Here is a 65,032-nt window from a genome sequence, read left to right as displayed (position 1 = left end):
ATTTCAGGGCAATCTCTAGTTGGCTTATTCCACATCTCGATAGGCATTTGGTTGCTCTTCCACTTTTTGGTGGCAATGAATTGTTTGGCTGGGAATTCTGAGAAGACTTCTCTTCGGTATTTCGAGTACGATATGCAATCAAATAAAATGTGTCACGAGCACACTTGGAATACGGAATAGAGTGGATGGATGGGGAGGGGGGAATGTGGAGAGGAGGGAGCACATTTATAAATATTATTTGCTGGCAGACGTAACAAGTGTAAAGAGCACATTTCTGGTCTAATTTTGCATATAAATTACAAGCAACAAATAATCAAATGCAAATATGTTCTTAAGATTCAATTTTTGTGCAATCAACGCACTTAAACGCATCATCAGCAAATGCCATCAGTGAGAGAGAGAGAGAGGAAAAGAGAAGGAGAGAGAGAGAGGGGGACTAAAAGTGCGGGAGAGATAGATTGCAGACATTGCCAAGACATTGAAATGGCGTTGAGCGAAGCTGTTGACAGACACAGGACATCATAGTGTGAGAACACGCCTGCCACAGCCTCACTGTTTGTCTGTCCCCCTCTCCGTCCGTCTGTCTGTCTGTCCGTCTGTCTGTGTGTGTTTTCCTGGCTGCTCTTCAACTTTACGCGTTGTTTGGCACTGCCTGAACATGGCGACGACGACGACGTCGTTGTCCTTCACACGCCTGCTCGACTACGTTCCACTTTCTGCCACTGCGCGTAATCACATTTAAAATGCTGCGCCATATTAAAGACCGAGTTCTGAGTTGCAACACATGACTCCTGGGCTTAAATCGGAATAAAAAATAGATGCGGCAACTTGATGTTCAGACATCTATTTCCCTCACTGAAATTAGCACTCGCAATGGTCGCAAGTGAATTGAATCTAACTGATTTATGATCGCACTTAATGTGCAAATATGTAACCAGGACACTAAGTCGACTATTTGCTTGTCTGGCGTGTCTATTCGAGCAGCCAGTTTGTTTGTTTGTCCATGCAACGCACATCGCTGGAGAGCACAGATGGGGAGGGATAATGCGGAGGAGAAGTTCTGGAAGCATGGAAACTGGTTTCACCAACATTTGCTTAAGCAGGCGTGTGAAAATTGACCATTAGCAATGCAATATATTCTCAATCTCAGTATGATATAACTTGTTGGTTGCCCCTGTGCATGTGTGTGTGTGTGCATGTGTGTGTGTGTTAGTATGTGTGCTAGTATTGATAATTGGTGTAAATGCCGCAAAGCATTGGCAGGGGACAAGCAGGCACAATCTAGGCAACTGCCTCCCTGACATCCTACCTCAATTTCCCTCTCTTACTTCTCTCTCTCTCTCTCTCTCTCTCTCTCTCTCTCGCTCTTAAACACTCACATGCGTTTAATATGCAGCTGCATAACTTATGGCAATGGCAGCCATTAATTTGAGTGTGCCGACTTCCCAGCCAGGCTGACAGGAGGCAGTCGAATGTTCGGACAGACGGACGGACAGACGGATGGGCGAGAAATGTTGCATAGCCACAGGCGCACGTGCGTGACCAGAGCATGCGACATTCGACAGTCGAAGGGAGGCAGGAGGCAGGAGGGAGGAGGAATAACCAATGGCAAACCGTCAGTTGCAAGGCCTATAACCGAGCAGCAAATATTTTATTTTAATTTGTTTAACAAAAGCCAGCGCACAAAAGCGAAAGTGAAAGTTGTCGATGTGTCGCAATGGCATCTTCATCATCATTACGATCGCTTCATTTGCCTTATTCAATCTGGCACACGTTCCGCAATAGTTGAGTTCAACCCAGTTCGGTTGAGTTGGAGAAGGAAATCACAATGGAAGCACAAAACAATATGCAAACAATTTTTACCGTTACATGACTGAAATACACAAAAAGCCCAAAAACGACAACAAAGACAAACAGACGCATTTATGGTCACGTGCCACACACACACACTCATACACACACACACACACACACACACACACACTCAGCACTGACCAGACAGCAAAAACTGTTTTGGCGTATGAAAATTGCTTGGCAAATGACAAAGAACCAGAAGAAGAACTACGAATTGGTTTCCAACTCCTTCAACCCATTCACCAATTTATATGTATTTATAGATAGATATAAGTAATTCATTCCTTTTTTGCCAAATTCGCCTAGTCCGTTGCCCATTTCACATATATCTATTATATTTCTCGCCTTTTTTTCCGGGGCTGTGCAAAAAATTGTTATTTAATAAAATTGTTATGGCGCCAAAGGCGTTTTGTGGTCAAGAGTTTGGCCAACGGAAGGAAAAACCAAAATAAATAGATATTTTTGATAGTCCGCAGCTCTCACAGCAGCTCGTTGCTGCTTTGCATGTTAATTAGCTGGTCATTTGAAAGCTTCTACGCTTTGCCTCAAATAACCCTTTTTATTTATTGGCTGGCCAACGTCTTAGCTTGATCGACATTTTAACGCACACAAAAACTTGTCTGTCATGGCGACAATAGGTGGGCGTCCCTCTCTCTCTTTCTCTCTCTCTCTCTCTTTCTGTCTCTGTGTGTGGGTGTGTATGGAATCGTGCGTGTGCCTGTGCGTGTGTGTAAGTGGCCTTGGTGATTGATGATGTCCTTCCTCGTCGCACGCCAAACAGTTGCCAATATGTATTGGCCAATCTACAGTTGACAAGCCAATTATATTATAATTTGGACATTTTCTAGATACAACTTTAAAGTACCAAGCTATATTTTTCTCTTATAGGACTTATTCGGCCTGTTTAGTAGAAGACTGCGTATAACAATTAACAGAGAGCGTGCTCGTCAAATAGCGGGGTGTAGAACCAAGCTGTTAAAAAGCGTCGTTGGGTTCGAGGGCTGTTAATGTTCGTTATGTTTAGAACGTTGCCAAGAACAGTCGTTGAGAATATAACAGCCGAGACATGGACCACATTTAAAAATTTCCCCGCACTGTTATTAACATTTTAACAATGGGGTAATTTTTCAGGCTGTGCATGAACCGAATAAAAAGTCCTTTATTGAAGCAGCGAGGACAAATCAGGTGTGAAAAAACTGCCCTTAGTAGAGGCAACAACCACCAATAAATGAAACGGGTTTTAGAAGCATTGCATTCAAAGTCGATTAACTTAATCGATATATAAATCGCGCGCTAATTTCAAATGCACTGAGCGAGAAATATTGTTTTGTATAATATTACAAATGAAACATTTTACATAATGATTTATACATGACACCAGAATTTATTCTTCGTTAAATACACAGTTAATACATAAATATCAGATATAAATCCATGTTCATATTCAACTGCTGCTCTTCGACACAATCCATTGAGTCTAACATGATATTTAGCCACACAATCCAAGTTCTTACCATTACTATTATCAGATATAGCAATCTTTATGATTCAATCCCTTTAGCATGTTGAATCCAATCAAGTTGCTTTGACTCGTCTGCATGCTCGACAGTTGCTTCATGAGATCCTTGAGCATATGCTGAGCGATATTCGCCTTGCGTATAAGCGTTTCTAGGGCAATTTTATCCATGTCCTCCAAGTCGACAAGTTGTGGGCGTGGCAGTAAGCCAGAGCAGCCATTGCAGCCCTTTGGCGGCTGTCTCTCTGCCCCAGACTTACGAGTAGTTGCCGTGTTATCAGCATGCGACATTTTTGCACTAGTTTACACTTTTTACACACGGCACTGATAAGAGTTCAACTTACGTTGCCGTTGGGCCCGATGATGCTTCTACAGAGAAGCTGCTCCACTGAATACACAAATCAAACTGATATCGCTGGCGTCGCAGCTCCACAGCTTAAATAGCCGGCGGGGTAAACGTTTTAAAAGCGTCGTCAACTGCACCCCCCCTCGACCGTCCCTATCATCTATCGCTGTACCGTTTAATGTTTGCTCAGTAAACGTTTGCAACGTTTAGTTGCTGCTGGCGTTGACTTTGTTTGCTTAGATTTGAGTCACAAGAAAGAGAATAAACTCGATATAATTTTTTAGTAATTATTTTTATACTTTTTAATGCTGTTTTTTTTTACATTAATAGTTTTGTTGTTTTTACTTTTGTAGTTGTTGTGCTAATTATATAATTAAACATAAAAATGTTCTTGTTTTTGGTTTTTACTCATCTTATATTGTTTTGTTGTATTGCATTTTGATTGTATTATTTTGGTTTTTAAGTTAATTGCCATCTTTTTTTTTTTTTTTTTTTTTGATTTGTGATTTTGCATTTCCGTTTTTTCGTTTAATAAATTCGTAAAATTCGATGTTAAATTTAATAAACCATTTATTACATATTATATAAATAAATGCGTATAAAAACGAATAAAAATACTGCAGCGCCCTCGCTTGAGTATAATTATTAAAAATGATTAAAAAAAACGTGCTGCATTTAAATTCTATTAATTATTTTTAGTTGTTAGTTTTCTCCATAGTTTGTTAATTGTTTCTAACGCTGCAGCAAATGAAACTCTTAAATACAGACTTCTTGGCTGCCAAAGGCATCTATAAAACTGCCCTCGACTGTGATCTGTAAATTGTCTTGTAGTTGCTATATAGTTTTTTCTCTTCTTTTTTTGTTTTTGTATATCTATATTTGTTTTGTTGTTATTTCTGGCGCTTAAGACTATAACTCTTTGCTGTTAAGTTATTGTATATTTTGTTAATACGATTTCTTGTTCTTGTTCTTGATTTGAGTTTGATCTTAAACAAATTTTGGCACATGGTTTCCGAAAGGGTTCTCAAAGTTCTATTGATCTCTTTTTGCTAATGCTTGTCTTGGTTTTCCATTTGTTAAAATACAGCTAATTATGATGTGGATTACTCAATACGAACTAATTGTAATTTCTCTTTTGTTAATATTAATTTGTAGTTTGCTGCTCTTAACTTGGCCATTTCATACGTCTGTATGTGTGTGTGTGTTTGTGTTTTTATGTGTGTCTCAATATTTGATTACGACTTGCTATTTGATTTCTAGAATTCTCATTTTTTGTTTTTCGTTTTGGGTTTTTAAAAACATTTATCTACACGTTGACGAACGACAGTTTATTGTAATGGAAACACTAAATTCTGTGTATGTGTGTGTGTGTGTGTGTGTGTGTGTGTGAAGATACTATTAGATATCGTGTCATATCTTATATGAATACTGATTCGATTCAGCTGGCGATTCATTCGTGTATTCGCTGAATATGCGTTGAATATATCAAATACATTTAGTTAACATTTTTCTCCTCTCATCGCAATGCAATTGTTTATCATTTTATTGGTATTTTCATCAATGTTGTCAGTCATTTGGTTTTGTTTCATAATGGATATCTTACTGGGATCTATGTACAGAATAACAGCTAAAGGTTTATCATGTTCTGAGTGTATATTTGGATATATCATTATTTGTGTATAGTGTTTGAATATGTACATGAGAGCCAATCTACCTTTTATATTTTTAGACATACATAAATATATATATAAATTTGTACACAGCATATGTCTTGAGTTAAATTCCTCGTTTTACAAAATTGGAAAATGCAGAAATCGACTCAAATATCAGTATATCAGATATTGAGATATAAACCAAAGGAGATATATATATATATAATATATAGTATAGTTTAGTAGTACTTACAACCTCTGTCTACATACAGTTCGGGGATTAAATATGTACGTCGATTAATACACGATTAGTATTCAAATAGTTGTCGAGAGTTAGTTCGAGTTACATTAGTCATAAGTACTTACTTAGCTAGATTAGTACACACGAGTGGATATTAGTATTGTAAGTATATGTTATATGCATATGCATACGTATAATGTATATACAACATCTTGGAAGTTCGATAACTGACCTGGGTTCTGGATTGCATGCCGTATAACATGCACAAATCGTATTTACTATATATATATGTACCTATATTTAATATATTTTTAGTATATGTGGTATAAAGGTATGTATATACGGTTATATGAGCTTTAGATTAGTATTTGGATTTTATGTTATTTCATTATATACTTTGACTTTGACTGGGAATGGAGAGTTGTTAAATGGAAAGTGTTGCATTTTCAAGTTTTGTTTTTTTTTTTTGATTTTTGGATGGTTGTGCAAATAATTTTGATATTGATTGTCCGAAAGTTGTTCTTAGTGTGTTGATGGGGAGTTTTGTCAAGCTGTGGTGAAGGCGGATAACGGTGTGGATAACGGATAACGGGCAACGGATAACGGGCAACGGGCAACGGATAACGGTTAACGGTAATATAATAGTTCAAGTGTTGGCATTACATAAATCAAGGTACTGCAATAACTACTATAGAACGGCTCAGCTTTATCTGTTCTTGCTTGGTTGGGATTCACTTCACACTTCACTTTTCCTGCCCAACTCTAAATTTGATGTTTGTTGACCTGACCTCATCCCAAGTGCTGATCTTGACTCGATCAGATCTTACCAATGTCTCACACTGATATCGAATAATCCGATTTCTCGCTAAGCAATTTCTGGCCTGGAGCTGGGGAATGTTGTTGTGGGCGTTGTTGTTGCAATGGCTGCTGCTGTTGCGGTTGCGGTGACTTTGAATGTGCTCGCTTATGCGGTGGTTGCTGCTGTTGACGTTGCTGCTGTTGCTGCTGCTGCTGTTGTTGCTGCTGCTGCTGCTGTTGATGCTCCTGCTGCAACTGAGATGTGGTCGAGTTGGGACGCGACCAGAGCGACGAACGCTGTCCCAGCTTCAGCTTTTTGATTGTGTCCACATCGCACTCAACCTCGGCCAGCTCTATGTGCTCGGCATCGCGTTCGCCGTGGTGGAAGGCGGCACCAGCGGAGCACTCGGCCTGCAGCTGCAGCGGATGCAGCGTGCGCAGGATGCCAGCTCTGCATGCGTTTATTTGGGAGAGGAAGAGTATCCAGAGTTGGAGTTGTTTTTCAGTTTTACTTTGGTTTGTCTAGCTAGCAACCACACTCAAGCATTTGAGAGTAACAGAGACTTAGTGGTGTTTGTTGTGTTCTTGTTTAATATTTGTTGTAGTTGTAGTTGTTGTTGTTGTGGTGATGAGGTGGTGGAGTGGCGGGGTGGTTCAATGGGCACCCTCTGGACCACACACCTCACCGTAGGCCAAGTCTCATGTCTGATCTATGGGATCCATATAGGTGCACGATATCTCGCCGCTATTATAGCCAAAGCTGATGTCAGCAGCAATTGCCTCGCCCTCAATACCGTATTCACTTCCCCCCCCATTGGCCGTATCCTATTTGGGCAGCGGCAAAGTTGGTGCCGTAAAGAACTTGGAGGAGAGCAGAGCCGTCGAGGGGTTCAAGAGAGCGGTGCCAGAGACACCGACACCCGAATGCTGATGATTGTGGTTGTGATTGTGAAGATTGGCTGTGGTGTCATGCTTGTGTGGAATGGGTCGAAACTGTGATGAGGGTGGCATGCAAGTGACGGGCACAACAGATGCTAGGGTACTAACGCCTCCATCCAAGCCCATCAGCTCCTGGCCATTGGTCGCCATCGCCATCGGCTCGAGCTGATGCAGCTTTGGCTGGATCAACAGTGGCTGCTGTTGCTTCAAACTACTGCTGTTGCTATGGGTCTGGTTGGGGTTCTGGTTAAGGTTCTGGCTCTGGCCAGATTTATTACTACTGTTCAACTGTTGCTGTTGTTTGTGAAACTGTTTCTGTTGTTGTGTGCTGATCGATGGCGATTTAACCAATGTGGGTATGTGGCATTGTATGGAGTCTTGTGATTTGAATGTGCTCGAGATCGATTTCAGATTGCCAGTGCCAACGCCAACGCCGTTGCCATTGCGTGGCGATAGAATTTTGCTCGAGTTAGCTGTACTCGATGTGGTATTTGTATTTGTGTTTGTTGTAATGTTGTTGTTGCTTTTGTTGCTATTGTGATGACGCGGTGTTGTATTGGTGGAAAACTGATATTGCTGATGATGATACCTGGAGCGACCGCGTCGTGGCAATGATTTTTGTTCGGACATTGGTGACAGATCGGAGGATGTGCTTGATTGTGCTCCATGGTAGATGATGCCTGCATATCGTCGCATATACAAAATATTTCATTTTGGGTTTGTTTTTTTTTTTTAGTTGTTGTTGTTGGAGAGAAAGAAAGAAAGAAAATACGGGCAAATAGAGAATTGACAATGTGGAATGGGGATCAAAAAACACACACACACACAAACTTATATGACTAACTTAGGCTTTAACTACTTAACATTGATATAACAAATTCAATATATATTTTGATTTCTCTTAGTCAGTTCGGTTTACGCTCTTTTGATGCTGGTCGAATCTTTGGTACTTTGGTTACTTTTATTTAAGTTCATTAATTTTAGTGCATTTTACTACAAATTGTGCTTAAGTAAGGCGTTGATCTACTACAGATATGTTATTGATATGTTGTGATTTGGAAAATGCTGTATTAGCCTAGAGTCGGAGTCTGCAATATACAAAAATGGCGCAAAAAGAGAGAGAAAGAGCGACCAGATTACTCCATTTGATAGCCCGAGAGCACTACGAACGATTGCGGGGAAACATCTACAAAACTCTTTTTTTTGAAGGATCGCAGTAAGAAGGTCAATCACTAGACGCGATATCAATGCCCTCCATTCCAGTTAAATTCATTCTTTCATAATTACTATTAATCAACATTAAAGCCAATCATTTAAAGTATACAAATGAATCATCAGCCAATTGTGAGTCAAACAATCATCAGCCTGCCTTATATTATACCCTACAACCTAAAAGTCTTGACGATTCCTGATTGCGATCAGACAAAAGAAACAATTTTATATAGGAATTACGAGCTGCTGATGTTGGGTTTTTGTTGCTTTTGCTTCTGGCATATTTTGTTCTCAGTGGTATATTAAAAATTTAGGAGAATAGCAGTGTACAAAAAATATAGTATATTTTTGTATTTTTGGTATATGAATTTGGTATATCTTTATAAGATACCGCATCGTTTTACTTTAATTGAAAATAGGAAGGGGTATCTCATAGTCAAACACTCTCGACTGAAGCTTTCTTACTTGTTTAAAAGCAACTTTTATTTATCAATTAATCAATTGGCACTCGTGAATATTTGCATTTATCAAGAGAGATAAGAAATCATTTGTCAACTAATTCTCATTCAAGTGCGGATCTTACAATTATTTTACTGGACACTTTATTATAGTGGATCTATCTATTTCATTTCTGTATAGTTGACATTAGCATTCAATCATTGTTGTGCTCTTTTGTCTTTTTCATGATTGACCTCCTTAAGCGCCGAATACTCTCATCACATTAAGGGGAAAGCTTTCTACGGGTTGTGACTTACTGTGCTTGATTTTGCCCTCGTGCTGATTGGAAGACTCGGTCCGGCTGGAAGTCAGTTGATCCTGATCCGACTCGGACTCCTCGCTCTCCGGCTCGGTTTTGCGTGAGTGGCGACGTCGATTCTTGGACTAGGCGAAGAACAGATCAGAGAACATTAGTTGGCATTGGATGTAGTCGAAACAAATAATGCGACTAGCGACTACAAAAGCGCTTTGGGATGGCAAACGCTTTCAAATGAAACGGAGGAACAAAACTCATAAGTTTGACGTGTGACACGAGGCAGAGCGCTTCGCTCAATGCTCACGATATACTCATATAATGGCATTGCACATAAGTGAAATTAGTTGGGGTTGAGGAGGAAGGGGGAGCGGTAGAGAGGTGGAAAGTAAGAGACGAGCAGAGAAACAACATAAAAAGCACGTAGTACAAGAGTCTCTAAATACGTAAGTATTTTATGTAGTACACACTAATTGTAGGACATATACGAGTATAGTACGTCCCCCCTTCCCTTGAGCAAGAGCAAGAGAAAGAGAGGGTCGAGGTTGTAGTAGAAAGAGAGAGAGAGAGCTAAATCAAAGAAATGAATAAACAAACGCACGATATTATGAAACGGTGAGGTCTGATAATAATTATGAATTGTCTTTTGTGGACGTTGGTTATGGTGGTGGTAATGATGGGTGGTGGTGGTGGTTGTTGTTGTTGTTGTTGGTTGTTTTAATACCGCAGCTGGTGGTGGCGACGAGCAGCCCTCGGCCAGAGCCCTCTCATGGTACATGAACGAGTGCAGCAGCGTGTTGGCCGGACCGCCGTGATGAGGTTGCGACAAGTTGCCCGCCTCCGACAATTGGAAGGTGGCATATGGCGAAATGTCCTCAGAGGTTTCTAAGGAGGACAAAACAGAGTCGGAAGCGTTAACTTGAGCTGAGCTGATCGAGTGCTCGCATTTTTCGACAGCTTACCCGGAATTTTGTCATTGTTCTGCATGGAAACCTTGTGGATGGTGGCATAGTAGCGTTCACGCTGCGCTGCCTCTGAGTTGGCCCGGTTCTCAAGTGATTCCTTTTGTATGTGATTGCTTTGTTCTGTTCGAAAGTAAGCAAACAAGCAATTAGTCAGCAATTAGTCTGCAATCTGATGTCGAGTTTCGATGACTTACTGTGACGATAGCAAATTATGACCAAGGCTATGGTGCATATCATCCCAGAGACAGCTGCTATAGTCGGTATCAGCAGATTGATGTTGCCATAGAACACGCTTGGACCGCGCTGACCACGCTGCACAATCTCCGGTGGTGGCGGATCTCCATCCTTGGTCAGCGTCACAAAGCTAAACTCTGCTGGCGACACTCCCGCCACATTATGTGCCTCCATACGTAGCTGATAAAGCGTTGAAGATTGCAGATTCGAAATTACAACGCGTCTTTGAGGTTTCAAGGCATTAGAAACTGCAATGGGGAGTTGCAAATAGTTCGTAATAAATACATTTGTTACGATCAATAAAATAACATTCATAAATGAATGTTTTGTATATAAGAACTTAACTCATTAGGTATTTGAATTTTGAGTAGATAGGCTTAAAATAAAAATTTCAGTCTAATAATAAGTTAAGATTAAGATGCTGATCTTATTAGCATTCAACGAACACAGACGAAACACAAACCTTTAGACGAAACTGTCTGTGATTCATATGTTTTGCTCTTCTTTCAATATATTATAATTAAACCAGCTTCTAAAATCTCAAAGCAAAACAGAAAAAATTTCAACATAGGTATGAATGCAACGTTCAAGCTTTGACTGTAATGGACGCTTCTATTTTGAATAGTCTAACTATTATAATCTTGTCTGCTCGAATTTATTTCCAACCAATGAACTTTAATAATATGATATATAAGAACATTATATTATATTATTGTCTTTCATTTACTTAATTTACAGATTTGAAAATGTCCTGTGCCTGTTACGCACTCTTCAATTCAAGTTAACTTAATACACCCTTTTCTTCTTTATCGAGCTTGAAGAGCCTAAATGCTATATTTTTCGCTGTTTTCTTTTTAAATGTTTCATCATCTTAATTCTGAATTGTTCTTTTTGAATTCATAAGCATTTATTTTTTACTATTCACCAATTTAAACTCCTACTCACCCAGTATCCACTCCTTGTCGGGATCGTCGGTCACTGCGCGATACTGCAGCACAAAGTACATGAGAGGACAGCCATTGTCCGGCCAGGTGTGAAGTCGAATCAGCACCGAAGTGGAATTCGGAGCCAGTAAGCTACTCGTTGCAGGCAATCCTGGAGCCTGACCCTGAGTGCGCACATGCAGCATAATGCTGGCAGGTGAGCTGCCCACCTTATTGTGGGCATTCAAATGGATCTGGTAAGTGCTGCCACAGACCAAACCTTTCAGTTCGTGACTAGAAGCATGTCGGGACAACTGCATCTCATCCGTGTTGCCCGTGGCACGACGATAGAAGAGCGTGTAACCCGTGATGGGTGCATTGCCAGTGAAGCCGCACTTCCAGTGCATCAGAATGCTGCTCGAGGTGGCGCTGGTCACATACAAAACGGGAGCCGAAGGCGGCACCTGGACGAGCAGCATGTGAGTGAGGCGATCGGTGCCAATGCCGTTGTCCACCTGGCAACTGTAATTCCCACTGTCTGCTAGTTGCAAGCTGGAGATGATCAAGTCGCCAGTATCCAGCAGCTGAGAGTTGTGCAATCCGCCTTGGCGCAGAGCCACATCCGCCTTGAACCACTCGCGTTTGGGTTTGCCCACCGCTGTGCAGGGCAGCGTGACAGTTGAGCGCCAAGGACGCACCACAGCACCGCCGAATGAAATGATTCTGGCAGGCACGCGATTCGTGGTTATCTGCGAAGCAACCCTCGAACTCTTGCCCTCGCCCACACGGGTCGAGGCCGTCACCCAGAACTGATACTCCATGTGGGGATGCAGATTCTTGGCCTCGTAATACGCCTGCTGCGAGGGCAGACTGCGTTTCTCATTGTTCAGCTCCTCCCGGCCATTCACCACTCTCGTGTATAGACTGTACTTGGTGATGACGCCATTCGGCTCTGTGGGTGGCAGCCAGGAGACATAGAGCGATTGGGGAGAGCTAACCACCACTTTGATGTCCGACGGTGCCTCGGGCACATCCTCCTCGGTGTGGCAGTAAAGAGGCTTAGACAGCACGCCATCTCCCATGCGAGTGTGAGCGAGTACTTGGATGCTGTAGTTGGTGTACTTGCGCAGTCCTGTGAGCACTGTGGTCAAAGCTGTGGTCTTGCGGGACTCAACCTCGTCTTTGTTGGGCACAATGTCATCGATGATGGGCTCAAAGATCAACTTGTAGCCCTGCAGCAAACCATTGGTGTGGTAAATTGGAGGTGGCTGCCACGAAACCTGCAGCGACTGCGAAGTCAACGCAGCACAACGCACATCCTCCGGCGAGCGACTTGGAACTGCAAGGAAAGAAGAGTTCAAGGATTGTATAAGGAGAAAAGACTGTCTACTAACCATCCTCCATGGTTTGTGCTGCTGTTGGCTCTGAGAGCGGTCCGGGACCCACTTGGTTGAAGGCCTGCACCACGATACTGTAGCGTGCGAATTTCGACAGTCCGCTCAGCAACAACTCGCCATTGCCGCCCTCTCCATCACCCGAAACGGAGGTGTAGTTGTACGCCGTGTTGCCAGAGCTTGCCAGTCTGTAGCCCACATTGTAGCCTTGGATGTCGCCATGGCGCAGCTCGGGTAAAGGCGCCACCCAACTGATGAGCAACTCAGTCGAGGAAAGCGGACGTGCTGAGAGACTTAGCGGTGGTCCAGCTGGACGCTGTGGCTCGGTGCGCACTATCAGCTCCTGGCTAGGCGCACTGCGTCCAGCATTACCCTCGGCAATCACTCGAAAGGCATAGCGAGTAGCAGGCTTGAGGTTCTCAATGAGCGCATTATAACTAGGCGGATCCTTGACCTCAATGTGCTGCCACTGATCGATGAAGAGCGTGGCTAAAAAGAGAGTTAACAATTTGTAATGAATTTCGTAATTTAAGTGCTTAAAATGTGCTCACCTTCTGCCTCGCGATACTCCACAATGTATTTGGAGACATCGCCTGAGCTCAGCGCTTTGGGTTGCCACTTGAGATTCACAGAGCGACTGCTGATCATGGCTGCCTCGAGCACACTTGGAGGTTGTGGCGGCTCCTGTACTTGCAACTGCACCAGCTGCTGATCGTTGCCATAGAGATTGGTGGCACGACAGAAGTACGGACCACTGTCGGTGGCATCCACGGTGCGTATTTGCAGCTCGGCTGAAACGCCGTCGGGAGTTGCGTCCTGCTTCACAGATATTCTAGAGGGAACATACCAATAATTGTCACTGCTCTTTGACGGAACGATTCGCTGCACTCACTTGTAATTGGTTGATGGATTCAATGTGTTTTTGCCCGAACGCATCCACACAATGTTAATCGGCTTGTCGCCGCTGACGGCGCACTGCAGCAGCGCTGTGTCGCCCTTCTTGACTGTGACCGAGCGTGAAGTGGATGAGAAGTATGGCGAGGCTGCAAACAACATTTTGCGCATTACAATAATTTCTTGCATTTTAATTATCGCCCTCCCATGAGGCGTCGACATCATCAGCCATCAGCGTCAGGCATTGCAATTAAGCAAATTGCCACGTTTCAATCCATTTGACAGCATCGCAACAGGAATACTCACAGTTCACTTTCAGCTGTATGACCTTTCCGATGCCCGTGCCAATGCCATTGTTGGCCTGACACAGATAGAAGCCCTCGCGATCCTCCTTCACGTGTTGCAGCAGCATCGAGCCATTGCCCAGCAGCTTGGTGAAAGGACGCTCTCGCACCTCCTCGTATTCGCCAGATTTGCTGCCTGTTGAGCGCACCAAATAAATGCTGTGCAAACAATTATCCTCGACTCGCAAATCTTACCCGTTGCCTTCTTCCACACTATGCTGGGCGTGGGCACGCCCTGAGCCTGGCAGTGCAGCATTATGTGACGATTGCGCTCCACATTCGCATCGACGGGCTCCACAATCCAACGTGGTGGCACTATTGAACGTATACGTAATATTTCAAAGTAAGTCAATGTAAACACAGACTCGGTTAGAGCGACAGTAAACTATTGGACAAAAATGATGTAAATGATAAACCTCTAAGACATACAGAAAACTCATGATGTTGAGTAGAGAGAGAGAGAGATACAGAGTAGAGCGAGAGAGAGAGTTGAAAAGTGAAAAATTCTGGCAAAGTAAAAACGGCAAAATATATATTTTGGTGTCTAGTCAAATGATTTCGAGAATAAAGGTAGTAGAAAGGTTAATAGCATATAGAGAAACTTTCAACTAATTTACAATTATGTATTTCATATTTTGCTTAAAAATTCATTGGTATTTGGTTTTTTTTTTCCGTTTTGCTTAAAGAAATATTAACAAAAACTTCTTATGCAACTTAGTCAAAATCAAACAAAAATTGTAATTTGATGCTTTTATAATGGATTTTTAGGCTTTTTTGTGGTTTGAGGAAATCCATTAGATTAATTCATTAGTTGTGATTTTTGTTGTTGTGCAAGGATTTTTATAGTCATATTTAAATTAGTTATTATTATTGATATTTGCCCCACGCTCTGCGCCTCGCTGTTTTGCTGTTTTGTTGTACAACAAATTTACAAAAAAGATTGCTTCTCGCTTGGCGCATAAATTAATATAACAAAAGCATGCCGAAAGCGTTATTGGAAAATATTTGCATTTAAAATGAAAAACAAAACAGAAACAGAACAAAAAAAATGCGCAACATAAAATATACATAAATATTTTATATGCACGATTATATGAGTTTAATGGTTAAGCACGCAGTTGGAAATTAACAAACACATGAAAATGTTAAAAGAACAAAGCCCCCCAAAGAGGCATTTAATAATTAGTTTTGCAATCCGAATCGCCCCACTGCACAGCAGAAGGCGTTTTGCTATCATAATTTATGAGGCCAATAATTGTTTATTTAGGCATTGCGTTTAATTTCCAGCCTTTTGTTTGTCAGGCAATAATTAATTTGAACAATTAAAAAGCGAACACAAAAAAATGTCGAACTGATGATATGCATATAAGAATTGAAATGAACAGCTGCATCTATGAATACAGCAGCATTAATTAAAAAGCATTTGCGGTTTAATGATTTTTTTTTTTAAATATATGGATTGGTTCTCGTATATGTTGCATATAAAGCGGGTTTCTGGGTATACGACAGCGCGTTGTTGGTTAATAGCGACTAGTTGGAAAAAAATCTTTGCACACAACAGCAGCCTGGGTAATTGGGCATTAACAAAAATGTGACAAACCAAATTGCGTATACGCCATGTTCCCGAATCTGTTCTCACTTTGCGTTTCGCCGAAAGATATACCAAAAATGAAAAATGTATTCTCTTCGTATTATACTTAGTTTAATTTGGCGAAATTGCAGTGAAAACAATTTCGTAAAACAAATGCGCTTCGAAAGCAAAAGCAAAAGAAAGCAAGAGCAAAGCAAATCATAAGTAAACGAAATTATAAAATATATTTAACAAGCATTAACGCGCATGCAGATGACAGCAAAAAAGGAGGAGGAAGCAATTTATGTACAGTTGCAAATGCAGCATGCGAAAAAACGATGCAAAAGCCAAAGCAAATGGGAACTAGAAAATGGTGTAGCAAGCATACTTTGCTGCTTTGCTGCCACAACATGCCACAACGTGCTCAAGTATGTGCTACAATCATTCTCAACTACGAGTACATTAGCAAATACTGCGAAGCTTTATATTTATTGTTGTTGTTAGTAATTTCGGTATTTCATTTCTCGTTTTGGCTCTGCAAAAAATATGTTTATGCACATTCTCAGCTCCACAAAAATGCCACTCACACAAGTGTAGAAAAATAGCAACACACACACTCGCACTCACACACACACACACACATTGGCAGAGTGTAAGCAATTAGAACCCAAAACCAAATTGAAGCATATGCAGCGCATCTTCTGTGTGGATTATTATGTCTGCATTTTCTTATTTATTTATGTCATTTTATGTTATTATTATTGTTATTATTATCATTTGTGTTAATTAAGCACAGCACATTTATAGCTAGGGTTTAGCCATTCAGTTAGTTTTCTTTTAGCTGAGGGGGAGGCGGGCAAACAGCAGCCGTTGTGCGCTAAACTTTGAAGCTGCAAGTCAAAAATTGGCAAAAACAAAAAGGAAAAACAATATGTATATAGATATATGTATTTGCATTATATTCTATGAACAGCAATTGAGATAGCAAATAAAATGGGAGTAAGCGAGTAAGCAAATTAATCTTAAGCCAGCTTATGTTTCCTTATTTATGTTTCAGCAATTGTATAAATTAAAATTACAGCTAATTGGTTATTCTGTGCGCAGTCCAAATTGAAAGCAAGCATTTAGTTTTAGTTTTCGCTCTTCACTTGAGCGTGAATGTTCTTAATCAATTTATTTAATAAGCAAAAAGTGACTGCAAAATTCACGACTGAATAAACAGTGTGAATTGAAGACACTTGAAATTAATTTCACTTGGGAAAACGCACAGCAACACAGTTTCGTATCGTTCTATTTAAAAAGCAGCTTAAATTATATAGGCAACTTATCAGTAAATAACTTATCACTAATACTTAGGTAATATGTGTGTATAATTTAGCGATATATATTTGAAGCGTTTAAAAAGCAGTGCGGTTATTAAGGTTACCTGGTGGTGAAACTGTTGTCAAAAAAACCCACAGCGTGCCAAAGCGACTTAAGGGTATAGATAAATAATTTCATTTCAGGTGTTTAAAGCAGGGCAATTTTCGTTTTTCGTTTTTCGTATTTCCTAATTTCATTTGTTTTTTTTTTGTTTATTTATGGTTTTGTTTTTAGTTTGGTTTATATTTGTTTGGTTTGGTTTGTGAGAAAGCGTCAAAATCAAAGCACCATTTTTGCTAAGCAAAGAGTTGCGCAACGTTCAGTTACGACCCAAGAGAGGGGGGCAGGGGACTTGTAAAACAGATTACAAGCATCAAAAGAGAGTTGAGTTTATTAAGAGATACATAAAGTAAAAACTTGAAAAACTGAAAACCATTAAGAAGCGCTTTTTTATCTTCAATACAAGTACAATCAGCGAGAAAGCAAAAAATTAGTTGTATTTGATTTGTTGTTTTGAGGTGGCAATCGTGAAAGAGTTAAGTTAATCAGTTACGTGTTCTATGTATGTGATTAAGTGTAAAAGTGAATTGATGTCATTATTGATTTCGATTGCTGTGTATTTGTAACCTGGTACGCTACCTTTGACCTGCAACAGAGCGGTATACTTGATCTCGGCTGCCGGGTTCTTGGCCACGCACGTGTATTCGCCAGAATGCGTGGCCGATAGCGAGGGAATGCTCAGCAGCGAGCTATACTGATCGAGCATGGTGACATTGGCACCCAGCAGCTCGGGCAGAGGTTCGCCATCCTTGAGCCAGATGAGCTTCAGTGGCGCATCACCGCGCGAGACACCGCAAACGGTGCGCGTTCGCATACCCTCGGCCAGGCCATCCTGGAAGGCGAACGGTTCTATGATCGGCGGTACTGCAAATAGGAAGAAAGCATCCAAAGTTTTTGGTTAGGCACTGCAATTGAATTGACCAGAATTTTCCTTTGATCTCCTCGTTGAACCATTTTCCCACGCTGAGCTGCTGTTTGCTGTTTGCTGTTTCCTTTGTTTTCAAATTTGAATTATGATATTGTATGTACAACTAAACCTTCGCAGTTTTGTTAAAGGATTTTTGTTAAACTCTACGAAAAATAGTACAAATAGTTTACTTAATAGTACAAACATTCCAAAAGTTAAATGGTGAGTGAGTCAGAAAGGTAACTAAATGCCGTTTTGATAACATAATGTACATAAGGTATACAAGGATTATTATTATTGCATTGTTTTGGTATAATACAACAAGACAGATCAAATTCCATTTCTCGTTCATGTCGCGTGTTTTCTTTGTTGTGTTTTTTTTTTGGTTTTTGATTACATTGAACAAAGTGCATACGAAACAAAACGCAACTACTGGTAACTAAATACGATTACTGTAATATATTGAGTATGCTATGTTGTGTATGTCAAATGTGTCTAGTTAGGTATCGCGACTTGTTTCTTTACCATTGACCAAAAGCGCCTGCGAATTCTCCACCTCCGCCGCCGAGTTTCGCACCACACACGAATAGTTGCCGGTGTGATCGCTGCCCAGATTGTCAATGACCAGAATGCTATTATACTGATCCACCTGCTTCACCGACATGTGTTGTGTGGGATCGATGGGTCGGCTGTCTTTGCGCCAGTTAATGGTCAGCGGGAGGTCGCCTTTGACCACCGAACAGGTGAGGGAGGCGCGATCGCCCATGTTCAGTTGTAGTATCGATGTTTGAAAGGGACTCAGACGCGGCGGCACTGCAAAGTGGGTGTTGTCAACGAATACATGAGTAACAAAAACGCTTACGAGCAAAAAAAAGCCCTTCGTGAACACAATAAAAAAAAATCGTAGCATACTTTTTGGCGCAACGATTGCGGTATCCGCAGAAAAATCTCGGCAAAAAAAGGGTAACAAATTATGAAAATTTAATCAACGTCGCGCTTCATTAACACGCGAATTCATTAAGTAAAATGAGTGAAATACATATATATAAGTATAAGAAGGCAAAAAAAAAAGATGTAATATAAAAGGGTCGCGCTTTCGGTTTTTTCGCTGAGTCGAGCCCGAGAAATTCCTGCAAACACTTGCGCTCGCATTTTTTTTTAATTTACAAAACTTTTAAGCTTAGATTATTGCGCATATTTAATTACAGGAAAAGCAAATGCCGAGCACTCAGACACACACACACACATACACCCCGAAATTAAAAGCACCAACGAAAGCAAAAACCGAAAGCAAAAGGACGGCAAAGGCAAATGAAAAACTTGAAGCGCCATACGATACAAGGAGTACGAAAGTATGTACTTAGTTTGCTGTTAATAATTAAAATGCAATTTTCACTTGGCTTCATTTTGTTGTCGCTGCACTTGTTGTTGTTGTTTTTGTTGTCGTCGTCTCCTTGACGCCGTCAAATGCTGTGAAGCAAACTGGCCAAATGGCCGAGAGTTGGGACTGCGAACAAAAAATATATACTAACCTATGACCGTCACCTCGCCACTGCGCCGAGCACTGTGACCCTGTTTGTTACGGGCCCAGCACGTGTAGACACCGGAATCCGTATGCTTCTGCACCGGACTGATGGTCAACGAGCCGTCCGGCTGCACACGCTGACGTATATCATCGGGCAGCTCGCGTCCGCCACGCTCCCAGTGTATCTCCTCGATGGGATAGCCGGCCACGGGGCATTTCAGATTCAATGTCTCACCCGAGACCGCGGTCACCTTTGGTATCAGCCGTATGTAGGGCAGACCTGGTAAAGACATCAGAGAAGAAGAGAAGTAGAGTTTGGCCAATGTAAATGTGAGATGCTTAACTGATTCTCCAGCTCACGTTGCTCATTTAATAATGCAGCTAAAATGTAAGGCAAACAAAGCAAGTAAAACAACAAAATAAAATGGTTGGCAAGCCCAACAGCGTCAGCCACAGCTCACAATATAATATGCATATATGCTGGCAGTCAGCTGGTTGCCACTCAACCTCTGCCGCTAAAACACTTTTGCGTTTGCCTTGCTCCCCTGGCGAAATGCGGAAGGAAATAATGCAGCAAATGTCGGTTGACAACAACAGCAATATATAACAACTCCTCTCATAGTCTTTACTACTCGTGTTCTTCTCGTTGTCGTTGTCGTTGCCTGCCTGCTGCTCTTGGTTGCGGATTCCTGCAGAATATGCATAATTTTTGAGCATGTCATACGTGTGCTGTGTTGTATGCTTTGCTGTGCTCTGCTGTCTGCTGTGCTCTTTGGTGTCGCTGCCCGTCCCCGACTTCATCGTCGTGTCTGTCGCATTGTCTGTCGGCTTGTGTGTCTGGGGAGGGCACCATTTTTGTAATCATCGTCATTACCAAGTCGCGTAATCAGCGACAATGCAAATGATTTAAGCAAAAACAAAAACGCGGCCTGCCTGATTTAAGCTTAAGCAGCGCTTTTAAGTTACTTCTTTTTTCCTGGATACAAATAAAAACTTCGCTTATCTGTAGAGTTACATAAATAAGCAAACTATGAGAAAGAGTATTAGAAAAATCTCTCAATCAATTCCGGAAAAAATTAAAATTTTCATAAATAAAATAAAACAATGCGCTTGATAGCTTAAAGAGCATAGATTTCGTAAGTTAACTCTTGTATTCTGCTTACACAATAAGCAAAGAAAGCTAACGAGAAGAATTAGTGTCTATCTAGAGGCCACTTTCCCAAGTCCTAACAAAATCTTAAATTTCTTCAAAACGTAAATAATGTGCCTGATTTCGTATGAGAACTAAAGTCAAGCCTTTTTAAGAAAAAATGAAGTCAACATTTCCTAAACTAAAATAATGTAAAATAATGCGCCTGATCAAGAGTAACTGAGTTTCTTAAAAGTAAAATAAAATCATTCGCTTGATCAATATCGTTTTTCAGAAACTAGATTTTCAACATCAACTATTTTAATCTTTTTATAATATTATATACCAACTTTTTCGAGTAGAGTATATCAGTTCTGCTTTGCTGGTTATTTGTTAACTTTCAGTGCAAACTTTGAGTACAAACACGGCGCGTTTTCTTTTTTAATTTTTGCTGCCTTGCAATGGTGGGTTGCGCTGCGCCTGGCAACGCCATTTTGTTTGCCCGGCGACACAAAAATATTTGATTTCTTGCAAAAACAAGGTAGAAGAGGCGCTCAGCACACACCCGCCTCCGGGGAGCGGAGCTCGTTCTGTGTGAGCCTTGAACAACACTTTTGAGAGCTGCAAAGCAAACTGCAGGCAAAGGAAAAGGGAACGATAGCCGAGGACAGACGCAAAGGGTGGTGGAGAAGGTACGAGTGGCAAACATGGCAAACGCGATGTAAAACAAAATCGAGCAAAAGTAGGCAAAAAATCGCATAGTCAAAAAAAAACAAAAACCAAAACAAAAAACCAAAAAGAAAGATATAAAAACTGAGAAGAGAGAGAGCTCTGAAAAACGTTTAAGTGCATGTGTAAAGTAGCTACAGACACTCGCATAGAAATGTCTCTCTCTATGCGTGTGTATGTGTGTGTGTGTGTTTGTTGGTGAATGTGGCACATACCATAAATATTCAAGCGGGCCGCATGCTCCACTCGACCCGCACGATTCTCGGCTATGCAGGAATACTCTCCACCATCCTCGACCATGACATGGCTTATGTTAACATGACTAATTACATCTCCATGCACCGTGATGTATTGTCCGATCATAAATCTGTGGCAAAGATGTAAAGAGTGAGCACACAAAAAAGAAAATATCATGAATTAATATACAAAACATACGCATCGTATGCGCAATGCGATATACGATATGCATTTTAGAATTGTTTTTTACATACATATTTAAACGCTTCGGCCAGGGGCATTAACGAGCAACTACGAATGTGTCTGTGTGAGTTTGTCTGTGTGTAGTGATGTGTGCAAACACTCAACAAGGCGCATCTCATATGCAGGCTGACCCAAATCCTTTGGCTGTGGGCTTCATTTGTTTTCGACACAACAAGGCAACAACACCAAGGCGTATACGTAACATTGCATTATTCAGCCGTAATGAAGGCTGTCAGTTGAGGCCCTGCTTTATGTCTTTATGTCGAGCTGTCAGGCTTAGCATAGTTTTTACGCAGCTTTCAATGTCATGTGCCACGCCCACAAAGTGAAAGCTCAGCCCCACATCAGATACAACGCGCGCACTTAATGCGCGCGGTCGTAACGCTTTTCTATGGCAAATAATGGCGAAAAACAAAAGGATTTTACGAGCGCTCAAGTTGGCATTAAGTCTGTTCCGTTTGTTTTGTTTCGTTCCGTTTCGTTTTGCTTTGCTTCGCTTCTTATTGGCATCGACATTAATTACAGCAAAACAATGTTACGCATACGCCGCGTAATGTGGCTGAGCGGCTTTGTGGCATCTTATTGTTAAGCACAGCTTCTCTGTAAGCGAATCATTAGTTTGCGACCGGGGAGGCATGCTCAACTTTTCAATTGGCATTAGAGCAACGGCAACAGCAGGCAAAGTAATTACAATTTTAATTAAGTTTTGCAACAGCCGCAAATCGCAGTTGTGCTGTGGCTTATGAATGCATTACTTGCTGCACTTTCCCGTACACTGATTTCCCCAGAAAGTGCGAAAAACTTGGCGACTATCCGACTCCTGATGCCCGTCCCAGATTTCCTTTCATTGCTGTTGCACTTTATGAAGTGGCCCCAAAAAAGCCGCGCGACGCTTGTTAAAACAACAAGTGTAGTTAAATGAAAATGAAGCTGCTCAAAACGGAGTCGCAGACTCAACAGCAACAGCAACAGCTACAAGCAGACACTCAGCCATGGACATGGCTGCTAACTGCCACACTTGAGCGCATTGAAACAATGCCAGGACAAAATTGTAACAAAGTTGCACACATCCGAGACTCTTGCTCCCGACCATAAACGACAATGAGAAACTTTAAGCACAAGTGTGAATGTGTGTGTGGGTGTGTTCTTATGTGTGTGTGTGGAAATCTATGAGCTGGATCAAGGGGCAGGACTGTGGCATAAAACGCTTTGCTTGCAACAATATAAACCTAATAGTTTGGCGCGGCTTTTGTGTGCAGTTTTAGCTGATTGTTGTGCCAGCCCCCATCTGGGAGTGGGTGTGGCTTGTGGTTGGCTTAATTTCAACAAAAAATTAGACAAAAAAGAAAATAAAAACAAACTTAAGCTACAACTTAAATAAGAGTGTGAACAGCAAAAGTTGCGCCAACAAACTTGCCAAATTATGAATTTCAATTTGTTTGAATTGAAGTTGCTTAGAACTCACACAAATTACAATGGCAAACTAATTCGATTTCGTGGTCATTGAGATATTTTTAAGCAATGAAAATATAACTAATCGCTTAAAGGACTTAGCTTGGGATTCAGCTATTTCTGAAAGACTTGCGTTAATTATTCTCGCAGGTGAAAGGTAAATCCAAAAGCTTATTAAAATTTCTGCAACAACTTTACACTTTCCACTTTCCACTTTTCGCTCGCAACTTTCCATTTTGCATTTGCCAGTTTTGCACTCGCACTTAACGCTGAACTTACAACGTTTTATTATTTAAACCAAAATTACACACACTTTGCTGCATATGAGTGTGCGAGTATGTGTATATGGGTGTGTGTGGGTGTGAGTTTGAAATGCTGCAGTTGCAGACATGCCGAAAGAAGGAGAAGGCGGCAGCACTCTCTGAGTGGCAAGTGGCTGCCACAAGCGGAGCCTTGTTGCCACATGCCGCAGACAAACTTTCGCAAATGGCGTAAAATGAGCGTTTGAGTGTTGCGTTACCTCGTGCGCGCAATCATTTAATTTCCGCCCCAAGGCGTCTGCTCCAGCTCCTTTTTGGCTGAGCCTCAGTTTGCCTGACAACCAGACTGTCTGTCTGTCTGTCTCTCAGTCTGTCTCTGTGACTGCTTTGCTGTTTGCCTGCTTGTCTGGCTGTCTGGTTGTCTGGTTGTCTGGGCGTGTGGGTGGCAGCAGAGCTGGCTGCGTGTGTATTAAATAAATACACTTACCAAGTTGATATACCTTTAAACCGAATAATGTAAACCACTTAAAACTCGGCAATAACAACACAGCCGACGTTAGCAACGAAATTTATGCAGCACTGCGGAGGCTCGTCACTGGCTGCTGTTGCTGTCAGGCAAATTAGGTTGCACGACACCACTTGCCACTTTGCTGGTTGCCAGTTGCCTGTTGCCAGTTGTTGCCACTGCAGGATAATGCCCAACGGCATTATGTGTCAAAATTGTGTTGCTCAAATAACTTTTAAATTAAAGCCACAGGCGTTCGTTCACATCTGCAAGCAAAAAACATTTCTGCACTGGCCACATCAAAATACTTGTAATCAATTTGTGCTTGCGGTCAGCCAAAACTCTGCACACCAAACTGCTGGACAATATTGCAACGGATGTGAAGAGCATGACAAAAAATTCATGAGCAGCTCGTGAAGAGCTTTAAGTTGACAGTCTCAAGAACCATTTTAGCATGCGACAGTTTTTTGGCTGCAGTTTCTGCATAACAAAGCTGAATTGTAACAGATGTTTGTGTTATTTATTAAATATTTCTCTGAAATCTGCAGAGTATTTGAATGGGTATATAAGACGGGATTAGAGTGGAACTTAAGTGGGAAAATATTTGCAATATATTTCTAAACTTTTTCCAAGTAATATTAAATAGAGTTTTAAGTGCTTTAGTACAGCACTTTAAATATTTATTTATTTGAAATGGGTATGTTGAAGCGTACTACAAGCGCTTAGTTTGTTATGCAGTGGACAACATATTGCACAAGTTTTAATTAAAATGCAGTGCCAGCTGAATCTGAAGACTTTTGGCTAAAACGTTGCTGCTGTGATTTTTTTATTGGACTGCAAACAGAGCAAAACTAATGGAGAGCCAAAGTCAATGTTAATAAAAATAAAAGAAGAAAAGTGAAGAGAAAGAGAAAAAAGAAAAAGAAGAGTTGCAGCTATTTTTTAATCAACAACAGAAGTCAACAGTCGCAAAGGGGCAACTTTGACTTGCAAATCATTACAGACGTAACTCAAACAATTAGTGGCAGCTGCCAACAAACTGCAAATGAAGTGCAGACTGTGACAGAGAGAGAAAGAGTGGAATAAGAAGGAGCGAGAGATAGAGCGAAAATCAGAGAGTGAAAAGCAGTAAAAATCAAATGAAATGCCAAACGACGACAATGTCAGAGCAGGCATCATCAAAGCCAAAGCGACGCCAGCAATTGAAAACAGCAGCAGCAGGATCAACAGGGATTGTGGTGGCAAAGAGGTATGGGATGAATGAAAGATAGCCAATCAATCGCTGTGCTGTTGCATTTTATTTGTTTGCAGCAAACAAAAGGCAACAACTATTCACACAGCACACAGATTGACTGTCAAATGCAAATGTCAATGTCATTAAAGGGCTGGCCACTAAGAATTTAATAAGCTCCCCCCAACAACTATTGCCAATTGGCAAAGTTTGCTTGCAGCCAGTTGCCTGTTGGCAGTTGGCAGTTGGCCAAGCTAAAAACGTAATTAAATGCGTGAAACAAATAGAACTCACACACACAGACACATACACATACACATTGGTACACTTTGCACCAGCCTTAATTAACAAATAGAAAGGCAAAGTCAAAACCTTGGCTCAGACACATCCCTGGATATAGAGAGAGAGTCTGCAGCGAGTGAATGAACGCTGAAGCAGGCCGAGCCACGACCCGACCGCAATGACTCCGACCTGCCCCGCCCACTCGATAGGCCCACCGACAACCGACAGCCGTCGGCAGCCACTTTCTATACGTGCAATGTTTTGAAAACCAAATGCTGAAATAAAAAAAAATAACACATACAACGAGCGCAATAAATGCAGCCTCAGTCGCATTCTTTTTCCTCTCTCTTTCTGTGTTTTTCTTTTTTTGTTTTGCTGCAGAACCGCCTGCAGCGTTGCCATTGCCAAAGCCCCCCCGCTGCCCCTCGCCGAGTCGAGCCGCTTTTCAACAAGTTCAATTACCTTCCGTTTGATGGCAGCGGAAATCCGTCCAATGTCCATGAAATTTGCGGCGTTGGATTGCCGGCTGCGGAGCATTTGAGGCTCACAGCTGGTCCCGGCTGCAGCGTTTGCTCAATGAAGCTATAGAGCAGCACAGGCGGCGCATCTGCGAGTGTGTGAGTGTGTGGGAGAGATGCGATTGCGGATATATATATATATATATAGTATGTTGTATAGTGAGTATAAATATTTTAGCTGCAATTACTTTGGCGACTCTCTCGCTCTTTTTTCTGTTTCGGTTTCTGCTACTGCAGCAGCTTTGCGGCATTGCTACTTACCGCCCAGTTGCAGCTCGGCGGTGGCCTGAAATGTATCGCCCTCGGGCCGTCGCACCACACACTGATACATGCCACGATTCTCACGGCTGACACGCGGCACCACCAGCGTATCCTCGATGCGACCGGATGAGGGCAACTGCCTGCCGTCCTTGTACCACAGGATATTCTGCATGCCCACCGGGCTCCCATTGCTGGTCACCACACATCGGAACTCGGCCGTGCCCCCCATGTGCACGCTCAGCACATTCGGTGAGATCTCCACTTGGATGGGCGTGGCCACCGTTAGGCGCAACTCGGCGCTCGCCTCGCCACCCACATTGCTTGCCGTGCACTTGTAGACACCCGAATCCTCGCCGGTCACGGCCTCGATGGCCAATATGGGTCCGAGCAGACGCACACGTGGTCCACTTAAAACGGGCAATGGCCCAGCGCCATTCTGAGTGTACCAGCTATTAAATTGCAATAGAAAGATATAAAGAAAGTCAATTTCAATTTAAAAATAAATAAAATTGTATATAAATGTTCAGATGTTGACACATAGTCTTTCTATATTATACGTTGAAACAAGAGTTGGATAGATAGATAGATATAATGCCTAGATATTGTAGCCTCACATTATCTATACTTAATGTTAAATTAAGAGAAAGACTTATTCTCATTAATTATTCATTCTACTTAAATAATTTCAATGTGCATAAATAAAATTAAAAAGAAAAAAACAATATAGTTGAATACTACTTGTACACAACTTAAACCATAAAACATAATTGTGTCTCTTTTTTATTACTTATATTTGTTAATTAATTACTTTTTCAAGTTTCAGACATATATAAGGCTAAGCACTTCATAAGTTAATCTTCGAAAATTTTAAGAACAATCTATTAGTTCAAGTTATCTTAAATCAATAAAAATGATTCAAACAATGTGTCTATTTAAGACTATGCATAATAAATGAACAAACTTTATAAGTTGATATAAAATTCTTCATTATCATATAACAAAATTCCTTTATTTATTTTTCTACTTCTATAGATATTAATAAACATTTAATTACTTCAAGTATTTAACATACTTAAGTTAATAATTAGTCAATCAATTCATTAAGAATTAATAATCCAAAAGACAAGAAAATTTTTTATCATTTGTAAATTTTTTAATGTAAACATAATTACGCCTTGACATAACTCAACTTTCTAATTAATCGCTTTGCTCAACTTTTTATAAAACAAAGTTTCTTCTGGCTTGTTTTGCTAACTTCAAACTTTTTCGAATTAATGAAGTCTCAATTCCAATATTCTTTATTTCAATTTCACAATTCAAACAATGTGTCTATGAATATGCATAATAAATGAACAAAATCATTATAATATAACAAAGTTCCTTTTTTTATTTTTCTACTTCTATAGATATTAATAGAGATTAAATTACTTCAAGTATTTAACATACTTAAGTTAATATTTAGATGCCAATCAATTCAATAAGAATGAATTATACAAAACTCAAAATTATTTTTTATAATTTTTAGATTTTTTAATGTAAACATAATTACGCCTTGACATAAATCAACTTTCTAAATAATCGCTTTGCTCAACTTTTTATAAAACAAAGTTTCTTCTGGCTTGTTTTGACAACCTCAAACTTTTGTGATTTAATTAAGTCTCAATTCCAATATTCTTTATTTTAATTTCACAATTGTTTCTCCTCTGTATATGTATTTCTCATCTAGTCATTTCTCATACATTAAAATCACGTTTCTGCTATTCTGCGCATTTCTTTTTAATTTATATACTCGGTAAGTTCAAGGTTCTTGCCAGCGTATTTTAACGAGCCTTCAACTACCTTCTCCACATCGCCGTATTGCCTGTTTGTGTCTGTTCAGTATCTGCGCTGCTTTTGTTTAATGTTGCATTAATCCCTATGGCGGGCTCATTTGCCAATGTCTCTCTGCCTGCCTGCTGCTGTCTCCTATCTCCTGTTGCTCAGTCTCTCGCTTGGCTTTATTAATTATGAAATGGCTACAGTATTTTTTTTTGTTCTACTATTCTACGTGCTTTCACTCTCTCCCTCTCTCTGTCGTTCTTCCTCTTTCGGTGGCTGCTGTTTCGCTGCTGAGCAATCTATCCATCTATCCATGTATCCGTCGGCTGTCTGGTTGCGCTCATAGATTCTTTTGTTTCGCGTTTACAGTCTGGCATTGTAGCCCGGATATACACGAGCACACTCGTAAATCCCTCTACTCTGGCTATCTCTTTCAGCGGCAGAAAGTTTTTTTTATTACTTGTCTGCTTATCAAAGCGTAATTATGTGTGCACATATGTAGCCACACCTCCGGAGAGATGGCAGCTTAACGACTACACACATCATTACCTATGCTTTTGTCTTTAATTCCTCTGCTCAATGTCCCGCACACTACTCGACAACAATGCTCAGTACACGTACGTTGCTCATACGCAACGTTGGTCGAACGACAAAGTTCTGAGCTGGAAACTTTAAGGTTGACAACGCATGCTGAGTTCATATTTCAATTAGCGTTCCATAGTTGGCAACTCTCTCACTCTCCTTCTCTAGTTCTCGACATATTTTACACAATTAATGGCCAAGTCACAGCGGTCGCCAGTTTATTTATACGAGTATGCCTTGGCAACTCTAAACGTTCGCTCATATCACACACAAAGCACTCTATGCTATGTGCGTTGTTGTAGGTGTTGCTGTGAATGTGAATGTGTGTGCGTTCCAATTAACTCACACAACAGCAAATGCTGTCAACGTCAAAAGTTTCGCCTGTAATGTGTCTATGTGGCTTGGCAGCCCCATCGATTTTATGCACTACACCGTGAGACAGCAGCTCACATCCCTATCTTCTCTCTCTCTCTCTCGGTATGTGTACTCACCTGTATTCGGGCGAAGGACAACCCTGTGCCACGCACAGAAGCACCGCGCCCTCGTCCTGCGACACCTGCACATGAGACGTGTGCTCGACAACGCTTGGCGAAATGATGCCGCGATGCGCTGTGTGTGAGTTGAGATTGAAGATTGACATTGGTTAGTTTCCTCGAGAATGGAATGCACACATAACTCTGAGTGTGAGTGTGAGTGTATGTGTAGCTGCTATGATTGAGTTACTCACAATTAATACGCAATCGTGTGGGCGAGCTGACAACAACCTGACGGGTCAAACGATGCATGCTGCGACAGCGAAAGGATTGCGATTCGTCGCTTTCCTGCAGATTATGGATTAGCAGCTCTCCGGTTGGCAGCAAATGGAATTTGCCATCTGTGAATGAAGCAAAAATCATTACTTGTCATTTATCAAACTTTCATAAAAGCTAAAACGAATTCAACACGAGCAAAGCTGTCTGCAACACTTGATTTTTCACACAAATTTTAGTAATCAAATTTTTAATCAAAACTGTTCAAAAGGAAGCCTCAAGAATTTAGAAAACTTTAAGAAAAGATTTTGTTATTTATGTTGTTGAAGAGACAATTCAGACTGCACATGTTTAATAAGTAAAGCTGCTATCTGACTTCGTGTGTGTGCAGGAGGAGGTTTTAATAATTCTTTAAGGCATTGTTCAGTTTTATGTAAGCGCATGCCGAAGGCTTTTCCTACTTATCAGAGCTCAGAGTTGCACCTCAGTTGGGCGCAGGGTTAAGGCAAGTTAAAAGTGCTTCTCAAATTGCCAAAGGACAATGTTAATTATGCATCAAAGCACACACACACATGCTCTACTCTACGATATGCGAGTACGATGTTGCGTCGCTGTACGAGTATTCATGTTGTTGTTGGGGTTGGGCAAGCGATGGCAGTTAAGCAGGCAAACATGTGAGGCAAATACTGCAAACAAACAATGCACTTTGTTGGCTTGGTAAGCCGCTACAGGGACAAGGATGTACCAGACAGAAGGGGCCGTAGCTGTAGCTGTAGCTCCTGCTGGTGCCACGTCAGCAGCAGCAACAGCAACAGTAGCAGCAGCAGACAGATAGACAAGTTGCAAGTGTGCACACCCCAAAAGAGACAGCGAGGAACGTTACTTACCGCCTTGCAGCGAGGGATAGATGTAGATAGCGGGTTCATGAACCCACGAGACCACTCGTACCAATTCCTTGACAAACGTGGGCACCACACAACGCAAAATGGCGGTGCAGCCGCGCGACGCAGATAATACCTCCACATCCACTTTGTAGGCCTGCGCCACAACTGCCACACACAAAAAAAGAAAAAAACGAGAATAAAGAAATGCATATGCCAAAATTATATTTATGCATCATCATCGCACAACTTACCCGCTCGCACTTGCACATCCCGCGACACAATGCGACCCACCGAGTTGCTGGCAATGCAACGATAGATCGTATTGTGTATATCCTGATGATAGGCAGCCGCCGCGAATGGCATCAGCACCAACGTCCCGTTCCGCAGCACCCGCCTCACGCCGTGTATCTCTGTGACCGCCGTGCCATCCGCATGCACCCAATCGATCGTTGGCTGTGGACTCCCTGAGGCGGAGCAGTCCAGCCAGCCTCCCGATGAGTTCGAGAACTCCACGCGGCCCGGCGGCTCCATGACGAAGCCGGGGCCGCGCAAATGTGTTTCGAAGGGTTCGCTAATTGTTGCATCTGTAAAGGAATTTAATGGTTAACATTACTGCATTTTAAAGTGATTTAATTTATCAACTATAATGATGGAAAACATGAATTCTTCATTTAATGTTGTCATATTTACTTTGCAATGACAAACTCAAGTTTTACACATTCTGAAACAACTTGTATAATTCGGTTTTTTACTGTAAGAACTAAATACAGTCAGGTATTTATAAAATTCGTTATAACTTAATATTTTTCTTTTAATAAAATATAATAAGTAATTTAGGTTACAAAAATGTATTATATTTATAGAACCTCATAAGGAAGAAGTAACTTTTAAAAATCTTTTCAGCTGCATAATTTGAACATTTAAAATTATTCAACTTGAACTCGTTTAAAGTACATAATTCATTGTTAATAACTATTTAAGTAAAGTAACTCCAGTGACCATTTATTAAATAAATAACAATAATAATATAAATAAATACCTTCAAAGAATAAACATTTAAAACTAAATCTTATAAATAATATTCCTTTAATATTCGAATATAAAAGAATTTAATATTCTCTAATAAAACAATTGGTAATACGAGTACTCAAGTATCTCATTCCATATCTATTTCTTGGTAATATTTCTAGAAGTCACATTCTAAAAATCGTAAAATAGAGTATTTAAATAATTCAAATCATTTTATTCGGGTTGCCAATGAATTGCAAATAATATTTGTTTCGCACCCCTTTCAATAATTAATGTGTTTGCAAAGTGTATGAATAATATTTGAAGAATGACCGTAAACCCGAAATAATATCGAAAGAACAAAAAGCATAAAATGAAGACCATCAACAATTTATGCATGCAAATATCTTAAAGGGTCATCAAATGGTTTCCATGTGCAAATAAGTGAAATGTCTTTCAAATATGCACATATATTTATGTGCATATGTATTTGTCTGTTAAGAGCGCCATTAGAATGATATGCTGAATTCGGATTCGGATTTAGGGGTTCCGTGGATGTATTAAAACGTTCGCCCCCCTTTAAGAAGCACTTAAAATTTTATATTTTATCCGCATTCGTCATTCGTCAGTGGAAACCATTTTCGCAGTGTGTTTTTTCTACTTTCGTCTCGCTTGGCAAACAGATTTTTGTCTTATCTTAAATTAGAATAACATAGCTTGGGTTTCATTTTTTTCCTCGCTCACTCTCTAAAAATATACCTACACTCATTTATATAGATGTATGTATATAGATATGTGTGTATATATCTTTTTATGTATGTATGTATTTCTCAAATTGACATTTCGCTTCAAATTCCACATGAATGCGCCTCGGATGTCTGTGCCACCCAAGCGGCGGTCCTGCGGCGCTGTGCAAATCCTTGCAACTCGTTCAGGCCTGCCACTAGGAGCCTCTTACTTCGTCCTCCTTTCCGCCTATTCGCCCGTCCGTCTGTCCGTCCGTCCGCCCGTCTGTTCCTCCGTTCGTCCGCCCGCCCGCTCTGTTCGCCTGTCCTGCTCCGTCAAGTCATTGTGTCTGCAATTAGAGTTGTTTTTGTTCTTTTTTTTGCCTTTGCTTTTGCTTTTGTATGTTTTTTGTTGTTGCTGTTGTCGTCGTTGTGCTGTTGTTGTTTCTCTTGTTGTTGTTGCTGTTGTTGTTGTGCCTGGCCAGGCGCTTTTTGTTTTATGCTTGGCATCATGGATTTTTATGTTACTTCTTTCTGGTTTCGTTTTTCTCGACGTCTCCTCTGTTCTCTTGTTCGTTTCATTTTACTTTTCCCCGCTGATTTTATGGCTCCCGCTGTCAGGGTGAAGACATAGGCGAGGGCGGAAGAGGGAGGGAGGGTGGAGGCCTCTGCCAGGCCATAAAATTATTGCAAGTATGTCTTGAGTACGCTTGGCACTCGGTTCATTTTTTTTTTCGGGCAGAAAGGGTATGTTTTACGAGCATGTGCCTCAAAGCGCGCCCTCACAACATATGTATGTGTGTATGGCTGTGTGTGTGTGTGTACATCCACTTGTAGGTTTTTTATTCTTTCCTGTGAAAACAAAAAGTCTACGCTGCAAGCGCTACTGTGCGTGTGTGTTCCGTTGTTCCTGTTGTTCTCTCTGTGTATGCTTTTTTTTTTTTGTCCCGGTCCCAGATCTTATTCTTCTTCTATCCCATCATCATCATCATGAACATCATCATCATCATCTTGTTCACTGAGCACCTCGTCTTGGGCTTATTCCTGCGGCTCAAAGATTCACGCGAATATTCACAAATTTAGCTGCGCTACATTTTCCAGCCATTCGGATTTTATGCCTAAGCCATCAAGTATTTTCGGGGGATTTTAGCCGAATTTTATTCCGCATTAAGTCTCCGGCAATTTTGAACTAGTTTACCGAAATCAAATCCATCTCAAAGAGGCTTTAAAACTAGCAGCATTTAACAAGTTGTCAAACTGGCTGCCAGTTCGTTGCACTCCTCCACACGGCGAGTGCAGTCAGCTTTTGCGGTCTCCTCCCCTCCCCTTGTGCCACCCACGCAATTTCCGCTCTCGCTTTGGTCTGGCATTCATATGCGAATGTGTGTGTATGAATGTATGTGTGTGGTGGCAGTGGGACTTGAGGGGTTGCTTAGCAAGGATTCTCAGACGTTGCTGCTTTCCTTCTTCATTTTTTTTTTGGATTATGCCCTTTTGGCACTTTTTAAAATTATTTCTTTGCCTTTGGGCAAAGCGAGTGATGTCGTAGGTGTTGTGTGAGTGTGTCTGAGTGTGTGTGCTTTGTAGTGTTGTTGTCTGACTTTGCACGTGTATAGTTTTGTATTTATGATCCTGCAGACATAATATCTATAATGGCCTCGCTATAAAAGCACTGCACTAAATTCGTGGCCAGTTTTCTGTGTGCGCCCATAAAACCTGACAGCTGAAAAACTAAAGTACACACACTGACATATTAGTATTGCATTCGTTTGCCGTCACCTTTAAGCTTAAGTCAAGAGCGAACTTTAAGAAGGACGCCGGAAATACTCGACTAAAGTGCCTTGGCACTTCGTAACGCCCCATCGGAAATGGTGGGCCATGGCTTATGCGCAATCAGCCCAAAATACAGGAAATTCAATTTTTATGCGCAAAAACAAGCACAAGGAAACGCCAAGACAAACACACACACACACTAGCCAAAGCACCCACTCTCTGGAAAATCGTATGCCAAGTCAATATTGTCTGAGCTCAGACTGAAAAGAACTTAAAGCGTTTACAGACCAACGCGCATTGAGCAACAACGACAGCAACAGCAACAGTTATAATAATTGTAAATAACTTGATTTTTTCTTTTATTTCTGGTTTGCCCAAAAGATGCTTTCCAGCTGGCCCTAAGCCCATTTAAGGCCGAAGTGCACACACAGAGCCCGCCAGGGAAGACCGTCGAAAGCGAATCCCGAAAAGGCAGAGCCCAAGAAAAGGCAACGGGATGTGAAAATGTTTTTTGTGCAAATTGTTTTTCGTTAGATAAAAAAAATACAAAATATATATATCTACGATATATACACACGTATATATAAAGAAGAAAAGTAAGTCACAATAAAATTGGAAATAATGTCAGAGAAAAGTCAATACAATTTTAATATACTCTAACCTAATATATTTTCTCAAATAAAAAGGCTTTCGAAGATGTTATCCAAATACTATTATTGGTGCCGTAAGAAAGACTTAGAGAGATTTTCGATTTTTAAAACTATTTAATCAAAATAATTTAAATGGTAATATATTGAAGTTAACATAGAAATTGTATTCGATTTTTATACAAAATTTAATTTTCATTAACAATGAGCAGTTGCAATATTTAGAAAATAGATCCCAAAATTGCTCATTAAATGGAAGTGCACAACGTCATAATTTTGTGGTGAGAGTACTCGAAAGTTTCATAAGGAAAATTTGGCATTTCTTGAAAGCATTTCCATTATTTTATTTTCAATTTCAGAGCCAGCTGCTTTCGCTCTGACCCTTGGCACGGAACCACATTTGTGCGAGCACTTCATTAATCCTACAACAAATTAATGTGTTTGTCACAAAGGATTTAAAACACAATCAATCAGAGAGCGCAACAGCCCTTTTTGAACCCCAAAAAATATATTTCATAATTTAGTTGTCCCAACTTGCAGCGAGAAAAGGAAAAGGGAATGTAGTAGACAAGAAGAGGTTCTGGATTTGCTTGGGTTAATCTCATTTCTGTTGTTTGTTTTCTTTTTGCTCTGGTGCTGATTTCATGGATCACATTATATTTTATGCGAATTTTTATCCGCATGAAAATGAAATAACAACGAACGACGAACACAAAAAAAAATTGGTGAACGCGCTCTACCGACATTGAGTAACAATTTCATTTGCATATTTTTCATTTGCTTCAACCTCAGCCAGGGGTGCGAAAAGATATAGACACCAGTAGACATATATATGTCATATATACGTTTATATTTATAGCAGCGTAAATATGTACATATACGTATGCATGGAATATAAAATATCTATATGGCATTTCAGTAATTTTTTCCCTCCAAATATATGTGAGCGTCAGTTGTTATTGGCATTGCCATCATAAAATGCAAACAGCTACAAAAGCAATGAAAATTGGAAAATATCAAATTTCCAAAAAAACGCAAAAAAGCGAGAGAAAAAAACTCAAATAGAAGCTCTTTGCTATTTCAGTGTGTGAAGTGGTCGATGGGTCTGACAGTTCGATCGACTATTCCTGACTCTGTTCCTGACACATTTCATTAGTCTTTCATACGCAGACAAGCACACGCACACTCACACATATGCGAGCACACACACACACACAATTTTGTGGCATAAATTGACGCCTGGGTTTTTATCATAAAGCAATTTCATATTATGTATACGCATTTTGTGCGATGCCGGTTTAGTTTTTGTTGCCACGAGCATCATTTTTATGGCCTCGACTATATCATAAAGCGACCAAATCATTTGCACTTAGCTCGCTGCTCGCTGCTCGCTCCTCGTAGAGCGAGTGCTCAACCATAAATTATGTTAACACCTCTCTACCTCGGAATAACGTTTTGTATTCATATATGCTCATTGTAGCATGAAATCGCATTTTTGCCACAGCAGATTATTATTTTTATTTAAATTAGAATATTATTTATTTATGCAGAGCTGCAACATATATAATTGTGTGTGACATTTATACTACAAGTGATAGACGGCACTCAGATTACCAGTTTAATTTGTGGCCAGGGAAAAACACTGTTGATAAGCTCTTTGCTGTTTTGCCCCATCAAATCCCAAAAAATCCTTCTGAGCCTTAGCGCCTTTTGGTATAATAAGTTTTTGTGTTTTTTTGAAGAGCACGAAAAGGGAAGATGCCGACAGCTGTTGATGGGCATACCACAACACACACACACTTGGATACTCTCAAGGCACACAGACACGCAAGCCAACAAAAAATTTGAAGCATACTTTGCGGCGCGTGCCAAGCGATTCGACTAAATAAAGCCGGCAGTCAGGCTTAAGAGTCGCAAGAGAAATAAAAGGCGGTAAAGGCAAGCAGAGAAACAGAAACAGAAACAGAAAGAGAAAGAGAGTGAGTTATAAGTTGCACCTACCAAACCTGAGCAGCAAACAAATCACAAAAAGGCGGCTACTAATCCACATGCTTTCCGGTTTTCTGTTTTGATTTTGATTTACTTTACGTCGTTCGTTGGCTTGTTTGCTCTCCGTTCCGACTCGTTTTATTTGTTTTGTTTGCCTATCGGTTTATGCAATGATTTATTGAGCAATTTTGATTCAATTTCAAAGGCGGCTTTACATCTCAATTTCGATTTCGATTTCAATTCTCTTTTCTCTTTTGATTTGGCACAATTTCTGATGAAAATAAATTTTGCGATTTGTTGTGTTGACTAATTGCGAACGAAGCGAACTTTGTTGTGTTTTAGCATGTTTTGTTGAGACTTTTGAAGCCGGCACACTCCGAGCACACACACTCACGCACACACACACGCGCACACGGCAAACACTCCCGCACGGCACGCAACACTTCCGTTCCGTTCGAGGCAACTGCACGCTTGCAAGGATTCAACTTGACTGCGATGCTCGTTGTTTCTGTGATGCTGTCAAGCTCTTTGCACTCTGTACTCGCTCTCTTCTTTTTGGATAGCGTGCACTCTCTCTCTCTCTCTTTCTCTTAAGCCGGCGCCTATTCACCACAGCTCGACACTCTGAAACTCAACTCACAGCACTCTCACATTGATAGTACACTGAGTACCTCACTGTTCACTACTCGGTTGCCGCATTTCTCTGAACCGACTGAGCCGTGCGTATCCTACGAGCCTCGAAAAGCAACTGAACTGAGTGTCGAACACTTTCTGTTGTCGACTGTGGTGTTTCCGCTTTGGCGGTGCACTTGACGCTGCACACTCGACGCATGCGCCTAACATTTTGTTGTCTGTGGTTAGGCACGAGCAGGAAGCTCTATGAAGTAGAGGGAGCTGCGACAAGCAGACCAAACAGCTGTGCTCCGTGTGTTTACACTGGACTTTCGTCTCTCTATGTGTGTGTGTATGTGTGTGTGTGTTTTGTGGAGCAGGCCTTTCTTGCGCCATGGCTGAGCGCCTCGTTTAATGTTTCAATTATTTTGGCTAGATGACATTTATTTTCAGCATAATCGAATGAGTGCGTGACAAATGGTTCTTCTATTGCTGCAGAGAATCTTCTGATATTTTCATTCTTCATTCTTGTCAATTGAAATGTAGATCAAGTAATAGAAATTCAGTTTGGAGCAAGTCAGAAAGCTCTATACGAGTATGCTCGACTATGAGATACCAAAGACCATACTATATTTGGTATAACGATGTAGTACTATATTCGAAATGTACTACAGAGATCGAAACATACAAGATTGTCAGACCGAACAACTAAACCCTATTGAAATATACGTTATTTGCCACACAAAAGTATTTATTAAATAACTTCCACCATTTATTAATTCGTTCGCAACCAATTTATCTGGAATATCAAATAATATAGTTATTAGTATCTGTGTACATTTTTAATAATAAAATGTAAATAAATGTATTTCTGTTCATACATGAATTTCTCGTCTTTTTATACTATCTACACCCATAAATTTGAAATTCAGTCATAATATTAGAACTCCACTGCGTAAATAGTTTAATCAAATCATGCCCAACAATGTATGCACAACAAAAATGTACGTGGGCTGCTGCTGTGATGAGATGCGAGATGGAGAGTTGAGAGTTAAGAGAGCGAGAGCTGTGCGGACACATCTATGAACTCATAATATATTTGCATAATTTACTTGGCATTACCCAAACAATTTCACACTTAGGGCCATGTTGGATGGAGCATGGCACGGAGTGCGGCTAATGAGCGACTGGGGAAATTATGTGTACTGAGTGAGCAGGAAGAGCCTCACTAAATGGTTGTGCCAAGTGTTGCTGCTGCCAAAAAATGATAATTACTTAGCCTAAAAGCATGCAACATATAATTTGTTTTTGTTTTCTTGTTTTCCTAACATGCTGTTGGCCAATTTGAGGCGCGTGAATGCGTAAAAAGGAAACTGAATCAGAGTCTACTCATTCTCCGTACTCCACTCAACTGCTGCTGAATCTGAATGAGCAAAAAAGGACGTCAACCAAAATAGGAAAACAAAAAAGGAAGCCGCAACAACAACAACAACAACAGCAAGAGAACAGAAACAGCAGCAGCAGCAGCTGCGCTGGTTGCCGTTGACATACATTAGGTACGCCAAGGACAACAACGAAACATCAGCCGCAATAGGCAACAACAAGAACAGCAACAACAACACCGACGACAACAACAATAAAACATAAGCCAAAACGTGTTTGTTTGCCAAATTTATTGCTGGACCCGCTCAAATGTCCCCACAGTGGCCAAAGGCACAACAGTCGCCAACAAACGGACATATGTATGTGGTTGCATTCTATGTGTGTGTGTAAGTGTATGTGAGCTAGCATACGTGTATGTGTGAGTGCGTGTCGATGTTGTTGCTAATGACAACGACACCGCGTCGCGCATCAACGGGCGACACCAAAAAGTCATTGACTCATTGAGTTTTCCCTCAGTGTGTGTGTGTGTTGGGGTGTGTGTGTGTGTGTGTGGGTGGGTGCGATAACAAAACGCCGCCCCTCTCTAAAAAGCGCCACGCCTCCTCCTAAAGAGGCGAGAGGAGGATGCAGCCCACTTACCACACGGCAACACTCGTTGGCTCAAGCAGCGTTAGCTTGTTTGTTTGCTGGCTCGTTTGGTTGGTTCGCTGGTTGGTTGTCTGCTTGGTTCACTGCCTGCGTGTCTGAACGTAGACAACAATAACTACAACAACAATAGGCACTGCTGTTGCTGCCTTGACGTTATGGCTGTGATTATGTAGTTGCCGCTGCACTTACTCCATCATCATTAGACATTGTCAGGTGGCACTGCATTGGCTTTGCCACTCTCGTGCTTCACATTGCAACCATGCAACTAGGCAACTGTGCAACGTTCAACGTTCAACGTGCAACGTGCCAAAAACCAAGAGCTACCCATCATCATCGAGCCAACAATCTAAAACAAAAACAAGCCCGCATCAAAAAGGCGGCCATGGACATGGCAACACGGTCTATGACCAAATGACCAACAATGCCGAGAACTCATGACAGCCATTTGCACAGTGGGACAAATTGCAATAAAACCAGCTTTGAAATCGATTTCTGTTTTCACTTTTACGCCACAAATAGTTCAAGATTTAACTAAACACACGAATTGAGCACTGCAAGCAGCTAATTTAGTTTAGCTGTTATTATTGTGTTTGCATGTTCATCAGATTTAAATTTACCACAGAACAGCTATTAAATCGTAATGAGACAGTCGATAATCAGTCTGGCTTGCCTCCCAAATTTTATGGTTTGGTAGAAAATTTCAACTAAAACTTCAAATTCACTTTAATTTTATGTTTTATATCAAGATATTCATAGTTTAATTCGTACAAGTTGTGATCACAATTTTATGGTGTCACTCTTGAATTTACTAAACAGATTTTAAGTGTCGAGTGCAACTTTACTCTCAAGCCCAGAACGCGCTCCGTAAGTACCTATTAGAGGTGGAAGCACGCTCTCGATAGCTGCGCGCAATCGCGATAGTGGTCAATCGCTATCGTCGATAGATTTTTCAAATTTCTTTGTATACCCGCATCCTTCGTAGAGTCGGAGAGGGTCTTCAGCAAAGCAGGACAAATCATTTCAAATAGGTGTACAAAATTATTGGTTAAAATAAATATATAAATAGCAGTTAAGATAAACATAAAAAATTAAAAATCCATATTATTTGAATTATTTATTATTTTTAGATAAAGATTTGAAAGCCAATATACTCTCATACTTGAAACAAATATGGATTATTTTAAAAACAAATTAAATTATTTTCTTTTACTGCATTTTGGAAACTATGAATCACTATCGATGGCGCAGACTATCGATAGTTCTCCACCTCTAGTAACTACGTACAATAACAACTTAGTTGTCCTTTTTTCGATGAGCATCTTCAATGATGCTTAAAAAAATACTATTACTTTTGTTTATTAAAAATAACAAAATTATTGTTGTCTATTAGTTCATAATGTATCAGTTGTCGAATTTACTGAAAATGTACCCAATTAATCAATACCACACTCCAAAACTGTTGATTTTGTACAATTTAAAATAAATTATGCTGCTCAATTAATTGTTAAGCATAGCGAAGCCATCCGCAACATATCAAAATCAACTCATGTAAAATAGCCAACAACAACTGTTTGTTAATCGTTGTTACAATGCGTTGGTTGACAGTCTGCCTGCTTTACACTCTACCAATCTTTGAAGTTGACTGTAATGAAACGGTAGTAGAATTTTAATGATGCACTTTCTTATCGCTTAACCTTTCATATCTTCTAGATCGTCAATGTGCGTGGCAAAGTGAAAACAATTATAGAATCAGTTGAGACCGATTGTGATCATGATTATGTGGAATACTTTGATATAGTGCCCAACAAGATCTTACTCTTCACTTTTCGTGTCGCCAAGGTGGCGCCATCTTTCAACCTCACCATCACCACGCGATCCGCAAAGACCAAGAGGGTTATGTACAAGATCACCGTGGATGGCTGTCCGTTTCTTAGCAATCCCATCATAAACAAAGTCTTGGGTTCTACCTATCGTAAGATACTGGTTAATACCACCTTCAAGTGTCCCATTCCACCAAAGGTTTACTTTATGAAAAATGTAGCTGCACTTTTTGCAATGCCCGTGTTTCATCCCGCTGGACAATTTCAGATGAATGCTCGCATCAGAATGCCACAGACCAATGCACCTTTCGTGATGGATATTAACTGGAAATATAGTATAGAACATTTGAAATAAATACTGACTAATGATGTGTAACAAAACTTAATTTGCTGTTTATAAATTGCTCTTTAATTTACGTGCAACGTAGATAAAATGTTTAAGCAATTGTTGTTGACTTTTCATTGGGAATAGACTGCAAGAAGTTCGCAATGTGGGCACCTCATGTTTGCCTGCTGAGCACTCTACTGGTCATTGCAATGGAGCTGGTGAGATCTTTTGAGATTATGTTTTAATATAACTTATTTATAACCTTTGCTGCAGGTAATTGTGCATGGCAAAATTAAAGTTATATTGGAGTCGGTGGAAACGGAGAGTGATCACGATTTTGTGGAATACTTTCGACCAGTTCCGCAGACAACTTTACATACATTTCGAGTTGTTAAGCTGGCTCCATCATTTTCTTTAAGCATTGTAATGCGGGCCATGAAATCCCAAAGAATAATGTACAAGATCGCCGATTTGGATGGCTGTCAGTTCGTGAACAATCCATTGTTAAACAAGGCATTGGCACCCACTTACCACACCTTGGTCGTGAACAACAGCTTCTTCAAGTGCCCCATTCAACCGAAGGTATACTTTTTGAAGAATGTATCCAAAGCCTTCATAGTGCCCACAATTCATCCACTTGGACACTATCAGCTAACTGTGCAAGTCAGAATGTCACTGAGTCCTGCGCCCTTTGTCATGCAGGTTCAGTGGAAGTACAGAGTCTTAAAATGAGCGTTAAACATTTTCGGTTGAAAAAATTAAGAATGAGAATAACATATTTACTAGTTCGATCATAGCATCAATTTGTTTTAAATAAAATCATTTGATTTAGAAATGATCGAACTGACAATTCTAAATTATATAGTCTATCAACTTTCAGATTTAAGTTAATGATACATTATTATAAATGAATTGCTCGACAATGAAGCTCGTGCGAGGTAAATATGGATTGGCAATTCACAGTTCATAATGTACTCACTTGTAGTTTACATGTTTTATTCGCTACTCATTGTGAACACTGAAGCAAATGACACAGTAAGATAAAAAAATTAATAACTACAATAATTCTAATTAAAATTTATTACTCAATAGTATTATGTGCGTGGCAAGCTCAGAACGAGCATCGAGTCTGTGGAGACAAATTGTGATCAGGATTTTGTGGAATACTTTCGACAAGTGCCTGGCTCTCAGCTCTACACTTTCCGTGTAGTAAAAGAGGCTCCAACCTTCACGATTAGCATCACTATCAAGGCAACAAAGTCGCAACGCGTATTGTATCACTTGAAGAAATTGGAAGGCTGCCAGTTTCTCAACAATCCATTTGTTAGCAAGGCTTTTGGACATACCTATCGTATGATTGTGGCCAACAAGACTTTCTTCAGATGTCCCATTCGTCCGAAAGTGTATTTTCTACAGAACTTAAGAACGGCCAAGGTTCTGCAGTACATGCATCCGCCTGGACACTATCAACAAAGCATGAAAGTTCACATGTCGATCAGCCCATCGCCTTTTGTCATGGAGGTTTTATGGAAATATAAAGTGGCTAATATCAAATAAAGTATGACAAAAATAACTTAATTACAATCAAATTAAAGTCGCAAATATATAATTAGCATAATAACTCGCAGCTAATGATGCATTACCATAAAAAGCATTCTATTTTAAGTCTGATTCACAGTTCATGATGATTTCCCTTTTCGTTTGCTTGTTGTATTCGCTGCTCTTCGCCAGTTTGGAATCAAACGATACAGTAAGATGACATGTGATCAATACTATTATAATTAAATTATAAATTTTGTTGGTATTTAGTTCTATGTGCGCGGCAAAGTCAAAACGACTTTAGAATCTGTTGAAACTGAAAGTGATCATGATTTTGTGGAATACTTTCGCCAAGTGCCTGGCTCAGAGTTGTACGCTTTCCGAGTGGTCAAACTAGCAAAAAGCTTTACGATGGACATCACCATTCGAGCATTAAAATCGCAGCGTATCATGTATCAGATAAACAAATTGGAAGGCTGCCAGTTTCTCAACAATCCACTTATGAGCAAAGCTTTCGGATATATTTACCAAATGATTCTCGCCAATAAGACACTCTTCAAGTGTCCCATTCTACCAAAAGTATATGTTCTGCAGAACTTGCGAAAGGCTAAAGTTCTGCCGAGTTTTCATCCTCCTGGACGCTATCAACTGCACATGAAACTTAAAATGTCGTCCAGCCCAGCTCCTTTTGTGATGGAGGTTCTCTGGAAATATAATGTTGTCATTATACGCTAATGAAGTCAATAAAGTTTAATAAAAACAAGTCAATTACAGACTCAATTATATTCAAAATGATAAGCCGTAACTAATGATTCAATATCGAAACAACTACAGCTCAATTATCAACTCGTGAGGTCTACATTATTGTTCACGTAGTTCACAGTTCACATACTCGCTGTTCTCGTTGCTTTTAAGTTCCGAGTTAAATGAGAAAGTAGAGTATTATAACTTTGTGTTTGCATCATCTCCGACCTATAAAGTATATACACATATTTTTGATCGACCGTATGAAACACTTGATCTCAAAGACTATAAGAGAAAGAGCTATATTTGCTACATATAATAATAACTATAGTATTTAAAATTCCTAATAATTTTGATGCGATCAGATTAAAATTGTAGAAGTTACTTGTTGCTTTAGCTGACACTCTAGTATATTTCGCACTCTAAGGTATATTTTGAATGTAGTACTATATCAATATTTATACCCGCTACCCATAGGGTAGAAGGGTATTATAACTTTGTGCCGACAGGAAATGTATGTAACAGTTAAAAGGAGGCATCTCCGACCCTATAACGTATATATATTCTTGATCAGCGTCAACAGCCGAGACGATCTAGCCATGTCCGTCTGTCCGTCTGTGTGTCTGTCCGTCTGTGTGTCCGTCCGTCTGTCCGTATGAACACCTAGATCTCAGAGACTATAAGAGATAGAGCTATAATTTTTTTTTTCGACAGCATTTGTTATGTTTGCACGCAGATCAAGTTTGTTTCAAATTTTTGCCACGCCCACTTCCGCCCCCGCAAATCAAAAAAAATCCAATAACAAGCGTAATTTTAAAGTTAGAGTTACGAATTTTGGTATATATAATAATAACTATAGTAGTTATGATTCCTGAAAATTTGGTTGCGATCAGATGAAAATTGTCGAAGTTATTAAAGAAATACTTTTGTATGGGCAAACACGCCTACTTACTAGGGGTCTTAGTTGCTTTGGCTGACAATCTGGTATATTGTGCTGTCTATGGTATATTTTGAATGGTGTGCTGTATCGATATACCAAACATACCATTTGGTATATTTTTAGTATTTTTGCAATATATTCGGTATATTTTGAAAATAATACCGCAATATTTTGCCCTTATTAAAAATGGGTAGAGGGTATCTCACAGTCGAGCACACTCGACTGTAACTTTCTTACTTGTTTTAATATCGCCTTTGGCACATTTTCAGTATTTTTCGAGTATATTAATTCGGCAAATTTTAAAATGAATGCCGCACTGCTATTCTTTTGTGTCGGGTTTGGGTGTCGGGTATTTCATACTCGATTGTATCTTTCTTACTTGATTATTAATACTTATTCGATATTCATTAATTGATTCCCGAAAGGGAATGCTAAAACCTTTGTACCTCAGTATGTATCTCCAATGACGTCTGTAACTCAATGCGCATTCTTAAATGTTATTTTACAGAGTTCCTTATAAGATAAAAGTGATTTAAAAGAACATAATGAGGTATTTAACATTATATTAATAAAAAGCATAAATACTTAATAGCTATAAATGTACACCACTGTGCACAGTGTCCAGTTGGCTTGTGCTTAATGGCCGTGGCACATCCGCCTCTGGGGCAGTGGACATCAAATGATGCTGGCAACCCAATTCTATAAATCTACATAACAACAATTATGATGCTGGTTAGTATTAAAAACAATAACGGCAGCAGCTGAGCTTAGACAACAACTATGATTGTGCTAGCATAGATATGTATGAATGCAAAGATATATATATATAGTATATACAGCTATGACTATGTCCGTCATATTTCTAACAATGCAGCTGGCAACTGGACAAAAAGTCCGACTTATCTGCGCTGTTCGTAGATGTTGTTATTGCTGTTGCTGCTGCTGTTGTTTGGCGTGGCATTTATGCGCCTGTTTGCTCAACGTTTTGTATGTAGGTCAACATTTGCACGCTGTGTGACTGACGTCAACATGGATGGGCCTGCACAGTCCGTTTCCGTTTCCCGTGTTGTTGCTGTTGCTGTTGTTGCACCTCTACTACTGCTGTTGTTGTTGTTGTTGTCGGCTTGTCGTTCTGATTATTGCCGCTGTTATGACAAATGCCCAAGCTGCCGGACTGCGCTATGTTTAAGCAAACACCAGCTGACCAGGCCTTCTATATACACTCGCACAATCTTATGTACACATGCATATGTCTCTCTCTCTCTTGGTGTTGGTGTCCTGCGGGAGAGGAGGGACGAATGTGTGTGTGTGTGTGTCGCTATTGATTTTCATTTTTGCGCGTATTACACGCGCTTTGTTGTATTTTATTTACGCTGTCATTGACAGCAGTTGCCATACATTTTTTGTGCAGTTTTTTTTGTAGCTTACTTTTTGGGCGTTGTCCGTTCTGCATTTAATTGGTATACATGCTTTTTCGCGCGTCATCGCAATGACCATGCCTACATGTCTCTCTCTCTCTCTGTATGTGTGTGTGTATTGCTCTTTAAATTGCAATGCCCAACCCTTGATATGCCACACTTGATGCGGCTGCTGTGCACTTGAAAAATGCAATCGTCAACGCGTTTTCACATTTATACAACTTTTTTTTTTGCGCCTAGGCGAAACTCCTTTGACAAACATTTCATAATTGCAGCCTTGAGGCCTGCCTGCACCTTTCTCTGCTTCTCTGTTTTTCTATACACATTTTGAATACACATTTATTTTTATATTTTGCTGTTGATTGTTTATTGATTTTTGCATGCCACATGCTTTTAGCGGACATTTTTTTAATGACTTTTTGCCAGGTTGTTACTTCATTAAGAGCGAATGCTATCGAAAAAATGTTGCATATTTTTTGTACGAATTCCCCTCAAGTGGAACGCCACTTGAGTTGCAGCCACAACCACAGCCCGAGATGAGTTGTTGAAGTCGTAGTCGGAGTCGGAGTTGTCGTTGAGCTAAAGAGATTTCAATAAACTGATAGGCAGGAGCTTCTTTTGTGGATGCGGATGTGTGTTGCTTGGGCATAAAAGAAATCACATACATCATTACAATATTTATTTGTGCACACTCTTAACCTCCCCCAACAAGTGCCGAAGGGGGCAGGGGAGATGCCAGCGACAACGACAACGACAAAGACGAAGACAAAGACAAAAACAAAGGCAAAAGACAAAAGACAAAAGCAGAAACAGCAGCTGGAGCTGGGAGCAGGAGCAGGAAAAACAACGAGTTGAGTTCTGAATTGTGAGAGTTGTAAGTCTTCTGTTCTGGGCAGGAAGCGCATTTGCATGTAACACGTGAGCTCACAAAGGACAAGCGACATTGTTTTGGAAGGGCGGGAGGAGCCCCTGGGTGTGTGTGTGTGTGTGTATACGCCTGGCACACAAATTAAAGTGAGAGTGTAAGTGCATCGTGGGGTTGGGGGTTCGCTGTTTGAGACAACACAGCAACAGCAACAGCAACAGCAACACGAGTGCCAGGCAACCCCAACCTGTGAGCCCTTAGCTGCCCTGGCACACACACATGACAGCATACAAATAGCCTGATGGCACTGCAGCACAGGGGATATCATAGCTCACATAGCTAGGGGGGTTGGGGATGGGATGTGTGTTGATTCCAGAGCACGCCTCAGTGCACAAAATACAAAAACAAATTATGCGAAATGCATTTCGAGTTGTTGCACATTAAATGATTAAAAACTTTGCCCCCAAAATGCAGCAAACGTTACTCAATAGTTCAATCCATAAATGTCAGAAAGTAACATTTTCGGGGTACAGAACTGGCTGACTAGCAGTTACCCTGGCTATGATTAAACTGTCATAAAGCCAAGCAACTGCTTCTGCTTCCCCCGGCACCTAAATAATCACAGTGCAGTCGACAGTACAAGACATGCTCGTAGTTTAGGTGATACGAGTATTCTTTCTGCTCTTTCTCCTCTTTTTTCTGGGGCACATTTTATGGGCGGGTATAAAAAACAGATTGCAGTGCAATCGTTTTATATTTATCAAATGGCAATGGAAATGGCAATGGCAAACAATTTGCCAAGTAGTTGTTGAGCATATAAACTTAAGAGCTGCCGAGAATGCCCGAAAAGTTGTTGAAACAAAGTTTCCTATTTCTGGCTTTGTTCGATTTGAGTTTCAGCGGAGCTAAAAGCGGAAATTGTGACGAAAATGCCAACATAAATACAACTACATATGCTCTTATGTGGACGAGTATATGTATTTGTACAGTACGAGTATAGACAAATAACCGTTACTTAGTTTCCGCTCTAGCCAAGAGCAATCCTTTTGGCCAACATTCGAGTATATAGAACAGCAAAAAAATTGAGTAAGCAAAAGAAAAAGTTGTTCCGGCCAAGTTTATTTGATGTCAAGTTGCTGAGAACTTTGCCAAGCGAACTGCTTTATATGATCTTATAAATTGCATTTAAAATGTCGAAACTTATCGATAAACAGCGCAATAATCCACTACATCTAATCGATAATAGCTATGGTAATTTGTTAGCTGAGCAGACATTCGACTATTGCAAACATGTTTAATTTCCTTTATGTGACACACTTTAGCAGCTGCTCCACCCTTTGAATAAACAGAGAATACTACAAATTAAAGAAAACAAATAAACATTTCTCTACTGTTCCATAAAATGTGTAAATGCTTTTGGCAAACAAGCAGATGTTAAATATCTTTTGTTCAAATTAATTATCGAAATGCTCATCAATCAATGCAAATGTTCTATCTCTTATATTTTCAACTTATCGATAAGCAGTTGTATATTGCAACTAATCGATTAATTTTGCTGCTCAAACTACTTGAATTGGAAACATATTTCATGCAATTTATTATTCCTACTTTGACACATTCATCAATCAATCAAAAATACTTCACAAAATTTATGTCAAGCGGATGATATTAAAAATCATCTCTGAGATTTCAAATGTTGTTACACGAAATCTGTTGTTGTCCATCTTTTTCCGGGGCCACCACAAAAGCAGCTTAACACGCAGTTTCCATTCACACACCACACAGAGTTCATAATAAACGAATATGCGAGTCGAGTAGGAGTACAAGTATAATAAACAACGTGAATGGAGTGCTGCTTTTTCGTCCTATCACTTTGCTGGCAGGCTCTGCGAATATAATAATCACGCATTAAGTACCATTTTCAATTACTGAGCTGCAACCAGAGACTCTTCGCCATTCTCTGCCCTACTCCGGTCTGTGGCGGCTGCCACTCAAAACGTCGCCCATCGCCAGCCACATAAAAAAACTAATCAACTTATTTATGAACATTTTGCGGCGAACAAAAGGAACGTGCGGAATTGCGTATTCTGACAGAGCTCAGAGTAAATAAGTCCGCAACGGAAAAAATGTGGTTTGTTCCTCAAAAACTCCAAGATACCGACAAAGAGATATACGAGTATGTTTGGGGGACAGAGAGTGCTGCATTACAAGTGAAAAGTGCTTGGCAGATGTGAGAATTGAAAGTGGCAAAATGTCGTAACGCAGTTTATAATTTTTTCTGTTAACTGAAATTACATTTTTTGTTTTTTTTTTGTTGGTCACACGAGGGAGACGCTAAAGTGAACTGTCATATTTTACGCTGAGCCACCCACAGAAGCATGCCAGCGGCCATAAAGTCTCACGAAATGGCTCGAAATTGGAGCCAGAGCGAGTGCTAAGCGACACTCTCTTCCCTTCCTCTCTCCGTTCACATATGCGACAAAGTTTTAGTTCCCCATTTCCCATTGTTTCGCTGGCCAACCTCTTGACCACAAATTTACGCCACTTACATTACGTATCGAGTGGACGTTGGACGTTATACCATGTGCCATGTGGCGTCCATAAATGCTCGAATGCTGTTCAGTTTATCAGCTGTGGTGCGCGTGTGAGGCATATCAAAATGGCATTGGGCATTGGCCAGCGACGACGTTTTTATGGCTCGACCGAAAGCCTTTTATGCTTGGCTCGAGGCAAATTTGATGATTTTATTAAGGCGACTCGCAGTAACTCGACATATCGATAGAAGGCCCTTTTACCCCCACCCCGATGAGGTGCAAACATGGGAGGAGGATAAATGGGTCTTTGGGGCGTTCATTTGCTACGTTAATTAGTCATAATTACCCGCACAGCTTTTGGGCTTTGTCAGCAGCCTTTTGTGCGCCGTCACGCCTCTGATTTATGGCCAGCAACGAGCTTAAAGCGCCCCAACAGCAGCAGTAGCTTTAAGTTAAACAAAATGGCGGATGCCATTCACTCACTCATTCACTCACAAACAGAAACACACACGCACACAGCGACACACTGACAGCTCTCATGCGTGTGCTAAATGATTCGGAATTGATTAGAAGTAGCCCGTAAGAAAACAGCGAGATGAAAAAAGAGAGGGAGTGAGGAAAAAAGTTTGCGAGTGCGAGAGAAAGAGTGACGGCAAATACTGTGGGCTGCAAACAAATAAAAATAAATAAAATATCAAAGCAAGTTCACATGAAATTTTTATGCCAAGACGACGGCAAACTTTATTGAAACTTCTTGGAAAACCACAGAGCGGGGCGACAGCGCCTTATGGAAAAAGGCTTCAGCTGGCGTTGATTATGGTCCCTGCGTTAGTGTTTGCAGGAACCGCCTGCTGGTTCAAGATAATAAGCTTCAGCAACCACACCATCAACTACAGCAACAACAGCAACAACAACGACAACAACAAGAGATAAACAACAACCGACGCGTCGAGTGTTGGCGTTGAAATGCTGGCATCTTGGCGGTTTTCATGTCTCCTCTTTATTCGCTTCCTCATCTTCATCCTCATCCTCAATCGCATCGTCTGCTTCTCATTCTTAGCTAGCTGCCAAATAAACTTCCAAACTGTTGGCGCATCGTCGCCTCATTTCAATTTGTGCTCGGCTCCTGACAGCCAGTTACAGATACAGATACAGATACGGATACGCAAGATATATAGTATACGCGAGGAATAGTTAGCGAAAGCGACATTTTCACAAATACTCGAATGTTACAAATAGATTTGGGGTTTTATTATAAATTAGTATTAGCAGCAGTTGCGATAGGCATAGAAGTGTTACGGCAAGGCGAGGGCTGCTTAAAGGATTAGGAGACCGAAAGTAGAAAAGTAATTAACAGAAACTGCAAATTAAATTATGAGCTCAATACATAATTCTCAATGAGTACTTCAATAAAGCTCTGGCTTATAGAATTGTATTAAATTTAAAGATTAAATATTGCAATGAAATATTCAAGTCTATTGTGCATCTTGATAAATCTGTATATTGACTGTAAAAAATAGAATTTTATTTGTTTTACAGATATATAGATCTTCCAATTTTAAAATTTTAGTAGTCGAAACTTAGAATATAATTCCAGTATTCTGAAAGGGCTGAAAAATGACTGAAATTAATTACAGTTCTAAAGAATATTGAGAAACAAATAGTAAACACAAAATATTATATAATACCGTTATATCAATAAGAAACAAATAAGTTGATTAATCTAGTTCTTTGCCAATAAATTAGTAAAATAAATAATAGAAACAACAAACACACAATATTATTATTGATAGCGATGTTTATGATTTAATTTATGAATAATTTGAAGTTATTTCATTGAATGTAAATTGTATTTTGAACAAATGTAACCGTTCTGTATGAACCTTGATTCATATGGTTACTCGGTCGTATACTTAATTCTGCGCTAAACAAGATGTCGAGCGTCTCTCGCAATTAGAACTCATTTTGGTGCCCTCAATCTTTTTGTTTACCACACGCACACATCACTTGTCGCGCTATTGTTGAACCCTCACCCTCATTTTCACCCTCACACTCACCCTCGCAGCTCTATTAATTTTATTGCTACCATTTTCTGGCGGATTGCTTGGCCATTTTGTTAACATGATGTTTTCATTGATATTGTTGTGGATGTTATTCTTGTTATTGTTGTTTCTGTCGCTGTCGCTGTTGCTGTTGCTGTCGCTGATGCGTTTGTTTGCTGTTATTGCTGATGAAAATATATTCAATTTATTATATTCTGTATAGAGACACTTGTTTTGTGTTGACATAATGATACGCATGAAACTGCGAAACTGCGGAACATTCCCCCGAATGTAGTTCGCGTGGCGTGTTAAAAGACGGCGCCCAAGGAGCATCACATACATATGTGAGTGTTTGTGTTTGTGTTTGACTGTGGTGGAGCTGCGAATATGATGTCTGTGTGTGTAATGAATCTATTATTAAATTGTGTTGCTTATGACAACAACAACGACCGCAACAACAACGATAACACTGACAGAGTAAACAAACAACAACAAGAACAACAATGGGGCCCCAGCATCGCAACAGCAACAGCAACGTCAACTTCAACTTCATCGCCTGACGTCGCTGCTGCCTTCAAGTATCAATCAAAAGCAGACTTTGCTGCTTGGTGCTTGCTGCTTGCTGTTTGATGCTTTTGCACTCTGCGCTCTGTTCGCCTCACTCAGAAATTTATGAAGGTTCTTAATGCCAAAGGCCATGAATGTTGTCGCCTGGGTCACAAAATATCAACAGCAAACTCTTAGCGTAAATATTTTTCCTTATTTTTTGCTCGTTTTTATTGATGTTGATGTTGGTTTTGCTTTTTGTGTGTTGGAAAAATCTTTTGCTCTTTCTGCTTAATTTCGCCAATTCTCATATGACCAAACATTTCAGAGTATTAGCGCATTTAGCTGACTAAACGAAAACCCGGCGAAATTCTGTGGAAAGCGGATTACAAACTGTCATTTCAGTTTCGTGTTGGCAGCTCAACTTTAAGTCCAACCCAACACTGTACAGAGCAGAGCCTCAGATAATCACTGTCGCCTTGTGCAGAGCTCTCATTAGCAAAACGTTCAAAACTCTTTGGCCAACTTTTGACTTCATTATGTCCCGTTTCCTTGGTCCACCACCCGCGTCGCGTTGTCGCCGCAAAAATTGTGCAACGTTTCCGTTACTGCTTTTGGCGCACATCCGTTTGCTCACTCTCTCCACTCTTGCTCTCTCTTTGTGTGGTTATTCGCCATTTCATTTTATTCTGCACATTTTATTATGACTGCCGCTTGCGAGGCAGCTCATACATTTTTTATTATTATGTCTGCTTATCAGCATGTGGCAAATATACTCCAGGACCACCGCCTGTGCCAGCCAGCATCCCTACACAGCTACGCTACCCATTCCTGTTCTCTGACTTTGACTCTGGCTAGCTGGCTGCTGTCGAGGAACCAAGCCAAGCCGAAGCAAGCCAAGCGTTGAAATGCGCGTTTAGAGCCGCTCGTTTGGGCGCGTCGCTTCACAGTTCGCTGATTGTTTGAATGATGACGACGTCAGCAGCGTGCAAAGCCCATAAAGCTGCGCTTTGATGCTAACTGGCATTCGAATTGTCACGCCCAGTTAAACAGCTGCTAAATCACAACTTCAATATGCGCATTTCGCACATATATCATCCATTTTGTATACTCGTACCATAAAAATGCACACAAATAAATCATATATTTGCCAGGAATGTCTTTAAAATTGCAGCAGTCATCAGCACAGCAGCCCGCAGATTTTCAACAAATTGATCAATAATTTCTGCAACTTTTGCAGCTTTTAATTTCCGGTCTGCCTAAAAGTATGCAACAAACAATTGCAGCGCGAAAGCCAACGGCCAGCGGCCATTGACTGCTGACTGCAGCGGCAGCGACGACGACTGCGACCGCGGCCGCCATTGTCATTTGCTGGGGCAATGTCAGAAACGCAGGCCGCAAACAAACTGCCGGCGCCAGCAGCGAAATCAGCAAGGACGATGGCGGACGACAGACGACAGACGACGGCAGCAAGCAAAAACCGCAAAAAACACTCACAAACACAGAACGAACGTTCGTTCTTTCGTTCGTTCGGCTGGTGAGTGTGAGCGGCCAAACAGCAAATAACAAAAAGCACACGGCAAAACACTCAACCGGCAGCCACAACAACAACTGGCAACAACAACATCGAGCTGAGCTGAGCTGGAGAAGAAGAGGAGAAAGCAGCAGCCGTCAGCCAGCAGCCAGTAGCGGGCAAAGTAATTTTAATTAAAACTTATGGCAACGTCTGCGAGTGAGTAAAACACGGCGAAACGAGTTGATAAAAGCGCGCACACAGTCAAACACTCGCACACACACACACTCGCACACACAAATACAAATACAAATAGCGTAAGCTCACAAATACACATGCAAACATTCGCTCTCATATGCGAATGGGCAACTCAAGGCCCGCTGCCTTAAACGAGGTAATTAAAAAAAAGCGTAAGCACCTCCATACCTAGCCAACTACACCGGCTCTCTATATAGCCAGCTACCCCCTCTGTTCGCCCCTCTTTGCTCACCTCTCTTCATGTCTTCGCTGCTCTTGTGCTGTCTTTCTGTGTAATTTCCATTTTATTTTATGCGCGAGTTTTTTGTTTGCTGCACTCTTTTTTCGCTATTTACCTTTGTTGTTTTGTTATTTTGTTTTACTCTTTTTGCTATTTTTTGTTCCCGCTCTTGTTGTTGTTGTTGTTGTTGCTGTTGTTGCTGTGCTTTTTGTTTGTTTGCCTTTAAGCCGGCGCCGTAATCTGATATTACGTATACGACGTGAGCGCCAGATATTTAATAGAAATTCAACGTTTTCAAGCTTGGCAGCCAATAAAAACGGAAATTTATTTTTAGTTTGCTTTTTTCTCACTCGTTTTATTTGCGTTTTTTAATTCTCTTAGCAGATAGTTAAACTGTCAGGTGCTCCGCAGCAGCAGCAGCAGCTGGTAAGGATCACCCGTTTTCCATTTATCAGCTTTGTTTTGCATGCACATAAAAGTAGCTTGCAGCAAAGTCGTAAAATAATGCAACACATAGATGAATTTATGCAGTTGATTAAAATTCAGTTGCCCAACAGCCAACAGACTGAACATTTAATTAATTTCTGTTTATTATGATTAAAAGGAGGGGAGCATAAGCAAACGAGATTTGTTTGAAAAGAATAAATTGTCACCATAATAGTGTATTAATAATGTAATCGATTAATTAGCTGCACTTACTTTGTGAGCTGACCAAGTTGCTGCTTCTACAACCAGCAATGAACTTCACATCACTTTTTGCACTAATTAGAATCTCATGTTGAAGTTGAGCATTGCCATGTCAACCGCACTGCACTGCAGCTTACTGCACTCGGCCTATTTTGTGTGCGCTTTTGTTTTGTTTATATGCGTTTTGCACATTATATACTTACTTTGGTTCGTTTGGTTTGGTTTGGTGTGGCCCCTTCTCTAGTTGCGCACGAGTGCGCTGGCAAAATGAAGCCAAAAGCAGTTCAGTTCAGTTCAGGCCGGTTGCTTGATTAACCATTCATTGCAGTTTTATAGTGCCTCAATGACTGAAAGTGGAGCTTGCCTTTTGCCTTCCCATTTCCCATTTCGCCGCCCCCCACACTTTATGCGCCTCAGTGCACGGCTTTGTGTATTACGAACCGCTGGCTCTCCAGCTCCATCTCCATCTCCATCTACATCTCTGATTCGCATCCGACTTCAACTGCAACTCAAACTCGGACTCAGAGTAAGCGTCAGAGTCGGAGTCGGAGTCGCAGTCGCTGTTGGACTCTTGTGTTGAAGCTATGCAATTTACGCTCAAGTAGCAAAGGCAGCAGCATGGAGGAGCAAAACTAAAGCTATAAGCAGCAGTAAGCTGTATTCTCTGCTCTTTGCATTTCCCAGCTGCCATGCCAAGTGGCAATTCGTGCAGAAATTATGTTTAACTTTAGTTTCAAAGCGAAGAGCAGCAACAGCAACAGCAACAGCAATACAAAAATAAACGAATGCCAACAACAATTGTTGAGCAACACAACTCAGCGTCAGCTTCAGCGTCAGAGGAGGAAAAGGCCTGATAACAATTTAATTAACATTTAATTTGGCCAAACTTGCACCATGCATATGGCTTAAAGGCTGAAGGCCTTTAGCCAGCACAAGCATAAGCCTGTCCTTAACTGCAGCCAAAGTTGCTCCTGCAACAAGCCAAAGCTTTTTACCAGTGACAATCACAACTTGCTAGCTTCTGCTCTTCTGCTAGGCTCTCTATGTGCGTTATACCATTTGTGCAGTTGGCCAAAAAACTAACATTGCTTATGTATGCAGCTCAGCAGCAACTGGCAACGAGCAACCAGCTACCAGCAACCAGCAACCGGCAGGAGTTGCTCTGAAATCCGTGCCAAGCTACTGAACGCTGAACCGGCTGTTGCCTCAGTGAATCCTTGCACGTAGCGGAAGCAATGATCTGGCAAATTTTAGTTTTACTTGTAGGACCTGCAAAAAGTTTTCGCTGTCTCTAACACTAAATAGCGTTAGCAGCAACGCCAGCAGGAGAGAGAGCAGGAGTCACTCTTGATGAGATTGTCTGGATAGAACGAGGAGTGTCGAGAGGAGAGGAGCAACTACCCGGGGGAGTTGGCAGTGTTGTTGACGTGCTTAGGTGTTGGCTTATGATTGCGCTTGCGGCAGCGTCACCAGCTGCTCTTTTCCACCCGCTGCACCCGCCTCACCCGCTCCACCGGCATCTTCTGCACTTCCTTTTGCCGCAGGATGCAGCGACAAAAACTGCAAGTAAGTTGCTTAAATTGCAGCAAATTTGAGATGCTACACTGCGCACTCTTACACCTTCAGGGCAGTTTCATTCTACACGCATATCTGCTGCGTTTTGTTGCATACTTTCGTTAGAGCGTTAGATGCTTCTCTCTCAACTCGCTCGCTTTTGATCTGATTAAAATTACTAAGTACGTCCTCGAGTTGTTTGTGCAGGTTTTCGCAGGTCACATTTAACTACAGTTCAGCACGTTTTCTTATTAACATTATTCTTATCACACGTTGCCAAAGCGCAACACTGTTGCTCTTTTCAATATATTTAAGGTAAAACTAAACGACAGTTTACGGTAGTATTAAAATGCAAGTGTTAAAATGCAAAACTTGTTGAAATGTAAACTTTATCTAAAGCTAACATATTTTTGAATCTTAAAGTAACCAAACTTAGTTTATCAAGTGTTAATTTGTATTTATTTGATTTTAAATTCAATGATTTATTTTAGAAAATGTAGTTGATGATATTGACAAGCCAAAATGAAAATCAAACAAATTGTAAAATATATATTTTCATTATGATTTATTTCAATTAAAAGTAAAACATTTGAAATTGTGTTGATAGAGACAAATCTGTTATAATTTTCCTTCTTCTAAATTACCAAAGCATGAACAAATTCTTCTCCTTTTAATACCCAAAAACTTTGCTAGTCTATAACTTATACATGTGATATTCAAGTGATAGATTTTTTTATTAAAAGCATAGCGTAAATTTCAATGTAAAATAAATTAAATTTTACATGTAGTCGGAAAAAACTTTTATGTTAAGCTTGTTGCATCAGAGCTCAGAGCAATTTATTTGGCGTGCAATTTTTTGCAGTGCACTCAAATCCAAAAGCACAAACAGACAGAGAGACAGATAGATAAGGAGACTGAGAGACAGATAGTCATAACCTCAGTGATGCCTCCCGCAACACGCCTCATGACCGCAACTTATAGTTACTTTCCCTCTGTAGCTGTGCGTGTGTGTGTGTGTGTGTGTGTGTGTGTGTGTCTGTAATTTTGCAAGATTTTATATTCATAGCATAATCCTTGAGTATGAAATAGAAAAGTTTTCGTGTACCTACTGAACGACAGAGTAAGCGAGTAAAGTAAAGAGAGAGAGTGATAGGAAGCTTTGGCATTACACGCAGGATGCAATTTTCAATTTGTTGGTAATTTTATTTTATATTCCACAATCTAAGTCAAGTCAAGTTTACCGAAAAACGTTTTACCGTGCAAATGATTTTCACTTTGGCCTGGCCTCAGCTTGCCACGACTTGCCTCGTCGACTTGCCACGACCAGCAACTTCATGTTGCTGCCTGAACAAGTTGTAACTGTAACTCTGGCAAAGGGGTTAGTTAGATGGGCTGCCCCCATCGTCATCATCTTAAGGTGGGGGGAAGAGTGAAGAGACTTCCCTCAAGGCAAAGGACAAAGTTTTCATCTTCGTTTCTGCGGCATTCGCCTCATTGTCATTTCCCAGTCACTCAGGCAACCAGGTGAAGTTGAGGCACAAATGGCGAATGCGAATGTGAATGTGAATACGAATGCGATGCTGAATTCTGAGCAGCTGAATTCATTCATAAAGCAACCAGAAGAAGGTGTGCAGTTGGCAACTGGTCGGGCAAATGAGTTTTTTGTGTAGGAGCAAGTTTTAGAAGCAGACCAAAGGATGTGAGAAGGGAGAAGGCAAGGTGTGGAGGGCAAATAACAACACAATTACCCCGGCCGGCGACGTAGCAACGAGTTTTTGTTAAATGTTCAAAATTTTTCAACTGCAAGAAAAAAAGCCACAGAACGTGTGTCTTCTGTGCATGCCAATTATACACACACACACACTTCACACACACACACAACCACCACACACACAGAATATTTGTCGCAATTTACGTGCTGCCTTTTTGACTTGCCCCTAAAGCCATTTGCCGGAGCACCCGCATCTCTCTCTCAGTCGACGCTGGTTTATTTAATCAGTTGTAAGATTTGAGTTTCATGCGGAAATATTTAATTTGGATTTTAAATGCGTGCCACGGCGTAATGTGAAACCAGGCAAGCGACCCTCGACGCACCAGCTCAATCTTCGCTACCAGCAGCAGGCAGCAGGGGCAGCAAGAAAAACGAGACAAATGCGGCATGAGGCACGAAGCAGGAGGCGCATGGCACACGGAACAGTGTGGCGGAAATGCCAGGAGAAAGTTTTTATGGTTGCGGTTACGGATGTAACTGAGTCTTGTTGTTCAGGTGTCAGCCAGAGCCCCAGAGCATTGTTCACATCCTGCTTCATCTGCAACCTTCGACTACTGTTTCGCCTACGGAAATTGTATTTCTAATTAATGACCATAAAAAGCAATTTTCGTAAATTTATTGCGCATACGTTTTATTGTAGTATTTTTCAACAGTCACCCCAGCTCAATTATGCGCTGAAAATTAACAATTAACTTCGACCCCAAAACAAAAGTTCACAACATTGAGAACAGAAGAGCAACAAAAAAAGTAGTGAAACCATGAGCTAGAGCAATGCATTCAAAATAATTGCCATAGTTTTGCGGCAGTCGTAAAAGCAATTCAAATTATAATTAAGACTCAAGCGCCCCCAGCGAAAGCAATTAAAAATCACAACAACATTTTCGATAGCACATCGAAAATAGTTTTGCCAAAATGCGGCGACAGGATATTAGCCCAAAAGTTCAGGCAAATTGACTTTGTCTGCCATCCAAACGCAATTCGATAACACTACAACAATCTCTAGTACTCTGTGTGTGTGTGGGTGTGAGTGTCTGTGTGATTGGGTTGAACTCACCTGTACAGCTTCGGTTAGCTAATTTGTTTGCTTGACAAACAGCAAACGACCAATAATGATGAAAATGAATGAGTTACTTAAGGGCAAAGCGAGATAACACAGAAGAGCTCATGTCGAAACTCTAAGCAATTTAATTAAGATAAGCAAGTGAAGATGAACACTTTAAAATCGAATAAAGAAAAATATAAACACTTTGAGTATCTATATTCTACGTTGATTAAGTTTCTCAAAAAATAGACTCTTAATGTTAAAGTACAACTTTAATTTCGTATGATTTAAGCGACTTCAAACTGCGGCCAAGAACAAAGCACAAATAAAAAAAAATTTCGAATAACATCCGTTTTGTGGTTTGTTCGTTTGATGCTTCAAAGCGACTGTCAATTACACGCAATTAAATCGGATTTCTATGTATTTGGATTTTCATTTCCGCTACGTGCGCTACAAAATGGCTGCCATAGCGGTGCGTTTGTGCGTTTGTGTTTGTGTGCGTCCTGCAGACAAAACGGAAATTAATATCTTTTATATATTTATTGTCATAGAATAGCAGATTTATTTGAACAAGCTGGAACATTATGCGGCTCAAAGTTCAATGAACTGAGCCACAACTGATAAGCATATTACTTATTATAATAAGAGCGCAATAATGAACAGGCGCCCAAAGCTCAAGAGCAAGCAAACACACACACACACCCAGAGAGACACACAAAAGATGATGATGGTAGTAAAAAGAGTGGCCCCAAAGTTTTTGATATGTTTCGCAAACAAAATGCCAATGGCCAATTGACAGCAGCAGGCACTCACTCGCTGACCAGTGCCAAGATAAACCAACAGATTGAAGTACAAACAAAATGCGATGCGAAGCTCAAGTCAAGCAGAGTACAGACGAGAAGAGAAGAGCAGAGCAGAGCAGTGTTGAGTTGAGTTGATGGTTTACAGCTGTGTTGTGAAAGAGAGGGAGGAAGGGACTCACATTCATTCATTCCACTTATGTTGGCTACAACTCTGGGGACTCTTGGCCAAAACAAAAAACTAATACAATAATATGCAGCACAACTTTCCCAGCCACTCACTCACTCACTCGCCGCCGTATCTCTCTCTGGTCTCTGTTGTGTGCAACTTTCTCTGTTGAGCATACATTAAGGCGTGTTGAAGCGCATTGAATTGTGTATTGGGATTTGTTTACAATGCTGCAAAAAGTTTTTACGTTCGCTTAGCCAACGGCAAAAGCGACTTGCAAGTTTCTTAAGCAATTGTCCTGGACCAGAGCACCAGCATTTGGCAGCAACAACAACAGCACCAGCAACAGGACCCAGCACAATAAATGCCGCATTTCAACTGAAGCTTTTGCCATTTATTAGATGCACAACTTCTTGCCATCCGAATTGCCTTTGCTTGTCGTCCTCGTAGTCGTCGTCGGCGTCGTCACATTTCTGTCTCTTGGGGCAATGACATAACTTTTATGCTGCTGCATTATGCTTTGCGGTTATAGCGGGTGCTTTTTTAATTTATTTAAAATATCCTGCTAGCTGCATAGCTAAGCCACGGCTTTGAATATGCATAGCTAGCTTAGTTTTAGCGGCAGATTTACTTAAAGTGAGCAACTTTGCTGTTGCTTATGATATATAATCGTACGTATTTTATTTATTAAGCAAAATTTCACATATTATTATATAATTTATATTTATAATTATCATTATTATTATTTATTTATCTATAAAATAAGCATTGTAAATTCTTAAAGAAATTCAAAGAGTTGTCAAGCCCATTAAAGTTTCTTTTTTGCGATCAGATAAAAATTTTAGAAGTTATTTAAGAAATGCTTTTGTATGGCCTACTTACTAGAAGTGTTAGTTGCCTTTGCCTAACAATCTGCTATATTTTGCATTCTATGGTACATTTTAAATGTAATACTATGCCATATAACGGTATTTATTTATTTGGTATATTTTCAAAAATATAACACTGTTTTTCTGTCATTCAAAAGAAGTACCGGGTATCTCAAAATCAAACACAATCAACTTTCATACTTGTTTTTATTAAATTAATTACCTAAAATAATTGTTGGATGTCATATTATGATTATTAATCTTAAAATTATATATTCAATTACAAAAAAATAGTGTTGTTATTTTTAAAATTCAATAAATATGCAAGACTGTCAAAGTTTCTGCAGTTCTTGAGAAATTTCTCTGTAGTTTATTATACGGATGGACATTTATTTTATTTATTAAAAATCTTGTCAATAATTTTTTTTTATATTTCCATACACAAACATTATTTGTATAACTTTTTGCTTATTTATAAAATAAGTATGACAATTTATTAAATAAATATCACAAATATGCATAACTTTAAAGTTTTTGCAGTTGTTGCTGAACATATGTAATTTAAGGAAGCAATTTAGCTTTATTCTCTGTAACATTTTGTTATTTATTATGGGACTCTATTTATTTGTAGTATTTATATTTTATTTATTATGGATTTTTCTAGTTATTTCTAGTGCTAAATTCAGAGCACATAACAGAGCTGAGTGTGTACACCAACGACCAACTGCAAATCTAGGTGCAGTATATAAACAAATTTACTGAGAGCTTTGTTGACATTTCAGCAATTAAATATTAATTCAATATTTTCGGTTTGCAGCTATTTTTTGCGATAAACCCATTGAGATAGAGCCCAGAGCACTATCGCTCCCATCTATGCATTTTAGCTTTGTATCTACTGTGTGTGTGTGTGTGTGTGTGTGTAGACACACACCCGCATAAAAATACGAATACAAATACATCTGCAATTTGTGAGCCCTTTTACATCCGCTAAAAATCAATTGAAAAGCATCAAAAGCAAAAATAAAATCACCACAAAGTGCGCCACAAAAAATATGCCACAAATATACAAAAAAGTGAAAAAACTTGGCTTTCCGTTGCCCCAACAACATTGTATGCAAATAACTGCAATAAGTATGTCTCTCTCTTTCTCTATGTGTGTGTGTGTGAGTGTGTAACAGTGTTTGAAAGTGTGTGTTCACGTTACATTTTAAATGAATTGTTCGCGCATTTGTTTGCACAGAACGCAGCGGCAGAAAACACAGCAAAAGCGGCAAATTAAATAAATAAATTTTATTTACTAAAAAACAGGCATTAAAACGATATGTGGAGCTCTCGTTATACAACAATCTATACTCTATATAGTCGCATATAGCGTGGCCCGATACTCTGCAGCTGCCACAAAATGCAATTTTAGTTGTCATTTTATTATTATTACTATTATTTCTATTTTTTTGCTTGCTCTCGCGGTGGGTCCAAGCGGGGGTAAGTGGGTCAATAAAAACGTCAACGGCAGCGACAACGTTGAATTTTCTGTTTTAAATTAAACATAAGCCCGTATACGAATACGTATACGTAATATTTTCAATGCGTGCGCATTTAATTTGGTTTTTCGCAACCGACAGTTTTAATATTTCATAATATCTACATAATACTGCAGCTACGCTCGCATTTGAAAATTTTAATTTCATTTTTTGCAGCTTATCTTTTTTATATTAATTGCACCCGCCCCCAAAACCAATTCGAGTTTCCCCTCCAATTCCGAAACCGAGCGAACTAACGCTTTGAAAAGTTGTAATATCCCATACTCAACGATGGCTTTTAATTATCCCGACAACCCCTGGCCACAGAATTCCCCCGTACCTTCAGAATGTAGCTCATGAACTGTGGCTCATTGTTTAAACTTTCAAGTTGGCGACAATAAACGTTGAAACTTTTAGTTTTATTGCCAAAGTTTCGACGAGATTTTCGGTCGAAACAGCATGGAGACTGCCACCCACAAAAAAAATATATAAAGTCTATGTATAATAATAACCACAAGGCAGAAGTTTTTGGGACTTTGGCCACAAAGAGCCACCAAAAAAAAAAAAAAAAACTTGCCTCAACAACACTTTCCCTTTGCCAGCAATTCGACTACAAATCGACTGCTGACTGACGAGTTGCTTAGTTGCTTAGTTGATTGACTGACTGACAGACTGACTGAATGTTTGTTTGTCCATAAAACCGTTGAGCAGCCACACAAAAAAAGCAAAATGCAAAAGCGGCTCTAATCAAGCGCAGCCAGTCACCCTTTAAGCAATAGTCGCAAAACGAGTTCTCAGCCCCGTTAAAGAAATGAAGCCACAGTAAAGTCGCAGCTAGAACTAACGTTAACGTTAACGCTAAACGGCGCCCAAGTCAAACTGTGCAAACCTGCACGTACCTGCACTTGATCTATGCGGATATTAAGATATTGAATTACCTTTTTGTTCGTGCAGCTCAGACTGTCTTCCAAGCCAAACCAAGCCAAGCCGAGGCAAGGCAATTCCCCTTTTCCAAGCATTCCAGCGCGCACAGCTTTAAGATATGAAAAAATGCCGAGACCGTATGCGTATGCGGCACGATAAATCCTTGTGGCAATTGAACGTTAATAGTTAAATAATACACTGCCCAAATATGCGGCCAATTATGCTTAAAATTCTGAACATAAACGGTCCTAAGTCCTGGTCTGGCCTAGACCGGATTGTTAGACACACACACACACAAACGTGTCTATGCGGCCATCTGAATCTATTAAATATGCAGCATGCGTGCCACAGTCTGTGGCGCAACCACAACGATATGTATGTATTCTAAGCTTCGTAGTGGGCGTAGAAGTCGTTGGTTTAGTTGCCTCCTTGAGCAGCTCACAAATATGTCCGGGCTTTGTTCGGCCGATGTAAGAAAGAAAAATGCAGTCTCAGCTTGGCGCGTTAGGATTGACAAATTCCACAAATGGCCTAGTTGGCAATAATACACAAATATATAATGTGACGCATTAGACATTGAGAACTTGACGGAGTTTAAAGGTGGAGAAACAAATATTTTATTTCTAATTTGTGTAAAAATGCCAAGTTGCCATAAAAGGAAATTGGTTTAATAAAAGAAAATAGAATACATAAATAAAATGCTTAACTGTTTATGAACTTTCATCGAATTGTAATTATAAGGAAAAATTGTGATTTAGTTAGATTTGCTGAAATAAATGTTTTACTTCCCACTATAGGAAATTTGACCACTTTCTCTGGCCAAAATTAATATCTCAAGAACGGAGCAAGATAATTCAAATCGGTTTTTTGCATTAGGTTAACCCAACCATTACCTATTGAAATAAAAAAAAAAATGGGTGTGGCACCGCCCCCTTTTTTTTTAATTTAAGCAATTTTGCGAAAATGTTTAAAATACTATTTTAATATACAAGAAATGTTTCTATAATAATTATTTTACATATTTTGTAACATTAGTGGGCGTGGCACGCCGTAATTTAATAAAAATTACAAAAAAAAAAATTTCATGCAATGTGTTGATTGATATTTTTCATTGTTTTTTGTGGTAAAATTGCTTTTTCCTACTTATATCACATACTACATATAAGAGTTAACAAAAAAAATCAATTTTGTGTTTTTTTTTCTCGACATTAATTTTCATTTAACCTAAAACTCTAAATTTTTGCAGTTAGATTACCTTCTAAAAATTAAAATTTAAGGGGCTTGTGGTTATTTGTGATCTTTTTAATTACTCTCATTTGAACAAGAATGAAATACTCTACAACATAGAAAACATTTCATCAAGTCCCTCTGGTGCCCTCACTTTACACAGCTTTCGAAAAATGAGACTCCATCAAAAATATCCATTTTTTAGGTTACTAACAATTTTAATCTATTCAGGGGACAACACGAATTTTTTACACATTTGACAAGCACAAACACATAATACAAACCACTGTGGATAGAACTCATTTCAAAAATTTTAGCAATGTGCTTTAATTTTTCGCTATTAACAATTGGAAAATTGCAAGAAAAATGCAATATGCAAAAACACGTGAACTGCCATTCACACAGCTGTTTTTATCCGCTGATATTTCTTGAGTGGCGCCATCTATCGAAAATTCTGGTATGCAACATTGATGAATGATCTATTGTGAACACATTGCACCTAAAATTAGTTCAATCTGCCAACTTTCAAAAAATGACTTTTGGCCAGAGA

General features: G+C 40.1%; 3 protein-coding genes and 1 long non-coding RNA gene across 13 annotated transcripts; 3 read left to right on the top strand and 1 right to left on the bottom strand.

Moving 5' to 3' along the window:
- Positions 1-6,363: 6,363 nt before the first annotated feature.
- On the bottom strand, positions 6,364-37,239 carry LOC132789230 (cell adhesion molecule Dscam2). Of its 9 annotated transcripts, none has more exons than XM_060797099.1 (22): positions 36,522-37,239; positions 30,619-30,951; positions 30,371-30,532; positions 29,462-29,608; positions 29,226-29,343; positions 26,335-26,783; positions 26,018-26,162; positions 21,561-21,712; positions 19,495-19,767; positions 18,488-18,775; positions 14,259-14,378; positions 14,026-14,199; positions 13,718-13,868; positions 13,377-13,657; positions 12,826-13,314; positions 11,454-12,770; positions 10,469-10,756; positions 10,272-10,394; positions 9,911-10,194; positions 9,314-9,440; positions 7,936-8,026; positions 6,364-6,858 (listed from the first exon to the last, which is right to left on the bottom strand). In XM_060797099.1, exons 1-22 carry the CDS (start codon positions 36,568-36,570, stop codon positions 6,444-6,446), a joined length of 5,976 nt encoding a protein of 1,991 aa, XP_060653082.1. In that variant the 5' UTR covers positions 36,571-37,239; the 3' UTR covers positions 6,364-6,443. The 9 variants fall into 9 exon arrangements, with proteins under 9 accessions (XP_060653082.1, XP_060653083.1, XP_060653088.1 ...); XM_060797100.1 differs by having other exon boundaries at positions 10,034-10,194; XM_060797105.1 differs by lacking the exon at positions 18,488-18,775 and adding an exon at positions 17,635-17,919 and having other exon boundaries at positions 10,034-10,194.
- LOC132793602 (uncharacterized) lies at positions 34,524-35,287 on the top strand. Its single transcript, XR_009633132.1, has 3 exons — positions 34,524-34,658; positions 34,733-34,801; positions 34,880-35,287. It is a non-coding gene; the product is annotated as an uncharacterized LOC132793602 (long non-coding RNA).
- A 3,490-nt stretch (positions 37,240-40,729) lies between the features above and the next one.
- Positions 40,730-41,514, top strand: LOC132792498 (uncharacterized). Of its 2 annotated transcripts, XM_060801905.1 has the most exons (3): positions 40,730-40,807; positions 40,863-41,124; positions 41,194-41,514. In XM_060801905.1, exons 1-3 carry the CDS (start codon positions 40,742-40,744, stop codon positions 41,325-41,327), a joined length of 462 nt encoding a protein of 153 aa, XP_060657888.1. In that variant the 5' UTR covers positions 40,730-40,741; the 3' UTR covers positions 41,328-41,514. The 2 variants fall into 2 exon arrangements, with proteins under 2 accessions (XP_060657888.1, XP_060657887.1); XM_060801904.1 differs by having other exon boundaries at positions 40,863-41,514.
- Positions 41,462-42,042, top strand: LOC132788324 (uncharacterized). Its single transcript, XM_060795657.1, has 2 exons — positions 41,462-41,518; positions 41,574-42,042. The coding sequence occupies exons 1-2, from the start codon at positions 41,462-41,464 to the stop codon at positions 42,030-42,032; spliced, it is 516 nt and encodes a 171-aa protein (XP_060651640.1). The 3' UTR covers positions 42,033-42,042.
- The last annotated feature ends 22,990 nt before the right edge of the window (positions 42,043-65,032 follow it).

Source organism: Drosophila nasuta, chromosome 3 (assembly GCF_023558535.2).
Source record: "Drosophila nasuta strain 15112-1781.00 chromosome 3, ASM2355853v1, whole genome shotgun sequence".
Taxonomy (NCBI): Eukaryota; Metazoa; Arthropoda; class Insecta; order Diptera; family Drosophilidae; genus Drosophila; species Drosophila nasuta.
This window is presented reverse-complemented; position numbering and strand designations above follow the sequence as displayed.

Bases quoted from the DNA above. Each gene is read 5' to 3' on its own strand.
- LOC132788324 (XM_060795657.1), top strand. From the start codon at position 41,462: ATGTGGGCACCTCATGTTTGCCTGCTGAGCACTCTACTGGTCATTGCA. The intron at 41,519-41,573 runs GTGAGATCTTTT...CCTTTGCTGCAG, and splicing joins TGGTCATTGCAATGGAGCTG to GTAATTGTGCATGGCAAAAT.
- LOC132789230 (XM_060797098.1), bottom strand. From the start codon at position 36,570: ATGTGGATTAGTAGCCGCCTTTTTGTGATTTGTTTGCTGCTCAGGTTT. The intron at 14,379-18,487 runs GTAAAGAAACAA...TACGTTCAATAG, and splicing joins GCAGGCGCTTTTGGTCAATG to TGCCACCACGTTGGATTGTG. The intron at 8,027-9,313 runs GTAAGTCACAAC...GACGATATGCAG, and splicing joins CGAGGGCAAAATCAAGCACA to GCATCATCTACCATGGAGCA.
- LOC132792498 (XM_060801904.1), top strand. From the start codon at position 40,742: ATGCGTTGGTTGACAGTCTGCCTGCTTTACACTCTACCAATCTTTGAA. The intron at 40,808-40,862 runs GTAGTAGAATTT...CATATCTTCTAG, and splicing joins AAGTTGACTGTAATGAAACG to ATCGTCAATGTGCGTGGCAA.